The 71,656-nt window shown below is 44.3% G+C and overlaps 5 protein-coding genes across 5 annotated transcripts; 3 read left to right on the top strand and 2 right to left on the bottom strand.

Moving 5' to 3' along the window:
• Positions 1–23,295: 23,295 nt before the first annotated feature.
• On the top strand, positions 23,296–39,717 carry LOC133895049 (putative F-box protein At4g22180). Its single transcript, XM_062335256.1, has 3 exons — positions 23,296–23,429; positions 38,226–39,182; positions 39,342–39,717. Exons 1-3 carry the CDS (start codon positions 23,296–23,298, stop codon positions 39,715–39,717), a joined length of 1,467 nt encoding a protein of 488 aa, XP_062191240.1.
• A 5,151-nt stretch (positions 39,718–44,868) lies between these two features.
• Positions 44,869–46,932, bottom strand: LOC133896406 (uncharacterized). The gene is made up of 2 exons (XM_062337003.1): positions 46,742–46,932; positions 44,869–46,654 (listed from the first exon to the last, which is right to left on the bottom strand). Exon 2 carries the CDS (start codon positions 46,558–46,560, stop codon positions 45,007–45,009), a length of 1,554 nt encoding a protein of 517 aa, XP_062192987.1. The 5' UTR covers positions 46,561–46,654; positions 46,742–46,932; the 3' UTR covers positions 44,869–45,006.
• A 2,422-nt stretch (positions 46,933–49,354) lies between these two features.
• Positions 49,355–51,267, top strand: LOC133894866 (uncharacterized). The gene is made up of 2 exons (XM_062335048.1): positions 49,355–50,083; positions 50,166–51,267. Exons 1-2 carry the CDS (start codon positions 49,380–49,382, stop codon positions 50,857–50,859), a joined length of 1,398 nt encoding a protein of 465 aa, XP_062191032.1. The 5' UTR covers positions 49,355–49,379; the 3' UTR covers positions 50,860–51,267.
• A 9-nt stretch (positions 51,268–51,276) lies between these two features.
• Positions 51,277–52,030, top strand: LOC133894867 (uncharacterized). Its single transcript, XM_062335049.1, has 2 exons — positions 51,277–51,402; positions 51,476–52,030. Exons 1-2 carry the CDS (start codon positions 51,295–51,297, stop codon positions 52,028–52,030), a joined length of 663 nt encoding a protein of 220 aa, XP_062191033.1. The 5' UTR covers positions 51,277–51,294.
• A 798-nt stretch (positions 52,031–52,828) lies between these two features.
• LOC133895048 (serine/threonine-protein phosphatase 7 long form homolog) lies at positions 52,829–55,003 on the bottom strand. The gene is made up of 5 exons (XM_062335255.1): positions 54,811–55,003; positions 54,391–54,731; positions 53,539–54,315; positions 53,359–53,460; positions 52,829–52,862 (listed from the first exon to the last, which is right to left on the bottom strand). Exons 1-5 carry the CDS (start codon positions 54,892–54,894, stop codon positions 52,829–52,831), a joined length of 1,338 nt encoding a protein of 445 aa, XP_062191239.1. The 5' UTR covers positions 54,895–55,003.
• Between the last annotated feature and the right edge of the window lie 16,653 nt (positions 55,004–71,656).

Below are 71,656 nucleotides of genomic sequence, written 5' to 3'. Positions count from 1 at the left end.
CCTTTAACCCCTATTGAAATTATGAAATGTGAACAAGAGATAGATGAAAATAAGATAAAAGAGTTTGAGAAGGAATCTAAAAATCAGTAAGTCACGGAAAAAAAAATTTCACCCAAAAAGGAAAAAGCAACAACAAGTTCTAAGTCCAATGGAATTAAAATAAAAGGGTGTGTTATTCTTGCTACTAAATCTAACCTTGCTTAAATTTAAGCTAATGAGTTGCCATGCAATCCTTTTGCAAAGAGACCTTAGTTTCACTTGAGAATATATCTAGCTCTTTGCCTCTTGCTGTTGCTAACCTTTTGCAAGAGTTTGTGGATGTATTTCCAGCAGAGGTACCTCCAAGGTTACCACCTATTCGAGGGATTGAGCATCAAATTGATTTAATTCCAGGAGCAACTTTGCCAAATTGTGCTGCATATAGGACTAACCTGGAAGAGACTAAGGAAATTCAACGGCAAGTCCAAGATCTATTAGATCGCGGGTATGTACGAGAAAGCCTTAGTCCTTGTGTTGTTCATGTTCTTTTAGTTCCTAAGAAAGACGGTAGTTGGTGTATGTGTGTTGATTGTAGAGCTATCAATAATATTACTATAAGATATTGTCACCCTATCGCTAGGTTAGATGATATGCTTGAAGAGTTGAGTGATTCTATATTTTTCACTAAAATTGACTTGTGAAGTGGATACCAACAGAATAGAATGAAACTTGGAGATGAATGGAAGACTGCATTTAAAACTAAATTTGGTTTGTATGAGTGGTTAGTAATGTCTTTTGGGTTAACTAATGCACCTAGTACTTTCATGTGATTGATGAAACGAAGTTTTACGTGCTTTCATTAGGAGATTTGTGGTGGTTTACTTTCATGACATCTTGATTTACAGCAAGTCATATGAACTATACTTTGATCACTTACGTGCTTTTTTAACGCTTTGAGAGATGTACGTTTGTTTGGTAACCTCAAAAAGTGCACCTTTTGCACGGATCGAGTCTCTTTTCCTTAGCTATGTTGTTACTCTACAGGGAATAGAGGTGGATGAAACAAAAATTGAAGCCATAAAGAGCTGGCCAACTTCTGAGACTGTTACACAAGTAAGAAACTTTCATGGTCTTGCGGGTTCCTATCGAGGATTTGTGTAGGATTTCAGCACCATTGCTGCCCCATTAAACGAGTTGACAAATAACGGAGTAATTTTGAAATGGGGACCTGCACAAGAAAATGGCCCTATTAGGACATGATTGTGATTTTGGTGATTAATGACAACATAGTTAATGAGACTAACATGTTTGTCAAGAATATATGTTAGTAGGTCTCATGGATGCAATACATGAAGAAGCCACCGAAGCCGAGACAAAGTTGGAGTGAATTGGAGAAGTCTCAGGAAGATTTGCCTCACCGAACGGTCCAGTGTTCACTGTGTTGAACTCACCAGAGCATTTCTGATAAAGGGGGACATAGGGATGAAGACCTCACCGGATGGTCTGGTGATAAGCAAATGTGCTCACCAGACTAATTCATGCGGAGAAGAATTCAAGTGTTGGAAAATGAAGATGAACTCACCGGATAGTCCAATGTTTGGCACTGTTCATTGTCCGGTGAGATTTGTAGTAGAGTAGAAGAAGTTATACTCACCTGATGGTCCGGTGACCAAAGGAGAGACACATAGGAGTAATTTCAGCACAGAAGGTTCCAAGTGCTGAAGAAGGAAGATTAACCCACCGGATAGTCTGGTGATGAAGTTATGCACACCGGAGGCTTAACACCGGACTAATTTACACAGAGAGGGTGCCAAGTATTGAAGAACGAAGTTCAAGGCACCGGATAGTTTGGTGATGAAATGATGTGCACCGGATGCTTACACTGGAACAATTTACACAGAGAAGATGTTGGCTCGGATGGCTAAGGTATATTCACTAGAAAGTCCGGTGATGAAGATGGTGTATACACCGGAGTGTCCGATGTTCACAGAGGCTGGAGTAGGGATTCCAACGGCTAGTTTGTAAGAGTGTACTCACCGGATGATCCGGTGTTAGTACTACAGTTCTCACCGGATCATTCGGTGTTAACAACTTTTAAGAGCCGTTGGGTTAACGGCTAGTGCACGAGTTTGAGGCTATAAATACTCTTCCACTCAGTCATTTGAGTGTGCTGGAGTTTAGAGAAGTTTATATACACCTGAGAAGACATCCAAGTCACCAAAGTGCTTAAAGTGATCATGCAAGGCAATTAAGCACAAGATTAGAGAGTGATTAATGCTTATAGGCCTAAAGGGTGTGTTGCTAGGTGATTGTTGCCTAGAGAGTGGATCAAGGAGTGATCCAATAGTGTACCTTTTGGTACACTGGCACCTTACAGTCTTGGTGACTCACCAGTAAGCTTGTTGACCCTCTAACTTGGTGTGGAGCGGCGGCAAGACGATTGTGCTGGGACGCGGAGACCCTTGCCTTTGTGGCTCAAGCTCCGAAGTGATCACGACGGCGAGGAACTGGAAGAGAGGCTAGTGGTGAGACTTTCCCTTGGTGGCTTGGTGGCTCATCCGAGTGGAAGCCTTGTCTTTGTGGCTTGGTAGCTCAAAGGCCGTGACTGAATGCCGACTGAGAGCATATCCTTTGTGGAGCTCCAACGTGGACTAGGGGTGGAATTCATACCATTGATACAACAGAAAAAAATTGTTGTGCCGAGTTTGCTCTCTCTGCCTTATTTACATTTCCGCATTTACTTACTTGCAATTTACCTTCTTAGATAGGTTTCAAGCACGTTGATCTATAGAATAGACACACTCAATAAACCTTGTGTATATTTAGATAGAAATTGATATAGGTTTATCTTGTGTTGTTTTTGGAGCCAAAATAATTCTAAGTGTCCTAATTTACCCCCCTCTTAGGACGTCACTGATCCTTTCAATTGGTATCAAAGCTAGGGCTCACATCTAGCTCTTAAATTTGTGTTAGAGCTTCACACCTTTGAAAAGGCTTCGCCAATTCAAGTGGCATTTGTGCCTTAGTCTCATTATGAGCTATGATGTCTGGGGTTGGGATGGATTCCCATAGTGCTCCACTTTTCAATGGCACAAATTTCCCACGTTGAAAAATTCTAATATCTTGTTATTTGCAAGCGCGAGGGTTGGATGTTTGGAGAGTCACCGAGGAAGGGATGAAACCTCGCATCACCAACAAGGAGAGACAATTAGATGCATTGGCTAAGAGTATCCTTTTATCATCTATATGTGTTGTTGCATTTAATCGTGTTTATTCTCTCACCAATGCACATGATATTTGTAATAGTCTCATTGAAATATATGAAGGCACAAAGAATGTACGCAATGAGAAATATCATGTGCTTGTTACTAAGTTCAATGACATCAAGCAACTACCCCATGAAAGTGCTAATGATATGTATTCTTGTTTGAACATTTTTGTTAAGGTTTGACGCCAATTGAAGATGATCAATTTGTGAGAAGAATACCTCAAGCTCTTCTTCTGAAGTACAAGTTGATAGTCTCCGTCATCTACGATAACAATGACATCAAGAAGATGACTCCAGGTCAAGTGCTCGGCAGGATCACTGCCCATGAGATGACAATGAACATGGGGGTGGAAGCTTCTTCCTCATCCAACACCAAGAACTTTGCTCTCACAAGCAAGCAAGCTCAATACTAATACATGAAGGCAAGGATGAGGAGACAAGAGCAAGAGTCAAGCTCCAGTGAAGATTATGGAGACAAAGATGAAGAAAGCTATGAAGAAGATGAGCAAAGCACCTCAAGCGATGAAGAGATGGATCCCAAAGTCACCAAGCTCATCTCACAAGTGGAGAAGAACATTAAGAAAATTAATACAAAGATTGATCACCCAATCTCCATGAAGGACTTGGTCAAAACAATTGATCATATCAAGAAGGAGAAGAAGAAGACCAATAACAAGAGGGAGACAAGAGGAAGAGCTAAAGCACTCGCAAGCATAGGAAGATGGGTGAGTGATGATTCAAGTTCAAGTGATGAGAGCATCACCATCCTCCCCTCTAAGAGAAGCTCTTCCTCAAGGTCATCATCATACAAGTCGTCTCGTAAGCCATCTCACAAGTGCCTTATGGCCAAATGTATGGATAGTGATATAAGTGATGATGAATCCAATGAGGATTCTGCCACCTATGATGAACTCCTTCATTTGATCAATGAGCAACAAAGGGCCCTTAAAAATAATCAAAAGAGCTTAAGAAATTCACTGCACTTAATAACATTCATGCTTCCTTTGTTTCTAATTATGAACAATTATTGAGCAAATACAATTTGCTAAACAAGGAGCATGATGAGCTTAAGGCTAAATTTGAGTGCATTGAATCTCAAACTAAGGTCCCTTTGAAGCAATCTACCTCTCTATTTAATTTTAATCCTAAGGTAGATGCTTCTACTTATTGCAATGATTTAATTGATATATCATGCTCACCCCCTTGCAATGAGAAATGCATTGAGAATGTTTTTGTAGAACCATCTAATGACCTCATTGTGTAAGAAAATGATGAGCTCAAGCAAGAAGTCGAGAAGCTCAAGAAGGACTTGGCAAGACTAAAGGGCAAGAATCATGTCCAACATCCTCAAGATAACCGTGAAACTATGGTGAACAAGCTTGTAGAGGGGTCAACCGTGACATGCTTCAAATGCCATCAAGAAGGCCACAAGTCCTTCCAATGCAAGAAAGTCAAGAAGGAGATCAAGGAGAAGAAGATGGCAAACCTCTCCTACAAGACCTCCAATCTCTACACCAAGTCCAACTACAAGAAAAAGATCAAGAGGAACCACTACAAGCTCAAGAAGAAGGATAATGGCAAGATGTTTGCACATATGGTTGGGAGAAAAGATCGGAGGTGGGACCAACCCATTTGGATGCCCAACAAAGTCATCACCAACATGAAGGGGCTCCAATCAGTTTGGGTTCCAAAGAAGACTTGAAGGCCGAAGCGGCTCGGGGGATTTGGAGGCTTGGCTCACAAGATGAAGTGAAGATTCAAGCAATAAAGCCAAGCATACAAGATAGGCGCATTGATGAAGATAATGATCATCACATACCCAAATCCCCATCCAAAGGTAAAAAGAGGTAAATGATAGCTAGACTTATCTTCATGCATTTCTTTTTGCATCTATCACATTTTCCTTATCTAGGATTGCATGTGCTTATTTTAACTTATTGCAATGCCTAGTGTAGGTTTTTATATGTTAGGTTGCTTGTGTTTATCTCTAACCCGTGAGCAACCTACATGGTTTATTAGTTGTAGGTTATTTACATGGTACTTGTCTTTCATTTGGTATCTTTTATGTGCCATGATTCAATGTATATGATAAATCCTCATTGTGATCAATAACAAGTGCGTATGTTCTACAAGTATTCAACACTTGGATGCACACATTTAGGGGGAGTATATCCTATAGGTTGTGATTTTGAGACTAACATGTGTTGCTAGTGACATCTTTTGTAGTCTCATGGAGTAATCAACATGTCCCCGGAGGTATGCAATGCTTAAAAGCTTCAATTGGTATCATTGTCAAATCTTTTGTTTATTTAAGCTACCTCCATGGATAATATAGCTTAAACTTCCTATCTTATCATAATTATCTAGTTGTGCATATGTTTTATTCTCATCATATGTATGAACACATATAGGGGGAGTTTAGACTATATTATGTGAGTTTCATAAATTGTGATCCTTGTGCCTTCATAGCTTACATTTGGTTTCATAGCCTTCAATTGGCATCATTCATTTGTAATAATATTGATTCAATTGGTATCTTTTCAATTAGATCATGATTTGTGAAGCTCTCATATGTGCTCTAATGTTCTTACTTTAAGTTCAACATGTGCAAATAATCCTTTTTGGGAATTGTTGACAAAGGGGGAGAAGTTTGACAACCAAAGCAAGTCATTCAAGATAAACAATGTGGTGAAATTGTTGCAAGTGCAAAATACATGAAGGATAACAAAGGGGGGGGGGGGAAGCTCTTGCTTAGGTCAATCAAGAGAGATAGTGGCCATAGAAGAAAGGGGGAGCCACAACATAAGGGGGGCAAAGTGGTAAGAACATGCATCCAAGCAAAGAGGTATGGTTTTGAAAAATTCTTGAATTCATGTAGATCTCAATTGTATCATTTGCCTCTTGCTTTGGTTGTGTTGTCATCAATCACCAAAAAGAGAGATTGTAGCGAAAATGGCCCTATTAGGCCATGATTATAATTTTGGTGATTAATGACAACATAGTCAATGAGACTAACATGTTTATCAAGAATATATGTTAGTAGGTCTCATGGATGCAATACATGAAGAAGCCACCAAAGCTGAGACAAAGTTCGAGTGAATTGGAGAATTCACACGAAGATTTGACTCATCGGATGGTCTGGTGTTCATTGTGTTGAACTCACCAGGGTATTTCTGATAAAGGGGGACAAAGGGCGGAAGACCTCACCAGATGGTCCGGTGATCAGCAAATGTGCTCACCGGACTAATTCATGCAGAGAAGAATTCAAGGGCTGGAAAATGAAGATGAACTCACCGGATAGTACGATGTTTGGCACTGCTCATTGTCCGGTGAGCTTTACAGCAGAGCAAAAGAAGTTATACCCATCGGATGGTCCGGTGACCAGAGGAGATACACACCAGAGTAATTTCAGCAGAGAAGGTTCCAAGTGCTAAAGAAGGAAGATTAACCCACCGGATAGTCCGGTGATGAAGTTATGCACACCGGAGTCTTAACACTAGACTAATTTACACAGAGAGGGTGCCAAGTGTTGAAGAACGAAGTTCAAGGGACTGGATAGTCCGGTGATGAAGTGATGTACACTGGATGTTTACACCAGAGCAATTTACACAGAGAAGATGTTGGCTCAAATGGCTAAGGTATACTCATCGGAAAGTCCAGTGATGAAGATGGTGTATACACCGGAGTGTCCAGTGTTCACAGAGGCTTGAGTGAGGATTCCAACGGCTAGTTTGTGAGAGTATACTCACCAGATGATCTGATATTAGTACTACTGTTCTCACCAGATCATCCTGTGTTAACAACTTTTCAGAGCCGTTGGGTTAACAGCTAGTACGTGAGTTTGAGGCTATAAATACCCCTCCACTTAGTCATTTGATTGTGCTGGAGTCTAGAGAAGTTCATACACACCTGAGAAGACATCCAAGCCACCAAAGTGCTTAAAGTGATCATCCAAGGCAATTAAGAATAAGATTATAGAGTGATTAGTGCTTATAGGCCTAGAGAGTATGTTGCTAGGTGATTGCTGCCTAGAGAGTGGATCAAGGAGTGATCCAACAGTGTAACTCTTGGTACGTTAGCACCTTGGAGTCTTGGTGACTTGTCGGCAAGTTTGGTGTGGAGCGGCAGCAAGGCGATTGTGCAGGGATGCGGAGACCTTTGCCTTTGTGCTTCAAGCTCCAAAGTGATCACGGCGGCAAGGAACCAGAAGAGAGGCTAGTAGTGAGACCTTGCCTTGGTGGCTTGGTGGCACATCCGGGTGGAGGCCTTATCTTCGTGACTTGGTGGCCCAAAGGCTGTGACCGGGTGCCGACCGAGAGCATATCCTTTATGGAGCTCCAACGTGGACTAGGGGTCGCATCCGTTCCAACAATACCACGGGAAAAAAATCTTTGTGCCGAGTTTACTCTGTCTACCTTATTTACATTTCTGCATTTACTTTCTTGTAATTTACCTTCTTAGATAGGTTGCAAGCACTTTGATAGGTAGATTAGACACACTCCATAAATCTAGAGCACATTTAGATAGAAATTGATATAGGTTTATCTTGTGTTGTTTTTGGAGCCGAAATAGTTCTAAGTGTCCTAATTCACCCCCCTCTTAGGACGTCACCGATCCCTTCAATCAATACCGTCAATAATCCTCAAATCATATAAGGTCCAATTACAAGAGCATGTGCACGACAATTAGACTACCAGGTGAACTCATTTCTTGATGTTCATGCTTTCTTGGATGGATTACTACTAGATTCTTGTGATGTTTTATTGCTTAGGAATGTGGGAGAAGCACCACAACCTTACCCGGACATCACCCTTCGAAGGCCAAGTCTACTCGGACTCGAGGCTGAGCTCTAGTCGTGGTCGTGGTCGAGTTGCAGGACAATACATCAATAAAATGGGCATAATTCTCTCATACGAAGTCCGTTTTAGGCAACTTGGACATTCTGGAAAGCTTACGATGAGTCATTTCCAATGGATATGAGCTCGACCAAATAATCTTTATAAATTAATTAGAGTCAAAGAAATAAAGTGCTACGCCACTGTTTTGGACCCTGTCGGGTCTTGTAATCATGTCGGGGTCAGAGTCCAGGTTGTGTATGCCTCATTCCACGGCTGCACAACCCTAGGTAGACCTCCTCACTCCCCCTTTATATATAGTAGTTGTCATAGTTTAGGCTTAGGTTTTGCTTATATTATTCTGTTTTATACAATTTTGCCGCTTGTTCGGCTTGTAGAACCACAATTCGAGAACTTCATTGGTAATTAGCAATATTCAGATTGCATCTACCTGTTCTTGCTTGCCATAAAAGATACCAATCACGTCTTGACATGGTTGATAACCACCGAGTAGTGGTGTAGTGATTGTGAGTGTTCTCAATCTATTCTGTTTCTACCTTTGGATCATCAACGATGAAACTCCACCAATCGACTTATCATATTACCTTTCGGAAGATCGGGCAAACACGCATCAGTAGCACATTAGTAATGGGTGACAACTATGACCCATCACTAATTACATTCGTATTAGTGACGAGTGTCCTCATTTACCCGTCACTAATGCGTGGCCCCGGCTATAAACCGCCCGAGGCTACATTTAGTGACGTGCGACCTTTCTACCCATCACTAATGACTACATCATTAGTGATGGGCTTTTAGGTTACCCGTCACTATTATATTTAGTGACAGGCTTTTAGGTGACCCGACACTACTATATTTAGTGACTTGTTCCCTCACCATCACTAATGACACCTCATTAGTGATGGGTCTTGGCCAAATCCCAGCCCAGATCACACATTAGTGAGAAGTCATCACTGAACCCGTCACTAATAATTTATTAATGATGGGTTTTGATCAGCCGTCACTTATGATTTGTCTCTTATGATGCTTTATTAGGTAGGGCCGTTTGAACGGAGAAAAAGGGAAGGAAGTAATTTAATTAGGCATACTATTCATCTTGGGCCCACACGCCATCGTCTTCATCTATCTCTCTCTTTCTCACTCTGCTATGACACAGGAACACCGCCATGTGTTCACCTGTGCCTCTGCCTGTCTTCATGTCACATCTTGTCGCTGCATAGGTGGACGAGTTCCACACATCTTGCCTCCTCCCCATCCTCTCTCATGCTCTCTCCCCCTCCCTCACTTATCTCTCCCGACTGAAGCACCGAGCTCCTCATTGCAACACACGCCACTTCCAAATACCATGCAACCAAGCCCAAATCGGCCACAAATGAGCCCCAAGAAGAACTAAGGAAGGTCACTTGGACCTTCCCCGACTGATTCCCGCGTGAATCCCACTGTTTCCTGGACGAATCGAGCTTTGCTCCACCTTCTTCCCCGACGCCGGCGAGCTCCTCCATGGTTTCACCAGCAAAACCCCACCCATGTGCCTTTTCATTCCAAATCGAAGTCACGGTGACCTTCCACTTGCGTCCTTCATGCTTTGGCGCATGCTATCTTGGCCTTGGTCTGTCCCCAGCGCGGCCCTCCGTGGGGGCGGGGGTGGGGCCCTCCGTGCCGGTTGTGCTTGGGATGGACCCATCAGTATAAAACCATCCCGACGAACTCCCCATCATGTGTTGATCCTTCTGGTGCCCTCAGCTGATCAATTTGTTGCTAGAGTCGCCAACGACAAGGTTGCGTCGCCAAGCAGTGGCGAGGTTTGACCGCTTTGGACCAGTTTTCGTGGGCCTGGTCCCACTAGTGGACTCTACGGCTAGCTGAATTCCGGTGCAAAAAGTCACTAGGCCATTTAATACCCAGATAATCCAGGAAAAAGCAAAAACAATTATTTGGTAAACTGTTAAATTAGCTGCACATTAGAAAATTTCAAAATACACAGACAACGAAGAGAGCTAAAAAATTATGAAACTAGTTTTGTTAGCTTTGTATTGTCATACTCTACTTGTTAAAAATACTATCAACAATGAAATGCTCATTGGAATTCCTGTAATGAATTAAATGTGATTAAACTTCAAAAATCACAATTAAATCATGCCATGTAAAAAATTGGTGAAACTAATTTTGTTGATCTTTTTTATTATCAGCATTGACCAGGGAGAATGTTTATTCACATGTTATCTCTATCTAACCTCTTGTTTTAGGTTATGTTTGTTTATGGCTTGTCCAATTGTAAAAAATGTACATAAATTATTAAAAATCTAATTGATGCGATTCCACTTCTAAAAATCATCATTAGTTAAGGTCTACCTAGGGAACATATTGGTGAGCATGTCAAGTTCTTCCTTAATATGAGTTTTGATCGATTTTACACTTTTTAAAGCATCAAGGTAATAATGTGTCCTTTTGGATAGAGCTGCACTAAAATGTTTATACCACGAGAAAATGAATTCCAAATTTCATGATTCTTATTGCATTTTGTTCATATAAGTATTCTACCTCTTCATTAAAGTTCATGCCATTTGGAGCATTTTTCATAGCATTTCCGTCATGTTAATTGCGATGCATTGTTCAATTTTTTTAGCGAGCGACAATCTGGGGAGTGATGCAGGGTTAATCGATGGTAAACTTGAGGGGAGCTTGATTTTGAAGCACCTAAGCATCTATGCATGTTGACTCATTTTATTTTGATGAATGTGATAATGGTTAAATTGCTATTATCGTTATGTGTCGTAAATGCATGTTTAGAGAATGTGATGTTAGAAAATGGTCGGGTAGATCCTACTTGTTTGCATGGTACCTACCTTGACAAAGTTGTTACTCTTGATCCTTGTAACCTGTTAATATTATGTCGAGGTCTAACTTAAAAGTGATGCATAATTGCTTAGCCATGCATAGATCATAAGTAGAAGTCGAGCGGTGGATCATCACCATCATTCACGGGCTATAGGCTTTTAAATCTTGAATCACGAGTATGATTAGTTGTGGATGATGGGTATTGTTGTTGATACAAGACTGAGCGAGTGGTAGGGATAGTTCTGGAAAGGAGTCATGAATGCCATAGGCCCGTTTGAATTAGTTAAGCACCGATCTTTGATGCCGTTGACTTAAGGACTTATCCTACTTTCACATATTCTAATATGATATGAATGACCCGATTATCTCATGATATATCAGCGTTTGATCCATAACCTCATGGTGTGTGTGTGGAACTATTGTGGTGATGAGTTTGACCCATGAGCCTAGTAAGTTCCTTGAGGGGGAGCTAGGTAAACCTCGGTATCATGAAGATTGGTCAACCATGCGGGGATGGGTGAGAAAAAGGTTGTCCTGGGTGCCAAGAGATTTGACTCGTGTCTTATGGATAAAGAAGTACTCCCTTGCTGGGTGCAAGAACTATTCTAATAGCCACGCTCTCAGTCATGAGTATGATTAATGTTCCATTTGACATCATTGTAGAGTTTCGTTTGATTTTGTGGTATAGATGATATGTGGGCTGTTATGAGAAGCATATGAGAAGCATATGAGAATGTTTATGTTCGGTTGAGCATGTTCATATGTTACTTTACATTCTTGCACTTGTTGTCCTTGGAGGTTATGATTATTGTTAATCAATGCTAGTTGATCATGTGGCATGTTGATTAAATTCTTTTCTGCTAAATCAATTTAACTTTGTGAACATTCCTTGCTATTCATCCAAATGCATTATCCTTAGAGTCGGGACTAGTATATACCCATATTATATAGGTCTTGTGAGTTTCTTTGTATTCATGGTGCTATCCTTAAATTTTTACAGGTGAGGATGAACTCATATATAGAAACTTTTACCCTGCCGATTCTGGCAATGGGCAAGAGTAGCGGCTATCTACTTTGAGTTAACCCCGATGGTGCCTTATGGGAAATGGTGCCACCGGTCATTTATTATTTTAGCAATACTTCCACTGTGTTTAGATGTTAATATGCTAGATGAAAACTTGTGTTTTAACATAAATCTCTAGCATGTGCTTTGGCGAGATTGAGAGTTGAAACTTGTTATGTGTAGCTCTCCACCATTAAATTTCAGATTGTGGCACTCGTTATTATGGACTTATAATATTATTAAGACATGTAATCTAAGTTAAATATTTGCACTCTATCATGTCTTGGTGTAATATGCTTGTGTAAATGATGTGCTATATGATCTTGGGCTTGTTGAGCGTATATCGAGACTACTAGGATTGCTCTCGTTTTAATCTGAATGTGGCTACGAGGGATATCTTTAGATATGTATTAGCATGCGGCATGTTAAATGATGAGTGTGTGTGCTAGCTCTCATCTTTATGGACATTCAGTACTACCAATTAAGTCGAGTGTGATTTGGATAATTCTCATAGGTTGAGGAACATTTTATAGATGAAGGAAGCTTTATTTCGAGATGAAATAGTGTTCTGGACACTGCACCCTGTTGTTGACACTGGTTACATGCATAATTTATTAATCGCAAGTGCATGGGCCCATGTAGCCTTTCACTTAGAGTATTCTATGGTTTATCGATCTTAAGGAATAAGTGGATTATGAGCTTACTTAGAAACAGTGATTGATTGCGAAGTTAGGGGATTCAAAGATTCATGGAGAATGCCTTAGTGTTGTAGACGGATATGAGGAACGGTCTTCCCTAGGGTTAAGGTTCACTTGCATGTAAGATCAGATCAAGATAACTCAGTTAAGAGTAATCAGTGGTTATGCTATCACTACTACGGAAACCATGAAAATAGACAGAGTGACACAGATAGTTTCCTAGGACCCATCGCTGACAAAATACACATAGGCAGTTGTTGAGACAGATATGTCTGTAATATGACCGATCATTTGGGTGTGCCAGAGCACACATACGGGTTTCCTTAAAAGTTGTATATAACTATTGATGCAGATGATTTTTTATGAAAACCATCTATGTCTAATTGATGAACACAAACGATTTTTATAAATATCCGTCGGTAGTTAAAGACCCGGTACTATTTTAAATTTGACATGCTGACATTTACTACACATGAATAGTGGACTAGTACAAGTTACAACGACAACTCACAACGGAATTGTGGAATGCACAATGCATTCCCCTGGAAACCAAAACAGAACAACATTCTGAGCACTCGTGATCATGCCAACCATTAGTCCAATGCCTAGGAGGTAAAGGTACTGTAAGGAAAGGTGACGCTTTAAGAGGGGAGAAGAAAAACCTAAATTAATTTTTATCTAAATATTCTCTAGTATGTAGTGTGGCTACTTTATCGCAACAAGTTTTGCACCATAGGATACAAAAAATAAATTACACATCATAATTCTAATAAAGATAAATGCAGAAAGTAAATGGTGCAATATAAAGTATGGAACGCAAATGAGATAGAGAGCGCAAACTCAGCAAGATGACTTTTCTTGCGACATCAGTGAGTTACCTCTTACCACTAGTCCACGTTGGAGCCCCTAGCATAGGCAAATCTCCCTAGACGAATAATTCCACGGCTCTTGCCGTTAGAGCTCCTCATACGCCGGTGGGTCTCCTACAAGACGCATTTGGAGGATCGTCACCGTCTTCACTAAGGTAGTGTTTCGCTGCCGTCATGAGCCACTCACAACACTTGCACCCAAACTCGGTTGGAGGGTCTCGTAACACTCACTGTCGCCACTACTACATGAACATGCTTCACTGCCGGCTCCAAAACCTCCTTCACTGCCGGTTTTGGAGCCGGCAGTGGGTAACGGGCAGTAAAGCATAAGCTTCCATGAGATGAGTAATTAAGAAGCACCCCTCCCAAGAAGGAAGCGCATCGATTGTTTGCTCCAGCCCTCCGTCTCATGTGTGACACCTCTCTCTTGTAGTTCATCTAGCTGTTGTTGCAACTGCCATTCTTTCATTACGTACCCACGACTGCCGACTTTGTGGGGGTAGACTTTCTTCTTTGAGTTTGTTTTGTTCAACTCACTCAACCTCTGTGCTTCTTCTAACAACTTTTACTCTGCAAATGTTTGCCAATGATTTTCCGGTTGCGGCCATTTGCTGAAATATGGCGTTGTACCTTTCGGCACATAGGTTCTATTCAATGTGCCCTTCCAATTCTTAAATGAAAGCCACATCATCATTTGCGCCTTATGCTTAACTACATCCATATCTATCTCTGCAGGGAAGTCAAACCTCTCTAACATTTTAGCCTTAAGATGTCATTTTTTTATTGAATTAGGAACTACATGCGGATCACCTCATTCGTCAATCCACAATCTGTAGCTGATGGGCATGTGATCCTTAACAGCTATCCTATAGACTGACTTGTATGGTCTCAGAACTCTCTCTAGTGCAGTTGACTCCCCTGCTGGTGAGACCTCCATGATCACAAATCGTCCTATAGGCATCTTCGAGGGACCTTAGGCATGATGCCGCTCCTGGGATTGCTCATTGTCGTGACCCTCCAGAGCATCAGGCATGTGCGCATAAGTGAAATAATTATTGAGAACCTATACGATAATATGTAGAACATATGCATTCATCTACTTATGAATTACCTCGTCACCTCCATAGTTGTTTGTTTGGTCTAGGTTGAGGTAGTGGCTCGGGTTACCTTCTTCAATGTTTGACGGCGGCACTACATCTCCTTCTAGCACCTGGGTAGGATCGGCAGTTGGTGGCCATCCCTTCTTGGGAGTTCTGCATATGATGGCGACGAATGGTTGAGTATTCTAAATATAGAGAGCTGAGGAAGTGATGAGCCCATGGCTCCTTCGGATACGATCAATACCGCCAATAATCCTTGAATTACAAGAGCACATGCACAATAATTAGACCACTAGGTGAACTCATTTCTCGCTATTCATGTTTCCTTAGATGGATTACTACTAAATTCTTGTGATATTTCATTACTTAGGAACGTGGGAGAAGCACTACAACCTTACCCGGATGTCACCCCTCGAAGGCCAAGTCTACTCTGACTCAAGGACTGAGTTCTAGTCGAAGTCATGGACGTGGTTGAAGTCATGGTCATGGTCGAGTCTCAAGACAGCATGTCACACATCAGTAAAACGGGCATAACTCTCTCATACGAAGTCCGTTTTAGGCGTTCTTAGACTTGCAGTAAAGCTTATGTTGAGACCTTTCAAATGGATCTATGCTCGACGAAATATTCATTATGGTGTAGTCAGAGTCGAAGGAATAAGGTGTTGTGCCACCGTTTTGGACCTAGTTGGGTCTTGTAATGTTAGAGTTTGAGTCCAGGTTGTGTACGCATCTTTCCATGGCTGCACAACCCTAGGTTGACCCCCACATGTCCCCCTATAAATATACGGTAGCCGTCATAGTTTAGGTTTAGGTTTAGCTTAGATTATTCTATTTTAGACAGTTTCGTCATTTTTCGGTTTATTGAACCACAAACTCGAGTACTTCATTGGTAATTAGCAATATTCAGATTGCATCTACCTGTTCTTGCTTGTGTTCTCAATTCGCTTGCAGGAAAAGCCTTATTGGTAAGGTCAACCACGTCTTGGCATGGTTGTTAACCACGGAGTAGTGGTGTAGTGGTTGCGAGGGTTCTCGATCTGTTTTGGTTGGAGCCTTTGGATCATCAACGTCGAAACTCCATCAATCGACTTATCATATTACCTTCGGAAGATTGGGCAAATGAACATTAAGTGGTATCAAAGCCTTGATTGCCCGTTAGGTAATTTCAGTTATCCCCTTTGTTTAGTTTTGTTCCAGTACCTAGAGTCAAGAAAAATTGCCCCACAAAAATATTTAGATCATAGTTTTTCCGCTGTCCAAACCACTTTGAGTTTTTCGCAATTTTGTTTTCAGTTTTCGCACTGTTGAGTTTGAGTCCATCGTCAATGTCTTCGTTGCTGGTTGAGTCATTGTGTTCTAGTTTGTAGTATCGAGTCTTTGCTGTCTTAGTCATCATGTATCTCGATTTGCCCTTGTCTGTTTTAGTTGAGATTGTGTCACAGGCCGTGTCGACCACTAGTCAAGTTCGACCATCAACTCGGGTTCAACTACTAGTCGTATTCAACCACGTACTCCGCTTCGACCACTTGTCAGGTTCAACCACTAGTTGTGTTCGATCATCTACTCAAATTCGACAATCTACTCGGGTTCAACCACTAGTCGAGTCGACCATCTAATCGGGTTCGACCACTAGTCACTTTGACCACCCACTCGGGGTTCTGACTAGTCACCCGACCACCCACTCGGGGTCCGACCAGGTACTTCGACCACCTAGTCATCGCGACCATCTAGTTAGAGTTGCCCACCTTCTCGGATCCGACCACCATAGCCGAAATAGAGGTAGCCAAAGTCAATAGAAGAGTTTTGAGTTTGTGTCACATTCGAAAAAAAAAAAGCAAGAAGCAAAGAGTGCCAAAAATAGAAAAGAAAGTAAAGAGTGAAAAAAGAGAGAGAAAAAGAGAGAATTAAAAAAGGATAATCAGTTTGCATTGCGAATTTTGTTCCATTGTGCTTGCGTCTGATATAGTCTTCGGCTTGCTTGAGCTAGTTCAACGAACATGATCAGGCCAGCAACTGTGATGAGTACTGTGGACTTTTATTCAGCTTTGCTACTTTGATTTCATTAATTGCTATTCCTTGCTACTAAATATTGCTTGTCCAAGCTACACCTTCTCTCTATCAGAACGGTATCTTCCCTTACAACTACCTCACTCGCACCCGATAAGGTATCACGAACCAGCCACCAATTGTGCCAACTGCAAATTAGTATGTTGCATTGCGATATTATAGAGGACGAAGAGGTTACAATGGCACGATTTTATAGAGGGTTAAGGCATGAAATTCAGGACATAGTTGATTACAAAGAATACAATATTGTTCCTAGATTGTTCTAACTTGCGTGTTTGGAAAAAAAGAATTGCAAGGATGATAATAGAGGCCAATGAGCAATTTTGAGAGCACGACTACTTTAAAATAAACACCGGGATAAGTCAAAATAGCCCCACATTCAGCTACACGATCTGCTACCCCCTTCTCGAGTAGGACACGTTCAGCAGTATCTTTGACACCATCACACGCTCCCAAGGTAAGCAAATTCTTAAGTGTGCAGGGTCCAACAAAGAGCTCTTCTTCGGTTGCTTCTACAGGCCGATCAACCGGAATTGTATACCACTGATGTAAGGGAATGGGCCATGTCATGAAGGATTGCCCAAGTCAGCGTGCGTACATTGTAACAAAAGACGATGGATACGCTCTTGCAGCTAACCATGCAGGTGACGAGGATGGACATGAGACGGATATCGACTATGAGGATGTGTTCGATGCCACTGCCACAAAGGATTATCGGACCCTCATTGTGCAACGAGTGTTAAGCACTCAAATGGAGCAAGCAGAACAGCTACAATGCCACAATTTGTTTTAGATGTTCCTCATAGTCAAGGATTATCATGTTCGAGTCAATATTGATGGAGGAAGCTACAACAATTTGGTAAGTTCAGATATGATCAAGAAGCTTGCCTTGCTTACAAGAAACCATCCTCACCCTTAAGTATCATATTCAATGGTTCAACAACAGTAGTAAGGTGAAGGTAATACAAATAGTTAGGGTGTATTTTTCTATTGGTTCATACCATGATTGTGCTGATTTCGATGTTGTGCCCATGCAAACATGTTCACTTTTGTTAGGACGACCATGGGAGTTTGATACTGATGCAACACATCATGGTAGAAGTAATAAGTACACCCTTATGCATAAAGGAAAGAAAACAACTTTTCTACCTTTAACCCCTGCTGAAATTGTGAAATGTGAACAAGAGATAGCTGAAAATAAGAGAAAAGAGTTTGATATTGAATCTAAAAATCAGCAAATAGCAAAAAACGTTTTTCCACCAAAAAGGGAGAAAGCAGTAACAACTTCTAAGTCCAATGGAATTAGATTGAAAGAGTGTGTTATGCTTGCTACTAAATCTGATCTTGCTGAAATTTATACTAATAAGCTATCATGCTATGCTTTGATATGCAAAGAGACCTTAGTTTCACTCGAGAATATATCTAGCTCTTTGCCTCCTATTTTTGCTAACCTTTTGCAGGAGTTTTACGATGTATTTCCAGCTGAAGTTCCCCCGGGATTACCACAATTCGAGGGATAAAACATCAAATTGATTTGATTCCGGGAGCAACTTTGCCAAACCGTGCTGCATATAGAACCAACCCGGCAGAGACTAAGGAAATTCAGCGATAAGTCCAAGATCTTTTGGATCGCGGGTACGTACGAGAATGTCTTAGTCCTTGTGTTGTTCCTGTTCGTTTGGTTCCTAAGAAAGACAGTAGTTGGCGTATGTGTGTTGATTGTAGAGCCATTAATAATATTACTATAAGATATCGTCACCCTATCCCTAGGTTTGATGATATGCTTGATGAGTTGAGTGGTTCTATAATTTTCACTAAAATTGACTTGCATAGTGGATACCACCAAATTAGGATAAAACTTGGAGATGAATGAAAAACTGCGTTTAAAACTAGGTTTGGCTTGTATGAGTGGTTAGTAATGCCTTTTGGGTTAACTAATGCACCTAGTACTTTAATGCGATTGATGAACGAAGTTTTACGTGCTTTCATTGGGAGATTTATGGTGTTTTACTTTGATGACATTTTGATTTACAGCAAGTCATATGAACTACACTTTGATCACTTATGTGCTGTTTTTAAAGCTTTGAGAGATGTATGTTTGTTTGATAACCTCGAAAAGTGCATCTTTTGCACGGATCGAGTCTCTTTTCTTGGCTATGTTGTTACTCCACAGGGAATAGAAGTGGATGAAGCAAAAATTAAAGCCATAAAGAGTTGGCCAACCCCTAATATTGTTACTCAAGTGAGAAGCTTTCTTGGTCTTGCAGGTTTCTATCAGCGCTTTGTGTGGGATTTCAGCACCATTGCTACCCCATTGAATGAATTGACGAAGAAAGGAGTGGTTTTCAAATGGGGACCTACACAAGAGAAAGCATTCAAGTTGTTGAAAGAGAAACTTACCCATGCTCCTTTACTCCAACTCCCTGATTTTGGTAAGACCTTTGAGCTAGAGTGTGATGCTAGCAGGATTGGAATTGGAGATATGTTAATTCAAGAAGGTAAACCTGTTGTTTATTTCCGTGAGAAGTTAAGTGGGCCAAGTCTAAATTATTCCACTTATGATAAAGATTTGTATGCTTTAGTTCGTGTATTGGAACTAAACGGTTGGAACAAAACATACGGATTGGATTTGTATATGGGTTTGATTGTATTGTGATCCATGATGAGTTAGAGTCCTGAAGGGCTTCCAATGTAAGAGCCCATTAGTGAGCTCTATATAAGGAGAGGTGGGGGCAACTCTGGAAAAACCCTAGCTACAACCTTCCACCTGATCTCCCAAAATCCTAGTTGTGCATGTAGTGCTAGCACACCGGTGCATGGCGATCCTGCCCTGTATGTGTGGATACTATAGAGGCACTTCTGCTATTGTGACACTAATCTCTTCAATGTGAAATTCACGATGTCATGCTCGGAGCTAGTCATGCTCGAAGGTGGTCATCCTCGAAGCTAGTTGAAGAGCGTGATTGCTACTCGGAGCTGGTCAAAGAGTGCGACTGCAACTCGGAGCTAGTCAAGGAGCGCGACTGCTACTCTGAGCTAGTCGAGGAGCACGACTACTACTCGGTGGTTGAGGAGCGCAACTGCTACTCTAAACTAGTCGAGGAGCACAACGCACCCGCTTGGAACTGCTCGAAGAGTTGCCTCCTCTACATTGATGAGCACGACGTTGGATCGGTTTACTCCAACTCTTCCTTCATTGCGCTGCGCATCTAGTGGTAACAATATATGATCTCCTAGTAGCATGGCTTGATCATTGAATACGGTAGAAAATTTTGTTTTATGCTAGTGTAGTCTACATGTTCCCCAACAACAATAACACAGGACGTAGGGCTATTATCCTCTGAAGGACCAAACCAGTATAACCTCTAGTTTGTGCTTGGTGTTTGATTCAACAACGTATTGTCCCCTACTAAATTTACATCATCTTAAGATAGACAATTCACCAATCATCAACACCTTTTATATTAGATCACATGATAAAAAGAGCATGGTACAAAATAGCGGTGTCCGCATAGATGCCTTCGAGGACAAATGTGGGGTGTGAGCGTACTATGGATACATAGAGGAGATTAGGGAACTCGACTATGTACATTTCAAGATCTCCCACTTTCGGTGTCATTGGGTCACACTCTCACATGTTAAAGTCGACAAGTACAATATGACTACTTTAGACCTCGAACGTGCCGTATACAAAGACGAACCATTTAAACTTGCTAAACAAGTTGTTCACGTCTTTTATATGCAAGACCCGACAAATCAAAAGTTTAACGTAGTCCTTCTAGGAAAATGAAGGATTGTCGGAGTTGAGAATGTCATGGACGAAGAAGAGTACAATCAATGTGATGAGTTCCCTCTAGGAGACAGCACCGCCATCAACGAAGAACAACTTACAACCAGGGCCACTTGCTATATGCGCGTTGATGTGCATTTGCCCGATCTCTTGAAGGTAATATGATAAGTCGATTAGTGGAGTTTTGACGTTGATGATCCAAAGGCTCAGATCAGAACAGATTAAGAACCCTCGCAACCACTACACCACTACTCCATGGTTATAAACCGTGCCAAGTCACGGTTGACCTTGCCAAAAACACTTTTCCTGCAAGAGAATCGAGAACACAAGCAAGAACAGGTCGATGTAATCTAAATATTGCTAATTACTAATGAAGCACTCGAGTTTGGGGTTCAACAAACCGATAAACAGCGAAACTGTATTAAACACAATGATCTAAGCTAAACCCAAGCTTAAACTATGATGGCTACTGTGTATATATAGGGGGGTATGAGGAGGTCGACATAGGGTTGTGCAACCGTGGAGAGAGGCATACACAACCTGGACTCCGACTCCGACACGATTACAAAACCCGGCAGGGTTCAAAACGGTGACACAGCACCTTATTTCTTTGACTCTGACTAAATTATAAGGAATATTTGTTTGAGCTCATATCCATTCGAAAGGGCTTGTTGTAAGCCTTCCATAATGTCCAAGATTGCTTAAAGCGGACTTCGTATGAGAGAGTTATGCCCGTTTTACTGACGTGTTGTCCTCGAACTCGACTTCGACCACGACCATAACTTCGTTCACGATCACGACTACTAATAGAGCTCAGCCTTGAGTCTGAGTAGACTTGGCCTTCGAGGAGTGACGTCCGAGTAAGGTTGTGGTGCTTCTCCCACGTTCGTATGCAATAAAATATCACAAGAATTTAGTAGTAATCCATCCATGGAAATATGAACAGCAAGGAACAAGTTCACCTGGTGGTATAATTGTCATGCACGTGCTCTTGTAATTGGACCTTATATGATTTGAGGATTATTAGTGGTATTGATTATATCTAAAGGAGCCATGGGCTCATCACGCGTTGATCATCAAGAAGGGCTGGCTGTTAAAGGAGATGGTCATGCAAGCTATATGATGTAACTTGATTGTTATTATGTATCTATATATTCAAATGTAATATGTGCATGGTTGTATGATTCTATCTATGTATGATGTATGATTCTAGTGTATATGTTGTTGTTGGAGCAAGAGGTCATCTTGCCCCAGCAAGTACGGCGAGAGTTTCTTCTAAGCAAGAGACTCAAGCTTGTAGATGAAGTTTAAGAGGAAGGAACACCACGAATATATTAATGGTAGAAAACTGTATCACATTCGCTATCTTGCTTGTTCTTTCTCGCTGTGTTCTCCATTGTTTCTCACCGCGTCCTCCTTTTTCCCAGGTGACCATGGCCCCCTATTTATAGGGTCATGCGTAGCTTGGCATACAAGTTATCGTAATGTACAAATATTTGGGACCTGACCGAATTATTAGGCCTTATCCCAGATAACTACTTTCTACCCTATCGGGGAGATAAATATCCACCGTAGTAACAATCGTGGTGCTTGCCCCCTAAAGGCGGCGAGCCAGTCGCCAATTGCGGCCTAGCGCCGCACTGTCAGGGGTGTCAGGATAGCCTCCATTACGCCGGAGTGTCAGAGCGTCGTCCACCAGCTTAGGCTTTTAATGCCGGTCACTTCCTTGCAGGCAAAGCATAACCGGTGCTCCCCTTCTAGAAAATCTCCCTAAGCCTACTAACTCACCCCGTTGCCTTCGGGAGGCATGGAACCGGGAGGTGAAGGCTTTTGGAAGCAGGACCCCAGAGGGTCGGGGCTTCGGGAGGTCGAAGCTTCGGAGGACCGAGGCTTTGGGAGGTCATGTTTTGGGAGGCTTCAGGAGGTGGAGCCGGCGGAACCAAGGGAAGGCTTCGTAGGTATGAAGGGGTACCATTAAAGGATCTGATGACATCGGAGATCGAGCTTTTAACAGAGGGTTCGAAGATCAAAGCTCCGGAGGGACCTGGATGGTGATCTTCAACCACTATCCTCAGGCTAGTTTATTTTCCCCCCAATAGTACCCCCTCATTCTCAGGCCCCGATGTTTCAGAAGGGGGAAAGGATGCCGAGGAAAAATCAACCCTGACCTGGCATAGTATCAAGGATGCCTAATGGCAATTCTCAGTCCTTTGAAGTCGCTAGAGTAGAGGTTACGTGTGGGTTTGGAGAATCCCACGCGTTCTCCTGGTGGGACAAGACGTGCGACTACCACGTTCTGACTGGATAATGCGGGGGTTCGTTTAAGGTCTTGTGCCCATGACCCTATCATGCGCCAAAAGGGGTTTAGGTTATTAATGTGATGAGACGTCCGTGCGAGAAAGCAAGGCATTCGTCGTGGAGCGCTGCCATGTGTTGGAGGGAACCCAGATATGGCCACGAACCCCCCCCCCCCAGGTGTTCAATGGGAGGACACGGCGAAGTTCATCCCGCTTTATCTTCTAGACCTACGTGGCTGCATGGCCCGGGTATAAAGCTGGGGTTACCAAGTTTGAGTCTCCACAGCCCAACGAGCAAGCAGTAACCTTGACTTGAGTATGGCATCGTCTTCCTCCTAATCCTCTTCGGAGATGTCGATGATCTTGATGGCTTCTTCGGGAGTCGGACCATTTCGGTCATCGGCAAAGGCGCCGGTGGCGACGCCGCTTCCATCTCTGCAGGGGAGAGTGAGCCAGCGTATGTATTCCCGATGGCGAAGCATGAGGAGGCCAAGAAGGCAAGGGAGAAGGACTCGTCGGTGACCTTCTCTGACTCCTCAGCGTCCTCCGACAACTCAGGAGTTGGCTACTATATCCACTTCCGCAGCGGCAGGCTGCAGATGAGGCACATACGTCATCCCATGCGTGGCCTCTACCGGGACCCGTAGGAGGGGAAGGCTGTCACCGGGATAGTGTACTTGGTGACACCGTGATATATCCATGTCATGGCCGAACTTAGTCACCTTGTACTCTTTCTCGCCTTGTTTTGCTCCGTAGGGATCTATCTTCTTCGTGGCAATTTCTGTACTGTTGTTTTAGTTTGTATCCCCTGGATGTACTGGTTGTTTAATAATATAACATGGACCTTCGGGAACGGTCGTGTCTCCTTCCGTATTGGAATGCGAGGGGATCTTTTGAACAGGTGACCGCATGCGTGCGTGCTTTCATGCCTCCAAACCGTGCTTCTTCATCCCTTTCGAAGGTGATGGCTAGTTTTCTTGACGACCAGGGCACCAAGCCTTCGCATAGATCATTGCGGATTTTGTTTCTTCTAGGGGAGAGGTGGCCTTGAGAATCAGGTGGTGATGGATACGTAGGGTAACTGAGGAGAACCGGGTGGAGCAATGGCAACCTCGTTGTCCCCAGTTACTGCTTATTCCTCGGGCCTGGGACTAGTACGGCCTCCTTCCTAATTTGTTCCAGATTTTCGACTCAGTGAAGTCCCTTTGGAACCTTTGGAGACGAACTCCGGAGGTAGTCCTTGACCCTTCGGGTTTTTTAGCGACTGTCCGGGTTGAAGGCAATAATGTGTCAGAGGCGCAGCCGAAGGCTTGGTAAGAGAGGTGGTCCGCGACCCTCCCCGGTCCTTAGCCACTGCCCGGCTCCTGAGGGATTCTGTCCGGAGCCTGGCGACGGCGCGTCGAAGGCGAAGCCAAAGGCTAGGCTGGAGAGGTGGTCCGTGACCCCCTCGGTCCTTAGCTGCTGCCTGGCTCCGGAGGTACTTTGTCTGCAACCTGGTGATGGCGCGTCGAAGGCGAAGCCGAAGGCTAGGCGGGAGAGGTGATCCGTGACCCCCTCAGCCCTTAGCCGCTGCCCGGCTCTGGGGGTATTCTGTCCGGAGCCTGGCGATGGCGCGTCAGAACCAAAGCCAAAGGCTAGGCGAGAGAGGTGGTCCGCGACCCCCACGGCCCTTAGCCACTACTTGGCTCTGGGGGTATTCCGTCTAGAGCCTGGCGATGGCGCGTCAGAACCGAAGCTGAAGGCTAGGCGAGAGAGGTGGTCCACGACCCCCTCGGCCCTTAGCCACTGCCCAGCTCCGAAGGTACTCCGTCCGGAGCCTGGCGACGGCGCATTGGAGGCAAAGCCGAAGGCTACGCGGGATAGACTGTCCGCGACCCCCTCGGCCCTTAGTCGTTGCTCGGCTCCAGAGGTACTCCGTCCGGAGCCTGGCAACGGTGCGTCAGAGGCGAAGCCGAAGGCTAGGCAGGAGAGGTGGTCCGTGACCCCCCAATAGATCTTGGACTTGTCACTGAATTTCCTTGGTCTCTTCCTAGTTGGTCCTATATGCAGCACAGTTTGGCAAAGTTGCTCCTGAAATCAAATCAATTTGATTCTCAATCCCTCGAAAAGGAGGTAATCCTGGGGTACCTCTACTAGAAATACATCCACGGACTCCTGCAAAAGGTTAGCAATAGCAGCAGGCAAAGAGCTAGATATATTCTTGAGTGAAACTAAGGCCCCTTTGCCTATCAAAGCATAGCATGACAGCTCATTAGCATAAATTTCAGCTAAGTTAGATTTAGTAGCAAGCATAACACACCCTTTTAGTCTAATTCCATCGAACTTAGAAGTTGTAGTTTCTTTCTCCTTTTTGGATGGAAAAAAAGTTTCCGCTACTTGCTGATTTTCAGATTCATTCTCAAACTCTTGTCTCTTATTTTCAGCTATCTCTTGTTCACATTTCACAATTTCAGCAGGGGTAAAAGGTAGAAAAGTTATTTTCTTTCCTTTATACAAAAGGGTGTACTTATTACTTCTATCATGATGTGTTGCATCAGTATTAAACTCATATGGTCGTTCTAGCAAAAGAGGGCATGCTTGCATGGGAACTACATCAAAATCAGCACAATCATGGTATGAATCAATAGAAAAATACACCCTAGCTGTTTGCATTACCTTCACCTTACCACTGTTGTTGAACCATTGAATATGATAAGGGTGAGGATGGTTTCTTATAGGCAAGGCAAGGTTCTTATTTATATTTGAACTTACCAAGTTGTTGCAACTTCCTCCATTAATAATGACTCGAACACGATAATCCTTGACTATGAGAAACATCTGAAACAAATTGTGGTATTGTAGCTATTCTGCTTGCCTCCATTTGAGTGCTTAACACTCACTGCACAATGAAGATCCGATAATCCCCTGTGGCATTTTCATCGAACACTTCTTCATGGTCGATATCCGTCTCACGTCCATCCTCATCACCTGCATGGTTAGCTGCAAGAGCATATCTATCCTCAACATCACTAGCACTTACATATCCACTGTCTTCTGTTACAATGTATCCTCACTGACTTGAGCAATTCATCATGACGTGGCCTATTCCCTTGCATCGGTGCCATACAATCCTGGTCGATCGGCCTGTAGAAGCAATCGAAGAAGAGCTCTTGGTTGGACCCTGCACACTTAGGGATTTGTTTACCTCGGGAGTGTGTGACGGTGTCGAAGATACTACTGAACGCGCCCTACTCGAGAAGGGGGCAGTAGACCATGTAGCTAAATGTGGGTCTATTTTGACTTGTCCCGGTGTTGATTTTTAAGTGGTCGTGCTTCCAAAACTGCTCCTTGGACTCTTTTGTCGTCCCTGCAATTCTTTTTCTGCCACACATGCAAGTTGGAACAATCTAGGAACACTATTGTATTCTTTGTAATCAACGATGTCCTGAATTTCTTGTCTTAACCCTCCATAAAAGTGTGTCATTGTAGCCTCTTCATCCTCAATAATATCACAACGCAACATACTAATTTGTAGCTCCTGATAATATTCTTCTACGGATCTATCACCTTGGTTTAAGCGCTACAATTTCTTATACAAATCACATTTAAAAGAGGGTGGAACAAATCTGTTATGCATAGCAACCTTTAAAGCATTCCATGTGGTAGACGCTAATCCATCGATGCATACTCTATTCCACCAGATAATTACAAATTCTTTAAATTCACTAGTGGCTTCCCTAACTCTATGCACTTCAGGAACTAAATGAGCATTAAACTTTTGTTAAACCATCATCTCCCAATCTAAATACTTTTTAGCATCATAAGCACCCGCAAAAGATGGTATTGTAAACTTAACCTTAGCAACTGGATCATCATTAACATGTAGGTTATGTTGCTGAAAATTATTACCTCTCATACCTTGACGGTTGAAGTTTAATTGGTCTTGTTGCCGTGCATCAATGGCGTCTTGTTCTTGCCTCAATATTTCATCATCTACGACAGACTCCTCTTGCTCATGGGCTGCGCCATGAGGATCAAAGTGTGTATTAAGCATGACAATACTATCATTAAGTCATTGCAATGTAGTGTTTGTCACCGCAAGCTTCTTATCGATGTCGTCATTGATAGCTTGTTGATAATCATTCAACACCATTGTGAGTTCTTCCCTCAAAACACACTCATGTGCATCCGATGCTTCTCCTGCCATGGTTAGTCAAAGATAGAAAACAATGAAAGATAAATTATCCTGATCAACTACTAGGTGGTGGAGGTGGAGTCACACACTCTCAAGTATCTTACCATGCTCTTGCAAGTGTTCTTACCAAACACCGCAGTTGCCACAACCGGTGGCTGGTTCGTGATACCTTATCGGGTGCGAGTGAGGTAGTTGTAAGGGGAGAAACTGTTTTGATCGAGAGAAAGTGTAGCTTGGATAGGCAATATTTAGTAGCAAGGAATAGCAATAATTGAAATCAGATTAACAAAGCTGAATAAAAGTCCACAGTACTCGTCACAGTTGCTGGCCCAAACACGTTGCTAGAACTACCTTAAGAAAGCCAAAAATTATATCAGACACAAGCACAATGGAACAAAATTCGCAATGCAAACTGATTCTCTTTTTTTTAATTCTCTCTCTTTTTTGCACTCTTTGCTTCTTCTCTTTTTTTGCACTCTTTGCTTCTTGCTTGCTTTTCTTTTCTTTCTTTTATTGCGAATGTGACAAATTCAAACTCTTCTACTGCTTTTTCTAAGACCAATGAGGTACGTGGGTCACAAACTTTTTTCCGGAGAGCAGGGGTATAAAGGTAAAACAAAAGATACTCTGTGTGTGTGTGTGTGAACTCTGGCTTCCTCTGTTTGGGCTATCGATTGATACTCGAACTTTGTTGGACAATTCTCGATTTGATGAGTATGTAAGGTGTCCAAGAGCAACCAGAAACAGATAGACTTCGACTAGGTTGTGGAGGCAAAAACGAGTGGATAGTTTAGTTTGACTAGGTGGTCGCACCCAAAAGGATGGTCGAATCCAACTAGGTGGTCGAATCCAAGGAGATGGTCGAAACGACTAGTGGTCGAACCCGAGTAGATGGTCGAAATGACTAGTGATCAACCCAAGTAGATGGTTAAAAGAACTAGTGGTCAAACCTGAGTAGATAGTCAACTTGACTAGTGATCGTGCTCGAGTAGATGGTTGAAGTGACTAATGGTCAAACCCAAGTAGTTGGTCGACTTGACTAGAGATACAATCTCAGCTATTGCAGACAAGGGCAGGCAGAGACACACGATGACTAAACAGCAAGACTCCACACTAGAAACTAGATCACGATAACTGACTAGCAACAAAGGCACCGACAATGGACTTAAACTCAACAACATGAATACTAAGAACAAAATTGCGAAAGGCTCAAAGTGGTTTGGACAGCGGAAGAACTAAAACATAAATCTCTTTGTGGGGCAATTTTCTAGACTCTAGGTAATGGAACTTGTCGAAACAAAAGGGCATAACTGAGATTACCTAACGGGCAACTGAGACTCTAATACCACTTGATGCGCGTTTTCCCGATCTTCCGAAGGTAATATGATAAGTCAATTGGTGCAGTTTCGACGTTGATGATCCAAAGGCTCCGAACAGAACAGATCGAGAACCCTCGCAACCACTACACCACTACTCCGTGGTTATCAACCGTATCAAGATGCGGTTCATCTTGCCAAGAAGGCTTTTCCTGCAAGAGAATCGAGAACACAAGCAAGAACAGGTAGATACAATCTGAATATTGCTAATTACCAATGAAGTACTCGAGTTGGGGTTCTACCAAACAGAACTAGCGGTGAAACTGTATAAACAGAATAATCTAAGCAAAAGCTGAGCCTAAACTATGATGGCTACTAGGTACATATAGGGGGGATGTGAGTAGGTCGACCCAGGTTGTGCAACCATGGAAAGAGGCGTACATAACCTGGACTCCGACCCCGACACGATTACAAGACCTAACTAGGTCCAAAACGGTGGCTCAGCACTTTATTTATTTGACTCTTATGAAACTATAAGGAATATTTGGTCGAGCTCATATCTATTGGAAAAGGCTCATCGTAAGCTTTCCAAAATATCCAAGATTGCCTAAACGGACTTCGTATGAGAGAGTTATACCTGTTTTACTGGTGTGCTGTCTTGCGACTCAACCCTGACTATGACTTCGACCATGATTACGACTATAGCTCAGCCTCGAGTCCGAGTAGACTTGCCCTTCGAGGTGTGACATCCGGGTAAGGTTATGGTGCTTCTCCCACGTTCCTAAGCAATACATCGTCACAAGAATTTAGTAGTAATCCATCCAATAAGGCATGAACAGCGACAAACGAGTTCACCTGGTGGTCTAATTGTCATGCACATGCTCTTGTAATTAGACCTTGTATGATTTGAGGATTATTGGCAGTATTGATCATATCTGAAGGAGCCATGGGCTCATCACCCTGTCTATAGCATTAATATGAAGAAGCTTCGGCTTAATGATTTGAATCCCACTTTTATTTGGCATTGTCGCTTAGGTTATATACATGAGAAACGCATGTAGAGGCTCTATAAAGATGGTCTTCTTAATTCTTTTGATATTGAATCATTTGATACATGCAAATTTTGTTTACTTGGCAAGATGACTAAGGTGCCTTTCACCCGTCAAGGAGAGAGGTCGAGTGAGTTGTTGGCCCTTGTACATACTGGTGTATGTGAACCAATAAGCTCTATCGCTAGAAGTGGTTTTTAGTACTTCATTACTTTTACCGATGACTTCAGTAGATATGGTTACTTCTACCTAATGAGGCACAAGTCTGAGTCCTTTGAAAAGTTTAAGGAGTTTTAGAATGAAGCACAAAATCAACTTGGCAAGACAATTAAATTTCTGTGATCTAGTCATGGAGGTGAATATTTGAGCCATGAGTTTGGTGATCATCAAAAGCAATGTGGAATTGTTCCACAGTTGACTCTTCTGGGTATGCCTCAATGGAATGGGGTATCCGAACGAAGGAATCGGACTTTGTTGGACATGTTCTGGTCCATGATGAGCCAATTTGATCTTCCATTATCCTTCTAGGGATATGCTCTAGAAACTGTTGTGTTCACTTTAAATAGGGTTCCATCTAAAGCTATAAAGAAGACAACATATGAGATATGGACCGGGAAGCGTCCTGGGTTGTCTTTCCTTAAGATATGGGGTTGTGAGGCCTATGTAAAATGTTTGACATCAGATAAGCTCACTCCCAAATTAGATAAATACTTCTTTGTGGGGTATCCTAGGGAAACCAAAGGATATTACTTTTATAACCGGGAAAAGGTAAAGTATTTGTCGCCTGGAACGGTGTTTTCTGGAGAAAAAGTTTCTCTCAAGGAATATCAGTGGGAGCATGGTGCTACTCGAAGAGATTCAGGAACCACCAAAAAGTGTTTCAGCTCCTACTGAACCACAATTGGATGTTACAGAACATGTTGTGCAGATGCCAGCCCCACGACGGTCAGAAAGGATTAGTTGTGCACCTGAGAGGTTTATGTTCCTAACCACTGAGCAACACGATATATTATTATTGTACAATAATGAACCTAAGAACTACTCAGAACCGGTGGTGGGACTGGAATCTGAGAGATGGCTTGGAGCCATGAGATCCGAGATAGAATCCATGCATAATAATCAAGTATGGAACTTGGTTGATTCACCCGATGGCATTAAAGCAGTTGAGTGCAAATGGGTTTTTAAGAAATAGATAGACGTTGATGGAAATGTTCAAACCTATAAGGCACGATTGGTGGTGAATTATTTCAGGCAAATTCAAGGTGTTGATTATGATAGAACATTTTCGCCTGTCGCAATGCTAAAGTCTATCCAGATCATCCTAACAATTGCCGCATATAATGACTATGAGATATGGCAGATGGATGTCAAATCAGCTTTCCTTAATGGAAACCTAAGTGAGGATGTGTACATGACACAACCTGAAGGTTTTGCGATCCGAAAAATGCTAGGAAGATATGCAAGCTGCAAAAGTCCATCTATGGGCTGAAGCAAGCTTCTCAGAGTTGGAATCTTTGTTTGATGAAGTGGTCAAAGGGTTTGGTTTCATCAAGAATGAAGAAGAGTCTTGTGTTTACAAAAGGGCTAGTGAGAGTGCACTTGTGTTTCTGGTCTTATATGTAGATGACATATTATTGATCGGGAATGATATTTTGATGCTTGATGCTATCAAATCTTCGTTGCAAAAGAGTTTTTCAATGAAAGATATAGGAGAGGCAGCATACATATTGGGCATAAAGATCTATAGACATAGGTCGAGAAGGCTAATCGGATTAAGCTAGAGTACATACATCGACAAGGTATTGAAAAGGTTGAATATGCAGGATTCTAAGAAAGGTTTATTGCCAATGTCACATGACATCACTCTTAGCAAGAGTCAGTGTCCTTCGACCATTGATGAGCTCGAGAGGATGAGTGTGATCCCATATGCTTCCACTATCGGGTCCATCATGGATGCCATGCTTTGTAGACGCCCAGATGTCTCCTATGCTCTAAGTGTTACGAGTAGATACCAATCAAACCTGTGTGAAGCTCGCTGGGTAATAGTAAAGAATATCCTCAAGTACTTGAGAAGAACTATGGATATGTTCCTAGTCTATGGAAGTGAGGAGGAGCTCGTTGTAGATGGCTACACTGATGCTAGCTTCCAAACCAACAAGGATGATTCAAGATCGCAATTTGGTTTTGTGTTTTTCCTCAATGGATGAGCAGTGAGTTGGAAGAGTTCCAAGCAAGAAACGGTGGGTGATTCCACGATGGAGGCCGAGTATATCGTAGCTTCTGAAGCTGCAAAGGAAGTTGTTTGGAACAGAAAGTTTGTTTCTGAGTTAGATGTGGTGCCTAGTGTTTCTAGTCCAATGGATCTCTATTGTGACAATAGTGGAGCCATTGCGCAAGACAAAGAACCTAGGTCACATCAGAAGTCCAAGCACATATTGTGGTGCTATCACCTTATTCGAGATATTTTAGATCGGGGTGATGTAAAGATATGCAAGGTGCACATGGATTTGAATATTTCTGATCCATTGACAAAGCCACTCTCGCGGCCCAAGCATGAGACGCACATGAGAGCTATGGGTATCAGATACTTACATGATTGACTCTAGTGCAAGTGGGAGATTGAAGGTGATATTCCCTAGAGGCAATCATAAAGATGATTGTATCACATGTCTATGTTAATATACTTCTAAATAATGTGTTATTCAAAGAATGACTATCGTTTATTTTGATTGGCAAGTATGTGACTTATTCATGAAACTCTTTATTTATATCATGATGTAATTCTTAGTCAATCCCTGGTCGCGTATCATTGTGATGATACATAAGACCAGCACATGTATTGATTGATGATCACGTTTCATAGATCATAGGTATGGAGATACCGGGTCAATAATATGGACATTTATGTTAAAGAACATAATGTTGGATAAACCCACCTTGAGATACTACTGAGATTGTTATTATGATGTGACATCAATTGTTATCTCAAATGGTGTACCAGTAGGATCCTTAGACCTGAGATCGTCGTTGATTCCCAGAATGTGTAGTGGCATACTTTGGGGCTGCCAAACACTATTCCACAACTAGGTAGTCATAAAGGTAGTTTCGGGTTTGTCATGAAACATGTTGTGGGGTGTGAGCGATCAAGATGTAATTTGCCCCTCCTTAGTAACGGGAGAGATATCTCTGGGCCCCTCGAGGTAGTTAGCTTGAGAAAGTGCATGGCCATGCTAATATGATCAAGGAGTTAATCATGATGAATCCACTACTTGATCGAGTGAAAGGTCGAGCTATCACAAGGGTGGCACATATCTTACCTTGAGCTTGACTGGTATCGTGAGGCAAAGGGATCGGTGCATGTGCATATCAAGTTTAGTCGATATGATCTTCTGTGTATACACATGAATCAACATGTCCTGCTAGGGACCGCTATTGATTTCGGTTTTGAAATAGTTTCTGAGTCATAGCCGTTTGTACATGAACCTAATGGGTCACACACTTAATGGGTTAGAACAAAACATGCGAATTGGATTCGTATATGGGTTTTGATTGGATTATGATCCATGAGGAGTTAGAATCCTAAAGGGCCTCCAACGTAGGAGCCTATTGGCAAGCTCTATATAAGGAGAGGCGTGGGTAGGGTATGTAGAAGCAGAGCCACTTCAAAACCCTAGCCACAGCCTTTTACACGACCTTCCAAAAACCCTAACCGTGTGTGCGGTGCTAGCACATCGGCACTCGGTGTTTTTGCCCAATACGTGTGGATATCGTAGAGGCGCTGCTGCTATTGCGATGTTGATCTTCTCGGTGAGTTGATCGTGACGCGTTTGGGACTGGTCGCTAGTCATGACGAACCGGTCGACATACCTGCTCGTCTGGTCACAGAGCACAACGCGACTACTCGGATCTGGTTAGACAGTACAACACGACCACTCAGAACTGGTCGAGGACGTGACAGACCTAATTGGGAGCTAGTCGAGGAGCACGACCACTTGCTCGGAGTTGGTCGAGGAGCGTGACCACTTGCACGAGGCTAATCACGGATCTAATCGAGAAGATGCTCAGGGAGTTTGACACGCAAGACGTTGGATCAGTCTACTCCAACTCTTCTTCTTCTGCACTGCCCGTCGAGCAGTAACGATCTATGATCTCTTATTAGCATGGTTTCCTGGGTGAATGCAGTAGAAAATTTTTGTTTTAGGCTAGCGTAGCCTGCTCGTTCCCCAACACTCTCTCTATTGACAACATTTGTGGCTTGTGAAATGGTGATTGAGTGAAATATCCAGTTGTATAGAAGCTATTCTTGTGTTGGCTCAATATGCTTTGCCAAAAATAAGAAATTCTGCAAACCAAAATATGCTTCACTCTGGTCTCTTTCAGTTCAAGTTGATAATATCTGATACTCTATTCAAGTGGTTGATACTAATAATATATGAAGTGCTAATAATATATGAAGTAGACTACATTCTTTCTTCAATGGTTTATGTTTATGTCAAGTCAAGGTTGAGTTGTTATAGGTCCCTGGTGCTCAAAGGGAGATTTCAAACATGCTTGTAGTGCTTTAAGTTATGAACACCTACCTACTTGCTTTGGTCTATCAATCTTGAAGGATAGTGCTTAAGATCAAAGCCTCTTGGTTTGTTCTATGTCTCCGTATTATGCTCAACCATAGAACAAGATTCAAATCCTTCAATCATATAATTATCATTATAGAAGACAAACTTCTTGTTTCCTGACATGTTCTCCTTTTTAGCTTATCCTGACAAGTTGTATTAATTATATGGGTGTCATTTCAGTCAATAGAACTATGGGCATTGCCATTTTAATTCTTATTTGCCAGAAAATAATTGCTTTCCATTTGTCTGGTCAAATTTGGGTTTGTCTAGCTCTAAAGTTATGGAATGCTAAAGTAACAAAACACTATGTACATATTGAAGCACATGTTGTGTTTACTTTAATTGTTTATACTCTAAATGAATCTCGTAGTTTCATTTGGCACTTAGTACATACTGAAGCACATGCTTGCCTCGCCTAGTAATCATAGAAAACATGAATAAATTGTCTTCAGTTTTCTTTCATTGCTTTTAAATCACAACATGAATTAATTGGGTATTGTTAGTTCTTGTAGTTGGAGCGGGAGGAAGCCTCTGATTCAGCCTCAATGTTCAGGAGCTTCTTGTTATGTCTATGCATGGGTGTAAGGAGTGCTTGTTGTTCATTGCCGCTATTATTGTAACTTTATGAGTGCGGTTGAGAGATCATGCACTTGTATAATTGATTGTGTATACTTATATGGTTGCAAGTGTATGCATGAATACTTTTTGGAAATGCTAATATATTACATACTGTATAATTGAGAAGTTATGACAATAATTCGTCACAATATCTAGCCACATTAGATACAGCTCAGCATCCATGTCATTTTGCCATGTCAAACTGCCTAGCCATGTCAGCTTGGCATCCACATCATATGTCATGTCAGCTCGGCATCCATGCCATTTTCCACATCAAACACCCTAGCCACGTTAGATCTAGCTTGGCATCCACATCATTTGCCATGTCATATTTCCTGGCAAAGGACTGACGTGGCGGGCACCACACACTACCTCATAAATCCACATTAGTGACGGGTACTAAGCCTCATTAGTGACGGGTAAAATCTCCATCACTCCGAATGTGTCATTAATGACTTCACATCAGTGATAGGTCTGGACCCGTCACTGATGACTTCACATCAGTCTCGTCACTGATGTGTGTTTAAAAAACAAATAAATAAATAAATGGGAATTGAAAATGAGTTTTGTTCTTCCTCTATTATGTTCTATCGGATCATATTCGGCAAGCACTGTTGTTTACATGACGGATGACACAATTAATCTAACTAAAGATGCAAAGCAAAAAACCTTGCAAGCATTATAGCAAAGGCTAGTGCAGTTTGTTCATTTAGCAAATACTATAACAGGAATTATTGGCGAAACATTTAGCTCTTCTCTCAAGACTACTCAATTGTGTTCATCATTTGAAGCTTAGAAAGAATAGCTCTTCTCTCCTTCTCAACACAGGATAAAGAAAACTTTGGATGAGATGCTACCTAAAAAAAGAAGAGAAAGAATAGCTCTTCTCTCATTCAATGCATCCAGGATAGAAGGGAGTAAGTCTTCACCATATTTCTACAAATAGAAGACAAGCTAATTTGTAAACCTTAAATACACAAGAAAATACATCTAAAATGGGTCATTTAAAAAAAGTAACATTAAGATACTAGTTGTTGCTAGATCCATTACATAGTCCTTTACATCCCCAGCAAGCAAGAGCACAGCGGGGAAAGCAAGGTACCTGGATGGACTGGAGCATCGTGATCATGAAAGTGACTGGCAGTTTGAGGTCCTTGTCTGTTTTCTTGTTGAGGCGGTTGCCGTCGGGGCAGTACTCGAGGATGACGAGGAGGCGCGAGTCGGAGCTAAGTACGAGGTAGTCCTTGGTCACGTCGGTGAGTAAAAACTGCGCGAGCTAGCGGATGGCGCCGAAGACATCGATGGAGAGGAGCATGCGGAGGTAGCCGCTAAAGCTATCGGTGAAGAGGGAGGCGGATCTGGCTAGGATGTCCATGCCAAACACCTCGAACACAAGGCTATGGAGGAGGAGCGCCACTGCCTTGTGGCCCTCAGACTAGAGCCCATGAGTCGCGCAGTGGCTTGTCCTCGCCTTGGACCCGAGGCACCGCCGATGTAAGAGCACGGGCCCCAGATCTACAAATTCGTAGTTCTCGCACTCACCAAAGCACGAATCCTCGCCTGAGCACTCACCAAAGTCCTTCCACCACCTGTCACCTCTTTGGACCCAAGGCGCCACCTGATCTGAGCGCCCTGTACCACGCGGGAGCATCATTCCCAGCACGGATCTGGTGAGTAGGGGAGGATTGTGCTCGATTTGTGGCTACTGCCGCCGGATCGGGTGTGCTGTCGACGTGCATGGGGCCTCCCTACTCGATTAGGGTAAACTGCCACAGTGACCTAGCCTTTTATATCGGGCACCTGCTCCCCCCACCTAGACCAGAAAGGCCGCTTGGGCCACAGCCCAAGTTGCACATTAATGACAGGTGTTGTTATCACCTGGCACTAATTAGTGATCCCTTTGTAACCCATCACAAATGACACAGTCATTAGTGACAGGTTGTTAAGTGACCCTTCACTACTATCATTATTGACGTGCTATTTTCTCATCCATCACTAATGACTTCATATTAGTGACGGGTCTGAGACTGGTCCCAGCTTGGGGTCACATTAGTGATGGGTCCTCATAAGGCCCGTCATTAATAGTACATTAGTGACGTGGACTAAGCAGCAGTCACTAATGTGGTTTGTGTGTTTCTTATGTAGTGATAGACACTACTTTGTGATGATAATTGGCTAAACCATGACGATTATTTTTTTCATAAATTTATGACGAAGTAGGATCGTCATAGAAAACTATGACAAAAATAGTGATTTCCATCACCGATTGCAATCAGAGATGTGCAATTGGTGACGGTCACATTTTCCTCACCTAATCATCATAGACTATACTTTGTGCCAAAAAAAATCATGTAACCATGGCATTTATAGAACGTCACAAATTAGCAAATTTGTTGTAGTGCCATCGTCGCCTTATATGGGAGTGTCATCATAATGTAGCTGACGGAATTTTCCCTTGTCTTTCCTGTGAACTCGCTTTTGAGTAGGATTGGGTTGTTGGATGTTCACAGCCTTAGTCTCGGTATCCGTGAGAGGAGGATGTTGTGGAGAAACATTGTTGACATTCTTGGTGGTCGGGGTTATCTCAACCATATTGACAGCGTAGAAGTTGTCATCATCCCACAAGATGCGTCAAACTCCGATAAGCGAGTTTCATTCTTAGGGATATACTCATCGAGTCCCTGACGTAGGGGATCAATGGCAATTAGGGTCGTAGGTGTGGTAGGAACTATTGGCTCGTAGACCATACAATCGTGTGGACGATCGTCTTGACCTGCCAAGGGCAGATCGAAGTTAATCTGGACTGATCGAGGATCCTAGACCCTCCTGCATGGTTCCGCGTAGATCTTAGGTCTGATGTCAATGTAGAACCCGAAGTCTGAGTAACTAGACACCGGAGATTTAGCACGTGATGTTGATGAAGACATATCTGAAATGAATCCCTATGAATGGTGCCAGCTGTTGATGAAATAAAAAGTCGATACAACAAGTATTTATTTATATGTATAGTGGTACCTTGCACCCGCGTACACGCATAGGAAGACACAGAGATTTATAGAGGTTTGAACCTACTTCCTAATAATAACACTATGTCCTGTCTTGCATTGATTATACCAGGGAAATAGGAGTTTACTAATATAAGGGGGTGTATGGATCTACTCCTAGCTAGTCGAAGCGGAACTATGGATCTACTAGAGGGACGATCTTGTCGTGGTGCCTCCATGGGTGTGTGATGGAGGTTCTCTCGAGTAGATCGACGGCGTCTTGCGGAGCCTAATCACACGATGGGATTAGGGCTATGCTTTGGAGAGAAGAGTTTTTATACAAGTGATTAATGATGTGTCAACATTATCTCTCTTTAAGCACTCATGCCAAAGCACCTTGCATGGTACATGACATTAGGATGCTTACCGCACAAAGTTGCCTTTAAACTAATGAAGAAACAGTATGTTCATTTCTTTCAAACAATTAGTGAAAGCATCGCATCAATTTCATTGGAGAACCAAACACCTATAAAAGTTGTACAACATCAGTTCCAATGCAGTAGCAAAGATGACAACCGGAAACACCACAAACTCAGAAGGACGAATAAAAATAGGGGGCAATTGCATTCTTACCCCAATGCAGTAACAAAGATCTGTGGTATCTTTTCTTCAAAGTTTTGCCCAAACTGCTGGTGTTTCCTCACAGTTTACAGAAGAAATTTCAAAAAGATGAACATGTTCATGCATCACTAAAGGAACTGGATACTGTGGTGGGCGTGATGCCGGAGCTGCCGCAGGATATGTTGATGGTTATCTTTGCCAACCTTCAGATCCCTGACCTCATACGTGCGGATTCTGTCTCTTCCTCTTGGCATGCCGCCTACACCAGTCTGCGCGATCTTAGGCAGTACAAAAAGTCCCAGATGCCATGCCTGCTCTACGCCTCTGAATCTACTGGTGAGAATGTTGCGTGTCTCTACAGCCTCGTGGAACAGAGGGAATACAAGTTAACTTTCCCAGAGCCACCCATCCGTAGTCAGTTTCTGATCGGGTCCTCCAATGGCTGGCTGATTACTGCAGATGAAACGTCTGAGCTGCACCTTGCCAATCCAATCACTGGTGAACAGATTGCTCTCCCGTCAGTGATTACCATCAAGCAAGTGAAGCCCATCTTTGATGACTCAGGCACTATCAACATGTACGAGCTATCATACCACAGTGGCAGGGCGCCTGAGATATATGCTCTCAATGATCAGCGTGAGCACCTCTACTTCAAGGCATTTGTGTTCCCTGATCTGTCCACTGGAAGCTACATTGTGGTGCTCATCCACAATCCGTACCATCAGCTTTCGTTTGCAAGAGCAGGGGATGATAAGTGGAACTTGCTGCTACCCAACACACGTTATAGAGATTGCGTGTGCATGGATGGTCTGTTGTATGCATTGACATCACTTGGAGAAATCCACGCTTATGATCTCACTGCCTCCACTGTCACAATGAATGTCATTATGGACCGGGTGAAGTTTATTCACGAGAGCATGTACATCATTCCGGCTCCTTGGGGTGATCTGCTGCAAGTTTGGAGGATAGTAGATCATCCAATGCACGAAGAACAAGATGCACCAGGGATAGTATATCATCCAGGGCAGGAAGTTTCGAGGATAGTAAATCATCCAGAGCACGAAGAAGAGGATGGTGATCCACCAGGGTTATTAAATCACCCAGATCAGGAGGACGAGGATGGTGATGCACCGGGGATAGTAAATGCTCCAGAGCAAGAGGATGAGCGCGTACGATATATTACAAAGAAAATCATAGTATACAAAGTGGACATGGCTGCAAAAGAGCTTGTGAAAATTAACAGCTTGCCACACCATATGTTATTTCTTGGGCATAACCAAACACTCTGTCTTGGTGCTGCAGAACACCCGCAATTGAAGGTCAATCATGCCTACTTCACTGATGATCATGAGGAACTGATTATGCTATTAAAGAATCATACTCGTGATATAGGAGTTCTCAACTTGGAAAATAGCACAAGGAAGGAAATTGTGTCTCAGATTTGCTCCAACTGGCCTTGTCCCACATGGACAATACCCAATCTTGCAAAGATGAATTTGGCATTCAGCAAATAAGCTTATTTTTTTATTTATCTCGGGTATTAAATTCTGGAACCCTCTTTTGTATTGTTAATTTTTATTTAAATAAAAGGCTGTAATTCAGATATCAGAAAAATAATGGGAAGAAAGGGAGGAGGAAGAGTTCTGGCTGCTCTATGGCTCTATGAATCAGTACCATAAAAAAAATTGTTTTCATGTGCAAACATCATGAAGGTATTACTCCTGGTGTAAATTTATCATTTAGGGCTTTTATTTGACTTTTAGTTGGTGGGACATATAGTTGCATACTTGTTTCATCCAAAATTTGTTCCTTAGTACTTACATATGCTCGAAGCTGTCTTGGGTCTCGTACTTGACTTACAAAAGGTAAATATCTTTTTTTTTGGGTTAATTTGAGTGCTGATATTGTGCGATGCTCTGGTCTAGCTGTGAATTGTGATGCTGCATTGAAACTTGCTGAAATGCTGCTAACATTGTTGGAACCTAGTAAGTTCATCAAATTGTAGTTGTGCTGTACTGGTGGGAGAGGTCCTAGACCCCGGGCGTCCAGGAGCCGTGATGGCTTACTAGCTACCTTGAGAGAGAGGAGAGGGGTGATAGAAGAGGTAGGGCAAACTTAGGGTCTGTTTATTTTTTATTGTGATTTTAACAATCTAGATTTTGATTCTCATAATCTAGAATATGGACTGTACAATCTAGAACAAACAACATCAGATTATTACAATCTCTCCCCTTCCCCTACAGACTCGCTCTCTCCCCTACAGACTGCTGTCGTTCCCCTTTACCACCAACTATTGCGTTGCCTCTCCCCATGAGTACCAAATCGACAGCACCACTCGCGTCGAGTCCTCCAAGCACCGGATGCACTCCGTCCCACTGCAGTCGCCCATGCATTGTGCCTGCCCGAACACCATTTCTCCACCATATGTTGGGCTTATGCCTCTGGTCGCCCGAGCCACGTCTGCTGCTGCGTCCGACACCAAGTATGCGATGTTTGTGACACGCGTCACCATGAGCCTGGCTGCCATGACGAACGTCCGGTGGAAGCGGTCCGCATTCGATCCCCGACGCCGCCATCGTAGAACCACCGGTAGAAGCCATCCTCGTGCTCGTGGGCCGACGATGAGGCGTTGGATGCATCCATCGCGTCAGAGCTGGACGGTGTGGTGGCGAAGCCTGTGGGCAAGGTTGCAGCCTAAGGGAGGAGGCAGACGGCGCTAGCATTCTTGAACCCGGTTTCTTCTCTCTGTAACGAAACGTTATGTTTGTAACGGCAATGGTGGGTAAATATATGCTATAATCTAATAGAAGCAACATTTACCTGAATTATGGATTGTTGTACAATCTAGCCCCACATTATAGATTTTGGATTGTAGAATCATTTTGTTTGTTTTAGATTATGATTTTAGAAGCTAGAATTCACAGTTAGAATAAAAAACAAACAGACCCTTAGAGGCTTCTTATTTCTTTCATAGATTGATAATGGCATGCATATATATAGCCAGCCTTAACATGATCTGTAAGGAAACTAACAATCTGAACGCTAATGGAAAAGGAAAATCCTGAAGATATGATATCGAAACCTAGGAAATATAGAATATGTCTTAACTAAATTGATGCCTTGGTGCCTTAGCCCTCAAGTTGCTGAGTTGGCTAGGGCTGCACGACTATGCAGGGTTTCGTTGCGTGCCCCATCGGTGAGATCGCCACCGATAAGGCCGCCATCACATCCTAGGCACGTGCCGGCAAATTGGCATGGTAGTGTTGACCGAGGTCAAGCCAGATACGATCAATTGGACCTCGAGTCCCACCCTGCTGTGTTTATAGCTGGGTCAGCCTCTAGTGCTTTTGCCACTAGAGGAGGAGGCGCCCATTGTGGCCTCTGCGAGGCCAGAGAGAGAGATGACATGGCAGCTAGGTGTCTAAAACCAGGTGATGTGGTAGCAACGGTGGCAAAACAACTTGTAAAACCGGTCTCAAGGGGTTATATGATCCGGTATTCAAAGTTTGAGGGAGTAAAACAAACGATTTAATAGTTCAAGGGGTTATCCAGACCAACAGCATAGTTCGGGGGAGTAAAATGGATTTTTTTCATTTAAAATATATGCAAATTCTATCAAGTTTTGCTGTCAAAATACTTCCAAAATTTGTCAAAATGCTTGATGTCAAAACAGGGGTAAAATCACAAAGTCCTAAGAAAAGTGGGGTCAAATCTGCAAAGGCATACATGTCTTTTTACAGCTGAATTAACACCGTTAAGTGTTCTTAATGGAATGGGGGCAAACGCAATCTTCAGATATAGCGCGTGATGTTGATGAAGACATATCTGAAATGAATCCCTACCACATCACCCGGTTTTAGCCACCTAGCTACCATGTCATCTCTCTCTAGCCTCACAGAGGCCACAATGGGCGCCTCCTCCTCTAGTGGCAAAAACACCGGAGGCTGACACAACAGGGTGGGACTCGAGGTCCAATTGACCGGGTCTAGCTTGATCTCGGTCAACACTGCCATGGCAATTTGCCGGCACGCGCCCAGGATGTGACGGTGGCCTTACCGGCGGCAATCTCATCGATGGGGTGCCCAACGAAACCCTGCAGTAGCACCAGTGCACAACTGCGAGCTTATTTGAGGGGTTAGGGTTCGATGAGCCTTGCCGGACGGCGCATGTAGTTGGCCGAGCCGGTGTCATGTTGTGAGGGAAAAAGCATGTGTAAAATATTCACCGGGGTCGGACGGTGCTCACCGCACAGCTGGTTGAGAGGGAACGGCTTGGGTGATGTTGGTCCGTTGGTGATGGGTGGAGCAGGCCACTGAAGATGAAGAAGACGGCCATGTGCCTGCCGATTCGCTCGGGGAAGGGGTGGATTCACACGAAAGAAGGCTGGTGAAGCTTCAAGCGACCTCTAGCTGCTCTCCCCTAAGCTCGGTGTGCTCAAATCTGGTTGGATTTCATTGAATTTGGCTGGTGCGGTGGGGAAAGATGGGCGGCGGTTTGTTGCTCGGCTCAGCTATGCGCGTGCGGCTCTGGAGAGGCAGAATGGGGAGGGGAAAGTAGAGGGGAGTGGTGAGGAGAGTTAAGGCATGCTCGGCCTAGCCACTTGCTCTGGTAACGCAGTGATGGGATGGCCAACAGGCATCGCCGGCCACGTGGGCAACCTCCTCTGTGTAGTGCCGAACGGGAAGAAAAAAACGAGAGAGAGAGAGAGGAGCACAAGAGAGGGACGAGGGAGAGAGGGGGCACGGGATGGGTCATGGGACAAAGAAGGGAGGAAGAGAGGGCAATGCGGTCATTTAGTCATTTTCCAACCATTTTTTCTTTTTTAATTCCTTTAATCGGGCTGCCCCTAACGAGAGTTGAAACTAGGGGCAAATGGCTCCTTCGTTCCGAAAAAAGAGGGGCAAAATCACAAAGTCTATAAGTAAGGGTAAAATCACAGTTGCATTGTAAAATAGGAGTAAGAACGCAATTGCCCCAGGACTTTCGACATCAAACTAGTCTTTCTATGAAATATGCTTTTCATGCTATCGAACAAAGCTTGCATCCTTTTCCTCTGCTGAACACAATTCACAGTTCATAGACAATTCAGAACCAAAAATAGTGTATCCAGTTTAAGTTGCTATGTACAGCAAGACCAACCAGTGCCGTGGGTGCCAGGCAGGTCGTGCAACCCTAGCCAACTCAGCAGCCTGAGGGCTAAGGCACCAAGGCATCAATTTAGTTAAGACATATTCTATATTTCCTAGGTTTCGATATCATATCTTCAGGATTTGTCTTTTCCATTAGCGTTTAGATTGTTAGTTTCCTTACAGATTATGTTAAGGCTGGCTATATATATGCATGCCATTATCAATCTATGCAAGCAATAAGAAGCCTCTAAGGGTATGTTTGTTTTTTATTCTGATTGTGGATTCTAGCTTCTAAAATCAGAATCTAAAACAAACAAAATAATTGTACAATCTAGAATCTATAATCTGGAGCCAGATTGTACAACAATCCACAATTCAGGAAAATGTTGCTTCTATCAGATTATAGCATGTATTTACCCACCATTTTCGTTACAAACATAACGTTAAATTATAGAGAGAAGAAACCGGGTTCAAGAACGCCAGCGTCGTCCGCCTCCTCCCTTAGGCCGCAACCTCGCCCACAGGCTTCGGTACCATGCAGTCCGGCTCCGACGCGACGAATGCATCCAACGCCTCGTCATCAGCCCGCGAGCGCGAGGATGGCTTCTACCGGTGGTTCTACGACGGCGGCACCGGGGACCGAACGCGGATGCTTCCATCGGATGTTCATCGCGGCGGCTAGGCTCATGGTGACACGTGTCACGAACAACGCAGACTTGGTCTCGGACGTGACAGTGGACGTGGCTTGGGCGACTAGAGGCATGGGCCCAACATATGGTGGAGAAACGGTGTTCGGGCAGGCACAGTGCATGGCGACCGCACAGGGACGGAGTGCATCCGGTGCTTGGAGGACTCGGCGCGAGTGCTGCTGTCGGTTTGGTACTCATGCGGAGAGGCAATGCAACAATTGATGGTGAAGGGGAATGGCAGCAGTCTGTAGGGGAGAGAGCGAGTCTGTAGGGGAAGGGGAGAGATTGTAATAATCTGATGTTGTTTGTTCTAGATTGTACAGTCCAAATTCTAGATTATGAGAATCAAAATCTATATTGTTAAAATCACAATAAAAAACAAACAGACCCTAAGTTTGCCCTACCTCTTCTAGCACCCCTCTCCTCTCTCTAACGGCAGCCAGGAAGCTATCACGGCTCCTGGATGCCCGAGGTCTAGGACCTCCCCCACCAGTACAGCACAACTACAACTTGATGAACTTACTAGGTTCCAACAATGTTAGCAGCATTTCAGCTAGTTTCAATGCAGCATCACAATTCATAGCTAGACCAGAGCACAGCACAATATCAGCACTCAAATTAACCCAAAAAAACAAGATATTTACCTTTTGTCAGTCAAGTACGAGACCCAAGACAACTTCGAGCATATGTAAGTACTAAGGAACAAAACAAGTATGCAACTATATGTCCCACCAACTAAAAGTCAAATCAAAGCCCTAAATGATAAATTTACACCAGGAGTAATACCTTCATGATGTTTGCACATGAAAACAATTTTTTTTATGGTACTGATTCATAGAGCCATAGAGCAGCCAGAACTTTTCCACCTCCCTATCTTCGCATTATTTTTCTGATATCTGAATTACAGCCTTTTATTTAAATAAAAATTAACAATACAAAAGAGGGTTCCAGAATTTTAATACCCTAGATAAATAAAAAAATAAGCTTATTTGCTGAATGCCAAATTCATCTTTGCAAGATTGGGTATTATCCATGTGGGACAAGGCCAGTTGGAGCAAATCTGAGACACAATTTCCTTCCTTCTGCTATTTTCCAAGTTGAGAACTCCTATATCACGAGTATGATTCTTTAATAGCATAATCAGTTCGTCATGATCATCAGTGAAGTAGGCATGATTGGCCTTCAATTGCGGATGTTCTGCAGCACCAAGACAGAGTGTTTGGTTATGCCCAAGAAATAACATATGGTGTGGCAAGCTGTTAATTTTCACAAGCTCTTTTGCAGCCATGTCCACTTTGTATACTATGATTTTCTTTGTAATATATCGTACGCGCTCATCCTCCTGCTCTGGAGCATTTACTATCCCCGGTGCATCACCATCCTCATCCTCCTGATCTGGATGATTTAATATCCCTAGTACATCACCATCCTCTTCCTCGTGCTCTGGATGATTTACTATCCTCCAAACTTCCTGCCCTGGATGATATACTATCCCCGGTGCATCCTGTTCCACGTGCATTGGATGATCTACTATCCTCCAAACTTGCAGCAGATCACCCCAAGGAGCCGGAATGATGTACATGCTCTCGTGAATAAACTTCACCCGGTCCATAATGACCTTCATTGTGACAGTGGAGGCAGTGAGATCATACGCGTGGATTTCTCCAAGTGATGTCAATGCATACAACAGACCATCCATGCACATGCAATCTCTATAACGTGTGTTGGGTAGCAGCAAGTTCCACTTATCATCCCCTGCTCTTGCAAACGAAAGCTGTTGGTACGGATTGTGGATGAGCACCACAATGTAACTTCCAGTGGACAGATCAGGAAACACAAATGCCTTGAAGTAGAGGTGCTCACGCAGATCATTGAGAGCATATATCTCAGGCGCCCTGCCACTGTGGTATGATAGCTCGTACATGTTGATAGTGCCTGAGTCATCAAAGATGGGCTTCACTTGCTTGATGGTAATCACTGACGGGAGAGCAATCTGTTCACCAGTGATTGGATTGACAAGGTGCAGCTCAGACCTCTCATCTGCAGTAATCAGCCAGCCATTGGAGGACCCGATCGGAAACCGACTACGGATGGGTGGCTCTGGGAGAGTTAACTTGTATTCCCTCTGTTCCACGAGGCTGTAGAGACACGCAACATTCTCACCAGCAGATTCAGAGGTGTAGAGCAGGCATGGCGTCTGGGACTTTTTGTACTGCCCGAGATCACGCAGACTGGTGTAGGCGGCATGCCAAGAGGAAGAGACAGAACCCGCACGTATGAGGTCAGGGATCTGAAGGTTGGCAAAGATAACCATCAACATATCCTGCGGCAGTTCCGGCATCACGCCCACCACAGTATCCAGTTTCATCAGTGATGCATGAACATGTTCATCTTTTCGAAACTTCTTCAGTAAACTGTGAGGAAACACCAGCAGTTTGGGCAAAACTCTGAAGAAAAGATACCACAGATCTCTTGGGTGTATAGCTAGACCCCATGGCCATAGGCTGCTCAGAGTCCCAGCTCTGCTACAGGTTTCCATTGGAGCAGAGCCTCTCTACGAAGACGAACTGTTTCTGCAGGAATACTTGGAAAGCCGCAATCTTGGATGAAGTACGCAGCGGGCGGGCTCCTGGCTGCACTAATATAGATCACCAACCGACGCCACCCTCCTAAACTCCTAATCCGAGTAGGTGAAAGGAGATCCGAGTTCAGAACGATACCTGGCTCCGTGAAAGATTCGAACTTGGACTCAAAATTGTCGCTGCGAGAACCCACAGACTTGCTTCAGTCCGACGAGGATTCCGGATTCCGAGAAAGGAGATCCTCCGACCCTCGAACGGATTCCGGCCCCAATTCCGCATAGACTGAAGAGGGAGTACTAACCGGCAAGCGGAAGTTCAGTCCGACGAGGATTAGGGGCAAATTTGGAAATTTAGACAACATACGCGACCGTATTTGCGAAAATAGATAACATGTCGACGTATTTGCAAATCTAGCACTCGTATTCGGTATCTCAAATACTGAAATTTGAATTTCGGAAACTGAAAATCCGAAAACACCGTATTCGGCAACTGAGGTGCCGAATACGGCACTGTGGGCTGTATTCGGCACCTCAGTTGCCGAATACACCCTGTACTCTGCTGTATTCGGCAACTGAGGTGCCGAATACAGCCCACAGTGCCGTATTCGGCACCTCAGTTGCCGAATTCAGTACATCATGTCACTTTCACGTCCTGTCGATGCTTTCGGTGTGTGCGTGCCAGCGGGATGCTGCTTTTGCGCTTAATAAAAGCCCTGGCTCGCAGAAGAGAGAAGGGAGAAGAGAAGAGAGCAGCAAAGGAGAGAAGGGAGAAGAGAAGAGAGCAGCAAAGGAGAGAAGGGAGAAGAAAAGAGAGCAGCAGTGGAGAGAAGAGAGAAGAAAAGAGAGCAGCAGTGGAGAGAAGAGAGTAGCAACGGAGCAACGCTAGGAGAAGCAGCTCGAGCAGAGGGGGCAGCCGGAGAGGATCAACGCGAGCAGCAGCCGCGCTCAATTTCCTTAAGGTAAGTTTTTAGATTACGTAGTTAATTAGTAATTATAATTAGATTTTTCTTAGTTCGTTCAGAAGTATATTAATCATTTCGTCAGTATATTGTTAAATTCGTTCAAGTACATTTGATTAATTATATTATTTTGGTAAATTAGAGTATTTAAATTAATGATTTAGTTGGGTTATATAAGTTTTATTAGTAAGTGTGATTAGATTCTTTACTTAATATAGTAACATGAATTTACGGGATTTAATCTAGGTAATTAGTTTTATTAAAGTAATATAATTACGTAGTTAATTAGTAGTTATAATTAGATTTTTTTTAGTTCGTTCAGAAGTATATTAGTCATTTCGTCAGTATATTGTTAAATTCATTCAAGTACATTTGATTAATTATATTATTTTGGTAAATTAGAGTATTTAAATTAATGATTTAGTTGGGTTATATAAGTTTTATTAGTAAGTGTGATTAGATTCTTTACTTAATATAGTAACATGAATTTACGTGATTTAATCTAGGTAATTAGTTTTATTAAAGTAATATAATTAATCAATTAACTTGATTAATTAGTTTAATCACTTAGGTTTGGTAGAACCGTAGAAGATAGTGTCCAGTAGCAACAAAGATGCATATTAGTTGTATATTGCACTATTTAATTAGTATTATTTTTGTACTTATTATTTATTACATGTATATTTATTTAGGAGATACGGTATGATTTTCCATATTTATTATGGAGAACGTCCCACAGTTTTGCACGGGAGACTTGTAACAATTCAGAACTGCCAGCACATAGAGAGTTCGGTTGAGGTACCTATTGATCTAGATGGCCTGAAATCACATATTATGCGCCTTTTGCGTGTGAACCAGCAGTCCCATACTGTTGTCTTAGAGGGTGTACGGCCGCGGCTTGTTCCAAATAGCTCGGTCATTGTCCATACGTTGTTCGAGATGAGTAGGAACAACGCATGGGCTTTGTACTCACGCAAGGCATTGGAGGAGAACTTTGATATGGCGGTGTACGTAAACATAGTGTCACGACTGGTGCAAGGTGATGCAGTGACCACTGTGGAAGGCTCAAGCCAGTTGGTGATGCATGAAGAGGATGGAGGGCATGTCGGGGAGGGCAGTTCCAGTAGAGAGGGAGGTAGAGTGGACCCTGGTGAGGTCGATGCAGGATGCATGGATAATGAAGACGGTGGTAGCGGGGATGAAGAAGCTGCTAACAATGATGACCCGGTCCCGGCGATCCAGTACTTTTGTGGTACTGGGCTCCTGGAGTGTGTCGTCGTTGAGTATAACACCTTATCTAACTGGGGATACCAGAATAGCGGCATTCAGGTCGGGCAACAGTTTCGTAACAGAGGGGAGGTCATCCACTTTATTAGCAACTATGCTGTAATAACAAGAAGGGACCACAAGTGCGCCCGGTCTAACCCTACGGAGTATGAGGTCAGGTGTACGAAGCACCCGAATTGCCCTTACTTCGTACGAGCACATCAGCCGAAATATGAGAACTATTTTGTGATTAGTAGACACACCCCACATACATGCAGCGAAGAGGCTATTAGGAATGTGAGCCACGCCGTTGATGCGAGGTTCGTAGCCCAACTCCTCATCACGCTTATTGGCACAGAAATTTGTTTGTCGCCAAAATCGATTATGGGGGAGGTGCACACTAAGACTGGCATGCTTATCAATTACCACACCGCGTGGCGAGCGAAGCAGAAGGCGTTGAAGATGCTATTTGGAAGCTTCGAAGAGTCATACAACAATGCTCCGAGACTACTGCAGAAGATTGCCATGACGAATCCAGGGACTCAGTGGGCCATGGCGGATGAGCCGATCAGGCTAGATGATGGGTCATATAGCACCACTGACCGATACCTCATTAGGTTATTCTGGTCCTTTGGACAATGCATCGAAGCATTCAGGCATTGTAGGCCGGTTGTATGCGTGGATGCCACATTTCTAAGCGGCAAGTTCCATGGTACCCTTATGACAGCAATGGCGACGGATGCAAATAATCAGATCATTCCTCTCGCCTTTGCAATGGTTGAGAGTGAAAACAATGATAGTTGGCTGTGGTTCCTCACCTTGGTAAGGACACGTGTCGTGGGAAATAGGGAACGAGTTTGCGTCATCTCAGACCGCAACAAGGGTCTTCTGCATGCGTTGGACGTGCTGCATGATAGCACAAACTGCTCCATTGCATGGCCTGATGTGGAGAGAAGATGGTGCATGCGACACTTGGGTGCGAACCTGTACACAAGGTACCGCAGCAAGTCGCTTGTAAAGAGATTCAAAGGGCTATGTCTTCAGAACCAGCAGGCGAAGTTCAATGAGATATGGAGAGAGTTAAATGAGACCACTCGCAAGATGATGGCAGACCAGCAAGCAGGGGAGGATCAACTGCGGGCGCAAATGGTTGGGGGCCAAACTATCGTTAGTCGTTCACGTGGTACATTTAGCCAGTGGATAGCGGGGAAGCCGGCGGAGCGTTGGGCCCTTATCCATGACACTCATGGTGCCAGGTTAGCGCATAGAATTGTAATGATCATATTGTACCGATTCTTATGCAAATAGCCATTCTAAAATTATTGTATCCCATGTTAGGTACTCCATCATGACAACGAACATAGCGGAGGCGTTCAACAATGTCCTGAAGGGAGTACGGGGCCTCCCGTTGTGTGCCATTATTGAGCTCACATTCTACAGAACGGCGGACTACTTTCGAGACCGTGGTAATGCTGCTATGAAGTGCAGCACACGGTTTTCACCTAAGGTGGAGCAAATCATATCAAGAAGGAGGAGCAAGGCACACTTTCATCGGTCGAGGATCTACGACTTGGCCAACAATGACTTTGAGGTCATGTGCCGCCGTAGGTATGCTTCAGGGTATAGCGCCGGGGACACCGTGCAGCAATGTCAACTTGGACCTAACGAGGTGAAGTGCACATGCAATAAGCCAAAACTGCACCATATCCCGTGCTCGCATGTCTTAGCCGCTTGCAGGGACATAGGTGGCAATGACGGATCACAGTACGTATCACCGTACTTCACGATCGATGCATTGAGGAGCACATGGCTTCCAAAGATGCGGTCCTTTAACATCGGAACCAACTACAAATCGATCGAGGGCCCTAAGTGGGTACCTTATCCACGAGCACGACGCACAGATCCTGGAAGGCCTAGATCTACGAGGCTGCAAGGTGACATGGATGAAGCAGATGCTGTTGATGGCCTTCGCAGGTGCAAACTTTGCAAACAACCTGGACATGACAGGAGGACTTGCCCGACCCGTCAGTAAACTATCAGCCCACTGTCAAACTGAACTGTCTTAGAGACTTTGTATTGTAAAATGTTATTCACCTGTTAGTTGTACTACTTATTGTGCATTATGTGGTTTGCATTGTACCCCTTTAGACAAGAAGTGACCATTGTATTGTAAATGTAATTTTATTTATTTATTTCGTGTTTCTTAAATATTCATGGATCCGTGTTTTGATGCAGAGATAGAGCGTAGGTAGTCAGTGAGCAAGAAATCTATGGCGGGATCCTCTAGTACAGGCTTTCCATGGACACCTGCAACGATCGCTATAGCACTTAATGCCTCCTTACAGGTTGTGCGCGAAGGAAACGATGATCCGTTAAAGGAGAACAACATAATCCAAGCCGTGGCGAAATTGCATGCAAGACCCATATGTTCTAGGTTAACCGCGCCCTCTTGTATCACCGGCGTCAAATGTATCTGAGGGTCCGCGAACTGGCCGACCATCCTTCTGTGATAGGTTTCTCTAGGAGGCAAAGAACGATAGTAATGTCGCCAGACCAGTATGCATCCCATATTCAGGTATGTCATATAAACATTTGGTCACCCTACTTATCTTATTTCCATTGATTCGAACGGTTCTCTTCTGCGTCAGGCTTTCCCGGAAGACGAACAGTTGATCAACAAAGAAATCTCACACTTCTTGACGATGTGTATGCTCTTCGGCGGGGGTGTGATGCCTGGTTCGTGTAGAAGACGACGACAGTCAGCGAATCAAAGGGGTACAGAGGCGACCTCTACGAATCATCCAGATAATGACGAGGACGAAGACGATGACGATTTCATGCCCCCCATGCCTAGACGTTCGAACAGAAATACAGGAGAAAGTTCTAGGAACACTGCAAGAAGACGTTCACGCACAACATCGAGATGCCATACAACTGATAGGGAAATAGGACGTGGTACCACCTCGGAGAAACCTCAAGATGATGACGACGACGACGATTTCATGCCACAACGACCCCGCCTTCCGAGGCTTCCATCTCCGGAGGACACCGATGACCCTGAAAATGATGATGGATTTGCTCGTACTCATTTTTACAACTTCCCAGAACCACCTCGGAGACGACAACCATCTTACCCGGATAGCTTTGACCATCGCACCTGGAATTCTTACGCTAATTTGCGTCGCCACTTTCCTTCGCCCTAAGCATCTATTGTAACCCTATATATTTTATTCCCTTAAGGCATGATATTATGTTCTTTAGGCGTATCGTACATGATAATGTTTGTTGTTGTTCGCTCTTTATGTGTAACCTCTGTACCGGGTTCCATGCTACTTATGCTTTACAACTACTATTGTTTCCTCTGTACTGAGAATTTCTTAAATTAACAATACAGTGAATAAGACATAATAGGGATGACCTCGACATTAAAATCAATAATACATGTGTCATGACAAATTGTCCTGGCTACTCAACGGCGACGATGCCTCACACAATCTCCAGGCGTGTAAGCGTCTGGCGGGTGTGTGGCTCTCATCCCAGCAGCCTGCGCAGGCCCCTGCCTTGCGTGCCCTTGGTCGTCTTCATCATCATCTGCCTGCCCTGTGGGAACCCCACCGAACGTGTATCCCGCCCCGCTTACTCGGCTCTGCATGTACCATGCCGAAGGATCCTCGTGCGGAAGTGTGGACGGCCCTAGAACGTGCTCCGATGGAGTCCAGTGTGCCGAAGGCTCGCCATGCTGGTACCAATGTGAACTTCCAGGTTCATTGAGATCATAGGAGGACTGTCCGCCGAGTAGATCAGTGAAGGTGGCGGTCGCATGCATTGCAGCACCCCAGTTAAAAGCATTAGGGTCGCTCCAGCAAGGGGTCTGCTGCGTGTAGTCAACGACGTCCTCCTGATGAGTAGATGCTGCAGCCGGAGGTGTCATCGTAGCCGGAGGTGCTAGTGAACCCAGCGTAACCTGCTCGGGCGCAGGAGGCTGCGTGCACTCCTCGGCCTCAGCACCGGAACATGAGACATGATGCGCCGAAGCTGAAGATGTATGTCGTGATTCTGACCGGACGGGTTCCTCACGAGCACTGGATGACCGCCTGCTGTGGGAGGACCGCCTGCTGTGGGAGGCACGAGACGGGTCCATGGCATGTTGGTCGTACCCCCTCCATTGCGGGGCACACCCACCTAGACCACGTATAGCGTTTAGGAAGCGGGATCCTCTTGTCCTCATGTACTCCCGGAGAGGGTTACGATCCCTCTGCGATGATGACCTGCTTGGTTCTCCAAAAGGTTGATCCGCTTGCGTATGCATCTCATACGCCTCTTCAGTCTGTATAAGATGAGGGACATGTCAGTAATACACAGATTTTCCAAAGAAAACCAATATAAGTAACGCATCACTTACCACAACATGAAGTAGGCGGGCACGATCCTCGGGGAAGGGTCTGGGGCCCAGCTGTACAGGTCCGCTGAGTAAGGTGGCACGTGTGCGCGGACGGTACCAAGCAAGGTAGTCCCAGTACGCGGACGGTACCAAGCAAGGTAGTCCACCGCAGCTGATTCTGTCCACCTCCGTATGTACTCGGCATTCTTGGATGCCCAGTCCTGCGTGCCTCCGCCCCCCTTTGAGCTCCACCTGTACGTGACATAAACAGTTATAATTTGTTAACATGGATAACCAATGTACTAAGGCAACATACAATAACACACTTACTCGTGCGCCCGTCCGGCGTCTCGTGGTGCTGGAACAGGCACCACCTGTCGGTACCTGAACTGCCTCTGTACACGTTCTGGAGAATATACTTCCACGCAGTTCATGTACAACAAGAAGCATGTGGTCAACCATAAGTCTGCGTCACGGCTACAAGAGGATGCCAGGAGTCCACCATCTGCAATTTCTTTTACTCGTGCCATACGCCATGGATCCCAATCCACTAGATCAGCGCTAAGGATGTCCAGGTCACTTATCACCCTGGAGTAGTTACCATGGTCTTGCTGCTGACTCCATCTTAGCCTGGCATGAATCCACCGATACCCCATCGTTGGCCTTATGTCATCTGCAATGCCATCAGAGATGTGAACTGGGTAGTAGCACTTGAGCACCCAAGGTCTGGAAATCGAGAGGTACTCCCAACTCCATAACTGTAAGAGATGTAAGCACCCTGTAATGGTTGCCTTCCTCTTTGTTCGCTGGGTTGCATCACACAATCCTCTGTAGGTTGCAGCCAACACTGCAGATCCCCAACTGTAAGATGTAGGCTCATAAGGATGTGACGCGAGGTGGGCTGCTAACCATACAATATGTGGGACGACATAATCGCCTGCCGTGTTGCAGAACATGATGCCTCCGAGCAGGACGTATAAGTACACCTCATAGTGTTGCATAAGTGTATTCTCGTCCGCATCCAGTGGGCATGGACCGAACTGTGTCAGCCCATGAACCCAGGACATGGAGAGGCCAGCATCCTTCCCGTCGTATTGCACACCAAACCTATAAGATGCAGATGGTCAATGACGCTTTAATAGCACTGTAATATTTTAAATGCATTACATAACAAATAATTACCTATCTGCAACATAACCCTTCCACTGCTCCCTTGCGGGTCGCGAAACTATTAACGGGGCACCCCTTATTGGCAGCCCGGTCAGCATGGCCACGTCCCGCAGTGTTACTGCCATCTCACCAAAAGGAAAGTGGAAAGTGTGTGTCTCAGGACGCCAGCGGTCGACGAGACCTGTGACCAGTGCCTCATCAATTGCCGGGAGAGGTGTCCTACCACCGACCTCCATGGGAGCTCCGGCCATCATGAGAGCGAAAGGTAGTAGTCCCGCCCGTGCGAGTGGCTCGTGGAATCGAGGGTCCAACTCCTTAATCTTGTGCACACTCCGGGCTCGTAACGGACCCAACTGCATGAGTTATCCAATACATGTACAGCGTTAGTTCAAAATTCTCGTACCAATGAAATAGCACATATAAACGTGGTACCTGTTGTCCTGTGAATATCATCCTTCCCCTATGGTTCTCGTCGTACCGCTGCTGAAGAAGCTCGGGAAGACCACCATGAGCCATGATAATGATTTAAGGCTTCATGGTTCAACAAATAGGTGAACAACAAATTAGAATATATTACAAGCTTCATAATATTGTATCTGCTAAACAAAGGTACACGTAATTTTTTCTAATTTTACCGGATAAGGACATTCATAGAATTATACTAAGGACACAATCTAATTACAATGTTGAAAGAAATTCATGATATCAAACTAATTAAATAATATAATTATATAGACTAATCAAATTCATATAATCAAACTAAGCATCGTAATTAATTAATCTAAGTACTCTAATTTATCAAATAATTTAATTCATTTAATCTAATTAAATAAACTAAGTACTCTAATTAATTAATCTAAGTAATCTAATAACGTAATTAAATAATCTAAGTACTCTAATTAAATAAACTAAGTACTCTAATTAAACTCTAAGTACTCTAATAACGTAATTAAATAATCTAATTTATATAATCAAAGTACTCTAATTTATCAAATTAATATAATTAAAAAAATGTAATTGAACGGATTAAACAATCTACTCTTGAAAAACTAATCTACTTCGAAACGGACTAACCAAATAAGCTAATTACTCTAAATAATATTACTAACCTAAGTATTAAATAGGTAATATAAGGACTAACCGGTACGAAAGCTAATTAAGTGCTTGCGTTGCTCCTCTTCTGCTGATGCTTCCCGCGTTCCTCTGCTCCCTTCTCTTCTCCCTTCTCTGCTCTGCTGCTGCTGCGACCTCAATTTATTCAGCAGACCAGCGATCTCTCCGCGTGTGGCGCCAAAACAACACATGCATGTACCGGCCGAAAGCATCACGGGAGGGAAGGGAAAATTGATTGATGTGACGTAAAAGAGATTGATGCGACGCAGCAAAAAGCGGTGGCAAATCGGTCGGCCGGCGTATTCGGCAACTGAGGTGCCGAATACGGCCCACAGTGCCGTATTCGGCACCTCAGTTGCCGAATACGGTGTTTTCGGATTTTCAGTTTCCGAAATTCAAATTTCGGTATTTGAGATACCGAATACGAGTGCTAGATTTGCAAATACGTTGACATGTTGTCTATTTTCGCAAATACGGTCACGTATGTTGTCTAAATTCCCAAATTTGCCAGGATTAGGCGACCGGCTGTTGGATCGAGAAAGACAGAAGTGGTGGAAGGGGATACGGCAGCGCATTAATTGTCATTGTCATCGCGCAAAATTTTCTAGTTCCTATTTTATTTTATATTAATTGTCTTTTATTTTTAGATGTTCAATATTTTTAAAAATATATTTAATCTAATATTAATTATCTTTAATATCTAAACGTCCAACATTTACCTTCCATACATTCTAAAATTACATTCATTATCTCATTATTTATCTTCCATACATATACGTCCAATATTTACCTTCTATGTATTACTATATCCCTATACTACTACAGAACAGGTTATAAGTAGCGTCTCATCAGTGTCGGTTGTGCAAAAATTATCACTAAAAACATATCACTACCGATTCTTAACCAAACCGCACTCGAACAATGATCGAACGTTAAGAACCGGCACTGATGTATCAGTGCCGATTTGTAACACGAACTAGCATTGATACTCAATTTCAGTGCCAGTTCGAATTGTCAATCGATACTGATATTAGCAGACTCGAAATTCTAATACACTCCAATGTTAGCTCGTGGCTTAGGTCCGTATGCACCGGCTCTATCCCTTATGTCTTCACGCCCATATGCACTGGCTCGATCTCTCTCCTTTATCTCTCTTCAGCTAGGTCTCTCGCTACCATGTGCTCCCTCTCTCTCTCATCTCTTATCACCTCCAACTCTCCAAGTGCAGCATGAGGGGAAGGGGAAGGGCGAGTGCGCTGGGGCGCTGGGGAAGGACGAGTCGCGCATGGGGGCTGGGACCAAGCGAGCACTGTGGCGGCGATAGGAGCCGAGCGGGCCCAGCCACGGGGAGCGCGACGTGGCGGACGGAGACCGAGCAAGTGAGGTCAGCGAGGGCGTGGGCGACTATTCCATGCGGCGACGACCTCCTCCACCCCATGGCAGCTGCAAGTGCTCCGGGGCGACGGGATCCGTGGTGGGGTCACCAGATCCACATCAGGGTGGGATTTTGTTTTGATTTTGGGGTTTTCTTTTGATTTTTAGGCTGCAATGTCTCTTGCTTGTGTATGTGGAGCTCGGTGTGGTGGGTTTGAGCTCGGCCGACAGGGAACAAGGGGCATGGGGAGGCACAGAGGAGGGTGATGAGGAAGAAGGGGAGCTCAGCGGTTGCAGTAGTGGCGGTGAGGGAGCGACGGCGGGAGCCTCGGATGTCGCTCCCTCCGCCGCCAATTTTCTCTTTTTTTATTATCTAGAAATAGCAATTGTGCCAAGTGATCAACCGGCACTGATACTAGCAGAGTATCAATACCGAGTAAAGAGTGCCAGTTGAAAAACCGGTAGTGAAACCATTTTTCAACCGGTACTGATATGTCTTTTAACACTAGTGATCATTGATTCCACATATGTAAAACACATATGCACTTACTAGTGCCACAAGGTACATTGCAATTGACAATTTGTCATCAAACCGACATATATTCTTAGGTGGATAATGTCGAAGATTACTTCTCGACAATATATCCATAAATTGATCGGGTACCTTCGAGTGTAGGGATTAATCACGAGACGAGACAAACGATGTATACAGGTTCGGGCCTCCAATTGGAGTAATACCCTACGTCCTGTGGGGGTGTTGCTGCCGTACATTGATGATCTCGAGTACAAGCAATGTGGCTAACACTATTACAGAGAGCAGATCGGATCTAATCTAACCTAAGGCTAAAGCCGCCGAGTATCTTCCCTGCTAGGGTCTTGATGCTTGCCTCGAGTTCTCTCTCCCTTTCCCCCAGCCTTTTTGCCTTATATAAGGGTGACGTACCGATTCCTATCTAGCCGTAGTCTATAGGTAGTTGTCTTCCTTGACGTCCAAGTATATAAATCCATTTTGAATACTGATCGTATCAGGTTGGGTAACCAATCTAAACCTTCCTAGTATGTACTTCCTTGATTCCGGATGTATCAGGTACCGCTGATTCGGTTCCGTTATATCTGGAGCTACCTAATATGAGTTGTACATACCCTGTCTATATGTGATATAATTCTTATGCGCATATACCCCATAGTTAGATATTCGACAATAGTCCCCTAACTCTACCTAGGAGGAGAGGTTTCTATAAGCGCCTATTAGAGTACCACCAAGTTTAAACTTGGTCGAGTAAAGTGGATCAATCTCATAGTCGAAAGAATTGAGTATAGACGGATCCTTTCTCGAGTATCGAGTGGAAGCTCAATCAGGTCAAGCACCCTACGGCTAACTGCACTCGAGACTTGAAGAAAAAGATTTAAAGAACTAAACTGATCGACACCTGACTCTGAGTAGAGTTAAAAAACCTTTCAAAATTTGAAATGACAGGTATAGGCGCATTTAATGTGGGCAAAAGGGCATGCAAAGATTCGCACGTCATTATCATTCCTCTTGTCGCACCGGTCGAAGCGTTGTAAAGATGGGAATGGTTGAAGAGACGGTAAATTTTTTATTATCTACCCGTATGACCTGGGCTTGTAGCGGCCATTCCTCGTCATTGCCACCATTCTTCCTGCACAAGCCTGCACAAGCGGTGGAGCATGTGGTTTAATTCGATACAACGCGCAACTGTTCTGAGAAGGGGACGGACCTTGCAAAGCTTGACAAGTTTTTTTTAGATTTATCCCTTTCAGCTTTCTTCATCCCAGCACTCACCATCACCAGAAAAAATTTTAGATCCATGGATCCCAGCACCTCCTCGAAGATCCTGACTTCCTTCTCGTCGGAGAAGCAGTCGAACGCAGCAGCCATCGGCGCCTCGCCCGATCAGTACAATGAGGCGAGGTTCATGATCGAGACCTGGACACCCTCGGCGATGCAAGAATCTTGGCTGGCGGATCTCAAAGTAAAAGGAGTGGTGCCACCGCGCAGCCTAGTTTAATGGAGGATGGCATCCGGTGAGAAATTCCCTTCCCGCAAGATCGAGCATGAGTTTGTAGTTTTTGAATCGTTCTTCCGTTGTGGATTCAACATCCCTCCTTCCAAATTTCTTTTCAATGTGCTTGATCAGTATCAAATTGAGCTTCACCACCTGAACCCTAACTCCGTCACCATGCTTAGTGTTTTTGTCCATCTATGTGAGGCTTTCCTTGGCATCAAGCCAAGTTTGAATCTTTTTCAGTACTTTTATAAACTAAAAAGGACTACCGAGAATAAATGTGTTGGAGGGTGTGGTTTCCAATTGAGGAGTGGAATGAAAAACTCCTATATCTTGGTTCCCCTAACCTCTTCTTGGTCAAAGGATTGGAAAAAACTTTGGTTTTACGTCTCCAATCCTGACCCGATTGGTTTTCCTTTAGTGTATAGAGATCTTTTTCCCATCCAAAATTCTTCTTGGACACTATCGATGAATCGGGAACCGGGGGTCCCCGAATCCCGAGGCCAGGCCAGCAATCCGCCATGTGGCGCCATCCCGCGGAGTTTCCTCCGCGAAGTAAAAAAGATTAAGTCCCAGGAGAGGGCGCTCGGGGCCACAGTCAGTGGTCCCTGAGTACCCAAGTTCCCCGATGATCTGCGAAGTCTAAGTACCGGGAAGAAAGTGCTCGGGGAGGTATACGGTAGCCTCCGAGCACCCGAGTCCCCCGACGATCAGGAAAGCTAAGTACAGGGAGAAATGTGCCCGGGGCCCCGAGCGGTGGCCCCCTGGGCACCCAAGTATCCCAAGGACCCACTGAAGGAAGTTCCGGGAGAGAGTGCTCGGGGCTGCGTGCAGCAGCCCCCGAGCACTCGGTCCCTCGAGGATCCTTACAAGTGTAACCGGGAGGGAGTGCTCGGGGAGGTGAACAGTACCCCCGACACTCGGTTCCTCGAGGATCAAGAAAGGGCATTCTCGGGAGAGAGTGCCCGTGGAGGTGAACAGTGACCCCCGAGCACTCGGTTCCCCGACGACTCAGAGAGCCCCCTGATAGTGGCCCCCGAGGGGCCCACTAATGAGGTGTCAGCCAGTCAAAGGCCCAAGGCCGCATTTAAAGAGCGCGCGTTGCCTGTCACCTCCAACTACTCCCGTCACGCTCGGTGTCAGTTCCTGCCACATTCTGGCAGAAGGGTGTGGGGTCATTAAATGCAAAGGTCCCATCCCGTGCCATCCGGCCCGTCTCGGATAACGTCGTAAGGGCCGAGGCGTTCCATCTGCCGCGCTGCTGTGGCAGGAGAACAAGACAGGGCCAGCACGCCGGGCTGCTCTGCGGCTGCCCGGTGGGCCCTCTCCACGGCGCCCGTTGCCAGTGCATTTATGGTGACGGATGACCGGGCGTGGAACACATTTTCCACCCCTGGTCACTTCGCACAGTGGCTATAATGACGCCCTTTCCATTTATGGTGTCTCGGAACTCGTGCCCCCCCTCTCCCGTTCGGGGCACGCTACTGCCAGCGGGTATTTAAAGCAGCCGGCAGCACGGACAAAAAGAGAAGTTTTGGAGGTAGCGAAGAGAAGAGAAGAGAAGATTGAGAGCACCCAAAGCCAGCAGATACACGCAGACCGAAGAACAGGGAGCCCTAGGCTCTAAGATAGATAAACATTTTTGTAACCAGCAACATCCTTGGAGGACATTCTCAAGGCATTTATAGTATCCATACAGGAGTAGGGTGTTACACCCCCGTGCGGCCCAAACCTGTCTAAACACCAGCGCATTTACTCCGTTCCGCACTAGATCATTCCACCCCACCGGCCATCGCATTCATACCCATTTATTTCTCCGGCGAACATATTCAGGATCATCCCCCTGGCCGAATCCCTGCGACAGGAGTTAACCCTCCGATAGACACAAGAGCACCGGGAGTCCGACCACACCACCTACTTCGCCAACCGGATTGGCATGTTGAGGTAATTTGGCATAACTAGGTGGCATGTGGCCAGAGATTTTATTAATAAGAAATTAAGTCCCTTGAAGGCGCAAACACGCTTGGCTTGGGAATACATTGGGGATGAGGATACTTCCAGGGATGCAGCCGGATGTAAGGCTTAGTTAGCACTTTACCCTTTTTGTTTTTCTATGATCTTCGAGCTTTATCAAGTAAACCTTTCTTCTCTTTTTCAGCCTTAGCTGCACAGGATGTCACCGCCTGGTTGAACAAGCTTTTTTCTTCTGGCACACCAGAGTGTGGCATTCTGCCTTACTCCCTTGAGAATCCTCGACCAGATGTAAGGATTTTCTTAATGGAAAAGTAGGACCGGTTATTGTCCATTTGATCTGACTTGTTTGTATGACTGTAGGCTCCAGTCTTCCGCCAAGAACACATCCTTTCGAGCGAGGTCTTTGATCTCAACGGCACTTCTTCCGTTGATGCTGTCAACAAGGGGAAGGGATGCGCCAATGAGGAGGCCGAGGGGTCTCTTCGATCAAAGAGATCGTCCCGGTCTTCTCAACTACTGCCTAATCCAAGCCCTCTCAAGCGCAAGCGAAGGAGAGTCCTCAAGTATTAAAATAGAAATCCTTATTATCTTCTTATTTCCTAAGTGGATATTTGAATGCATTCGATTGTGATGAGTGTCCTTTTCTTAGGGAATGGCGAGCGTATCCACCCAATTGCCTCCTTGAGCAACCGCCACTCTCGATGACCCGACTGAAAAGGTAACTCTTCTCGAGTTATTGATTTTCTTTCAGTCATTCTACTAATGACGAATTTGTGTGGGTGACTTTTTTAGGGAACGTCTGGTGCGTCCTTGCAATTGCCAACTCGAGAGATCGTCATGCCTAATGACTCGACTAGAGAGGTAATTTTAGTCAAATTATTGCTCTTTAGTTGGTCATACTTTCACTCGATAATAAATTCTTATCATTTGGTTCTTTGCAGGTTACTGATGTATTGGCTTTGCTTGGTCCATGTGTAACTCTTCCACCGGCTCCGCTTGCCAGACCAAGAACAAAGAAGATAACCACAAAAAGGCCAAAGTCAACATCATCTCACACTTTCCAATTTCGAAGAGGTTTGTTCTGGATTCTGATCTCGACTGGTCAACTGGTAGTCTTTTTTATCCTTATTCTGTTGATTACAGACTATCGACAGAGGCGCAAACCAAGGCCACCAGTGTCTCGACCAGTCATTCGGAGCTGACTCCTACGGTTGACTCGGCCTCAGATCCAACTCCTCAGATTAAAGATCCTACCACGAGGGAAAAGAAACCTCAATATTTATCCCAACCAATGACCCATTGGCAGCGATAAAGGTTCTTCTCCAAGTCACAGGTGCCCAGGTAGCTGCCGCTGAGGCCAACCACCACAAGAAGCTTGAAGCCAAGAGGAAGAAAATTGAACGTAAGTTTGTCCCTGATCACAAGCGTGTGATTTGATTATTGGGTGACTAACAAAAATTACTTTCCGGTTTACCTTTTTTAGGCCTTGAGTCCTCCTGCAGCAACAAGGAAAAACTTCTTGCTGATGCAATGAAGAAGATTGACGACGACGTCAAGTATCGGGAGAGACTCAGGAATTAGGTGAACACCACGCGAGCTGAAAAGAAGGTCATGATGATTCAAAGGGATGCAGCCACTGCTTAGCGGAATGCTGCTGTCCTGGCTCTTCAAGAGTTGAAGGAGCAGACACTCGACCGCATGACCCAATCAGCTTCTGCAAGCACCGCTACATTACTCGGTATCCTCAATAGTTACAATCCCACACTCGATACCTCGTTAGTGACAGTCGAGTTTAATTGTACTAGCGAGGAGGCTGCAAAACTTGTCGAAAGCGTCCAGCCGGTGGTTCCAACCTTTGTCGAGTCTCTAAGGCTTAGTTTGCCTAGTGATGATAGTGAGGAGAGTCCCTCAGACTGATGGTCCATTCTGCTCTGGCACTTGTAAAATATATTTTATGATCTGGGAATGCTTGCAACAATACTAAATTTTTTAGTCTATTATGCTTTTGTCTGCTATTTTCTTATCGATGAAATAGGATTAGCATAAGTAGATGCAATAACTGATAGATACATATTGTCATCTTTCTCAAGACCATACGATTACGCATCTGTCAACCTGAAATCTTAACTAGATAAGCTGCTACCCTCGAGTACTCGAGAAGACTGTAATAATGAGGAAAAGACTAATACAGAGCTTGAAAAAGAAAGAGCATATCGAATTTTCTGCGAACTTTTATCAACTTGCACATTCAATCAACATACAAACATGAACTTGATAGAGAGCACATGCAAGGCAAACTAGGACTTCAGAACCCTTCCAACCGTTAGGCGTGAGATGTCTGACAATCTCTGTACCATTATGCCTCCTGAGGTATAGTTGTCCGTCATTGACCCAACACATGCCTCTGTTGGTTCTATTCAACATGATCAACGTAGAGCCAGATAAAATTTTGCAAAAAACATATAAGAGAAATATGGTACTATGATGTAGCCCCTGACTATATAGTCGAGAAAGAAATTACTTGATCAGAGAGTAGAAAAGGACATACATGTACTATTGATCAGAAAGTAGTGTTATAGCTCTCGACTATGTACTCGATAATGGAGTCGAACGAAGAGTAAAGCATCGAAAGTATGCAATGTAGCCCCCGACTCTCTGTTTGATGTCATAATCAAGATAGAGAGTAGAGCATATGCATCAATATATACTTGGTTTGGCCCCTGTCTTTTTGCTCAATGACTGAATTCGAGTGTAAAGTGGAACATAAACACTAACATCGTACGATGTAGCTCCCGATTCTTCAACTAATGTTATAACCACACGAAGAGCAAAGCAAAAGTATCGAAAAACATGATGTAGCCCCTGACTCTACACTCGATGTAATAATCAAGTGGACAGTTGAGCTTAAGCATAAAAAAAATGCATGATGTAGCTCTGACTCAATGTTCGATGTGGTAATCGGAACAGAGCTTAAGCATTATTGTTTTAACTGCAATGTTGATATTGAGTGAGCTTGAACTGCCGAGTAGGTGGGCATTAAAAACCCACTCCCATTTGTGCTCATTTTCACCGCAACCTTGATTTGATGCGTCATAATGACCACCCATCCCTCTTCGCAGGGATGAGACAAGCCATAACGCTATCATGATATCTCGACTTCTACCGAACACGCTACGCGCCCAAGTCGACGCCATTGTTTCGGATCATGATAACTATGTTTACACAGTACGACCCGTTCCCCCCGCTATAAATAGAGGGTACTCGAAGCTGTCTGTCCTTCACATCGCCTCCTTTTTTTCCTTTGCCCATTGCCTTCTAGGACTTGTAGAGCTTGAAGCCATGGCCTCCATTCTATCTCCACCTTGTGAGCTAATCCCAGAAGTCTTCTCCCCTAGGACTCCTGCCATGGTCCCTCCTGAGATCATCATCATTTCCTCCTCTAACGAGGACTCAAGTGGCAGGCCTAAGAAGGAGAGGGAAGAAGCATCAACCGTAGATCGTCACCGTCTCCTCACTCAGTGCGTTCACCGTTACATCAAGACCTATGCTTCAGGCCAGATGGCGCAGCGCTCTGAACTGGAGAGGAATGAGGATGGTGGTGATCTCGACCAGATAATTGACCAAGCTGCCATCAAGGTCTTCGGCGGTGGAGCCTCTAAATCATCGCCGGCAAAGAAGGCGCAGTTGCCTTCTTTGTCGATAACCACCATATCACCTTTGTGCCAGGCAGAAGACTACTCGGCATCACCGGTGCCGGTCAACAGCTCTAGCAGGGTCTTCACCTCGGCCACTTTTCCTGGCCCTTATGCTGGTCGACGGCCGGTTCCTGGACTGATCAGCTGCCGCTCGAGGGAGGAGTATAAAAGATTCCTCGAATCGTTCAAGGTCGAATAAGGGTCTGTACGCCTTCAAACTCTTGCAAGATCTAAGCAGATCCTTTCTGTCAATTTTGCACTAGCCACACGATTTAGAGGGAAAAAAGAAAAAATTATGTAATCGAGTAGCCAACCGAATCGAATGTAATCAACTGATGTGTAACCTACCTTTTCTATGAATAAAACTTTTGGAGTTGATCGATGTTCCATGAGTGCTCGAGTATCTCACCATTTGGAGTAGATAGCCATACTGATCCTGGTCAAGTGACTTCAACTACTATGTAAGGTCCTTCCCACTTAGGCGATAACATGTGGTGTTGGGCCTGTTTCTATACCTTTTGCAGGACGAGGTCCTCAGCAGCGAGTTTCCTGGGCTGAATTCTCTGGCTTTGATATCTACGCAACACCTGCTGATACTTAGCTGCTCGAATAGATGCTCGATCTCGGTACTCCTCAAGTAAATTTATGTCATCCGCTCGTAAATGCTCCTGCCCTTCTTCCGGGTAACTTTCCACTCGAGGTGATCCGGACTGCAACTCAATCGGGAGCACCGCTTCTGCTCCATAAACCAAGAAGAACGGAGTTTCACTGGCGGCCCTATTAGTCAATGTATGAATGGCCCATAGTACTGAGGGAAGCTCTTTTACCTAGCATTTCAAGTAAGCTTTTATCCTATCGAAGACCCGAGTTTTGATACCCTACGAGACTATACCATTAGCACGCTCAATTTGACCATTACTCTACGGGTGAGCTACTGAGGTGAAACAAGTTTTGATGCCGAATTCTTAACAGAATGCAATAAATGTTCTGCTTCTGAACTGGCTACCGTTATTCAAAATTATCCGATGCAGAATACCAAATCGAGTAATTATGCTCCTCATGAACTTCTTGGCCACTTATGCGGTTATTTTTCTGAGGTTCATCCTCTATCCACTTGGTGAACGTGTCGATAGCCACAAATAGGAACTTGTAACTACCTTGGACCCTTGGGAATGGTCCCAGGATATCCAAGACCCAGACAGAGAAAGGCCAAGAAAGAGGAATTGTTTGCAGAGCTTGGGCTAGTCGAGTGGTCTGCCTTTCGAAAAATTGGCAACTCTCGCACTTTTTGATCAGCTCGGAAGCATCCTAGAGGGCAGTCAGCCAATAGAATCCCTGGCGAAAATTTTTTCTGACCAAGGTGCGAGAAGACGCATGATTACCACACGTGCCTTCATGGATATCAAGTAATATTTTATTGCCCTCTTCCTGAGTGATGCACTTCATCAAGATTCCGTTACTCCCATTTCGATAGAGCTTGCCGTTTACCAAAACGTAGAGCTTGGATTTACGAGAAATTTTCTCTGTGGACGCATCATCATCAGGGATGTCTCGACCCTTGAGATAGGCTTGGTACGGAGTCATCCAAGTCGGGTTGCGTTCGAGTAGTGTAGCATCCGTGTCTGCAGGTTCTGCCTCGCTGACCTAGCCAGACTGCTGGTTGGGTTGGGCAGCATCCGTTTGCTAAACTGTCGGGATAAATGGTTTAAGGAGTTTCTCAACGAAGACCCCTATGGGTGCCGGTGCTTGAGAAGAAGCGAGTCTAGCAAGTTCATCCGCACCAGAGTTATCACTCCTTCTGATGTGCATCACTTCTAGCCCTTCGAAGTTTTTCTTGAGCTTTCGTACCTCGAGTAAGTAAGCTGCCATGTTGTCGTCCGAGCACTGATACTCCTTTTGAACTTGGTTTACGACTAGCTGTGAGTCCCCTTTCAAAAGAAGTCGTTTAATTCCAAGCGATGCTACTATGCGGATCCATTTACCAGTCCTTCATATTCTGCAACATTATTGGAAGCTTTAAAGTCTAATTGAATAACGTACCTGAGTCCATTGTCTATTGGAGATTTGAGTACAATGCCAGCCCCCGAGCCCTGGAGCATGAGCAATCCATCAAAGAAGAGCGTCTAGTGATCTTCGACCATGTTTGGCCTTATTTCTTCTACGCTTGTCCATTCGGCGATGAAATCTGTAACACTCCGGATTTCATGCTTGTGCGTGGTGCGTAGCTTACATCGAACTCATTTAGTTCTACCGCCTATTGCATGATTCGTCCAGTAGCTTCCAGATTGTGTACTGTAGCTTCCTTCAGCGGATACGTCATTATGATGGTAATCCTGTGCATTTGAAAGTAGTGCTGTAATTTCCGAGAAGACATCAAGATGGCATATATCAGCTTCTATACTTGCGGGTATCCTAGCTTAGCATCGTGTAGAACCTCGTTCACGTAGTAAATAGGTTTCTAGACTTTGGCCTTTTTCTCGGGACATCCCCGTTCGATCGCCAGCACCGTGCTTACAACTTGTGGGGTAGCTACAATATACAAAAGGCGCTCCTCTTTCTTGTTAGACGGTGTAAGAATTAATGGAGAAGATAAGTACCTTTTTAAGTCCTGGAAAGCTCACTCTGCTTCTTTTGTCCACTCGAATTGGTCTTGTTTCTTCAACAGCTTGAAGAAAGGCATTCCTTACTCGCCCATCCTGGAAATGAATCGACTATGAGTAGTAATGCAACCTGTCGGTTTCTGAACCTCCTTCAGCGTTCGAGGTGGCCGCATCTAATCGAGAGCCTCAATTTTGCGCGGGTTGGCCTCAATACCACGACTTGACACCAGGAAGCCGAGAAGCTTGCTGGACGGCACACCAAATGTGCACTTTTCGGGGTTGAGCATCATGCGATACTTCCTGAGGTTATCGAACATTTCCTTGAGATCGTCAACCAATGCGTTTCTGGTTTCTGGTTTGACTACAACATCATCAACGTATGCTTCTACATTGTGCCCGATTTGGGGTTGTAGACAGTTCTAAATACACCTATGATACGTAGCACTAGTATTTTTTAAACTGAAAGATATTTTTACATAGCAAAATACACCGAAGTAAGTAGTAAAATATGTTTTTTCCTCATCCTCTAATCCCATGCTAATTTGGTGATACCTTGAATAGGCATCTAGAAAACATAGCAATTCGCAGCCTGCCGTGGAGTTGACGATCCAGTCGATGATCCTTGGGGCAAGCCTTGTTGAGGACAGTGGAGTCGATGTACATTCTCCATCTGCCATTGGCCTTCTTGACGAGGACAGAATTCGTGAGCCATATCGGATGACGCATTTCTCGAATGAAGCCCACCTTTAGGAGCTTATCAACCTCCTCTTGGATGGCCCGCTTCCTATCTTCCGCAAATCTTTGCTGCTTCTGCACAACAGGTCTGGTGTCGGGTTTAACAGCTAGTCGATGCTCGATCACCTCCCTAGGGACCCCAGGCATATCGAACGGTTGCCATGCGAATACGTCTTGGTTTGCCTGGTAGAAGGTGATAAGCTCGAGCTCCTATTTGGGGTTAAGATTGGCCCCAATCCTAACCATCTTGGATGATTTAGACAGGTTGAAGGGCACTACCTTGACGCAACCATCGGTCTTTTTGTTGTTGACGTCATCGATGGTCTTTAGAAGTGCTAGCAAGACTTACGATCCTGGAATCTTTGGCCTCGATGGGACCTTTGTGCCTTTGACGCTTAGAATTTGCGTCCTTAGGAGTGATGGCCACACGACTGAAGTGTTCGACCATATCCAGGCTTTGCTTGTCGCATTTCACCGCTGCGCGCTGATCTCCTTTAACTATAATGGCCCCATTAGGACCTGGGATCTTGAGTGTTTGGTAGGCGTAATGAACCACCGCCATGAACTTGCCCAGCATTGGGTGACCTAGGATCACATTGTACGCCATCTCGAAGTTCGAGACATCAAAGGTCAGCTTTTCTATATGGAAGTTGTTAGGCTTGCCAAACGTGACCGGCAGCTCGATCTGGCCGAGAGGCATGGTCGATGAGTTGGGAGTTATGCCATGGAAAGGATCAACTCCTGTCTTAAGCTCTGATCTCTGAATTCCCATCTTGTCCAAGGTTTTGGAGAAAATGAGGTTGAGTGAACTACCACCATCGACCATAGTTCTAAAAACTTTGATGTTGAGTATAGTCGGCTGAACCACGATTGAGTATCGACCAGGATGTGGTATTGCGACCGGATGGTCGGTTTGATCAAAGGTGATCGATTGTTCTGACCACTTGAGATACCGAGTGGGCCCAGTTAGGGCCAGGTTGACTTCTCGCTCGACTGCCTTGTACTACCTTTTGGACTCGTACGTGGCGGATCCTCCAAAGATGTGCGCCAAGCTGTGGTCAATCTCATGGAACTGGGGCTCGTCACTGTCAACGTTTGACTTAACCTACTTATTGCCTAGCTCAACATTTGCCTTGATCTTCTCATCAAGTTTTTTCTTGAACACAAAGCACTCGTTGAAGTCGTGCTGGTTGCTTCGATGGATGGGACACCACTTTTCGCCACCTCGGCTGAGGCCTTTGTTGTCTCCAGCGTTGTGCGGTTTACTCCTGTCGACCGCAACTATAGTCATATCGGGACCCTTGCGCTTGTCACTGGGTTTGGTCTTCTTTCCTCCACTCTTCGAGGACTCGGGTTTGTCCTTGCCAGATTGAAGGTTTTTAGCGTGCACCTACGCTTCCGCTTGTTTTGCGCACTTGTCAGCCAACTCAAAAAGCTCTTTGACCATACGGATATTTTATGTAGAAATCTTTCCACGTAAATATGTGTCCTTAACACCTCGTTTGAAAGCAATGATTACCGACTCATCGGAGATGTTCGGGACCGTGTTACGCTTGTCGCTGAACCGGCGAATAAAATCTCGAAGAGATTCATTGTCACCTTGGTGTAGCTGGTGGAGGTTGTTCTCTGTTCCTGGGCACTCAAATGTGCCTTGGAAATTGGCTATGAACTGAGCCTTAAGTTCTGCCCACGAACTAATCGAGTTGGGCAGCAAGTTTAGGAACCAGGACCTTGCGGGTCCATTAGGGGCGGTGTAAGGATCGATGATGTCCTAAGAGCGGGGGTGAATTAGGACATTTAGAACTATTTTGGCTCCAAAAGTAACACAAGATAAACCTATATCAATTTCTATCTAAATATGCTCTAGGTTTATCTAGTATGTATACTCTACCGAACAAAACGCTTGCAACCTATCTAAAAAGGTAAATTGCAAGTAAGTAAATGCGGAAATGTAAATAAGGTAGAGAGAGCAAACTCGGCACAAGGATTTTTTCCCCGTGGTATCGATGGCATTAATGCCACCCTAGTCTACATTGGAGCTCCACAAAGGATATGCTCCCGGTTGACACCCGATCACGGCTCTAGCCACCAAGTTACAAAGATAAGGCCTCCACCCGGATGAGCCACCAAGCCACCAATGCAAGGTCTCACCACTAGCCTCTCTTCCGGTTCCTCACCACCGTGATCACTTTGGAGCTTGAGCCACAAAGGCAAGGGTCTCCACGTCCCCGCACAATCGCCTTGCTTGTGCTCCACACCAAGTCGGAGGGTTAACAAACCTACCGGCGAGTCACCAAGACTCCAAGGTGCTGGTGTACCAAGATGTACACTGTTGGATCACTCTTGATCCTTTCTCTAGGCAGCAATCACCTAGCAACTCACTCTCTAGACCTATAAGCACTAATCACTCACTAATCTTGTGCTTAATCGCGTTGGATGAATACTTCAAGCACTTTGGTGGCTTGGATGTCTTCTCAGATGTATATGAACTTCTCTGGACTCCAGCATCCTCAAATGACTGATTGGAGAGGTATTTATAGTTTCAAACTCACACACTAGCCATTAACCCAATGGCTCTAAAAGTTGTTAACACCGGATGATCCGGTGAGAACAGTGGTACTAACACAAGATCATCCGGTGAGTACACTCCCACAAACTAGCCGTTGGAAGCCCACTCAAGCCTCTGTGAACATCGGATTCTACGGTGTATACTCCACCTTCATCACCGAATTTTTTGATGAGTATACCTTAGTCATCCGAGCCAACATCTTCTCTGCGTAAATTGCTCTGGTGCACATCAATTCATCACCGGACCATCCGGTGTGTTATTCTCTGCCAGCTGAGATAATGCAACCCTCTCTGGAAAATATGCTCTGGTGTATAGATCTTCAGAGCACCAGACCTTTTGGTGAGGTCACTACATTCTCCCCTTTGTCAACAATGCTCTGGTGCATTCCTCCGGTGTGTTCAAATCAATCACTAGACTATCCGATGGGATCTTCTTCTTCATCATCATTGCACTGTTCATTGTCCGGTGTATTGTCTTGTGCACTTCTCTTCATCACCAGACCTTCCGGCGTGTTGACCTTCGATCTTCAATAGCTGCAACCTTCTCTGGTGGAAATGCTCTGGTGTGTATCCTCCTCTGAGCACAGGATCATCCAGTGAGGTCAAATGCCTCTGGACACAATGCTCCGGTGTGTTCAACCATGTGAACACCGGAGCATCCGGTGAAGTCATTTCTCCTAGAATTTTTCTAATTCAACCAAGCTTTGTCACGGCTTCGTTGGCTTCTTCATGTATAGTATCCATGAGACCTACTAACATATATTCTTAACAAAAATGTTAGTCCCCTTGACTATATTGTCATTAATCACCAAAATCACAATCATGGCCTAATAGGGCCATTTTCGCTACATACGGTTAACAGGTAATTGGCCATTACTCGATTGTCACCACCGGCTGCTCGAATAACAGTGGTGTAGATCTGTAACCACTCATTGGGATTGATTTCCCTGTCATATTTTTGGATCGGCCCGCTTTGAACTTCTCAGGCCACCGAATTGACCGAAGTTCATGCACGGAAGCCTCACAGCCCCCGTTGAACTCTTCAGGAGGAGGTGGTGGGGGACTATCATGCCTGCATCTTCAAGTAGGGGAGTCATGTCGACCATCTCGTCCTGTATATCTACGGTCATAGTAGTAGCGATCGTCTTCACGGCATTCTTCACGGTGGTTTTCGATCACCATTAGTAGATCA

This window comes from Phragmites australis, chromosome 16 (assembly GCF_958298935.1).
Source record: "Phragmites australis chromosome 16, lpPhrAust1.1, whole genome shotgun sequence".
Lineage (NCBI taxonomy): Eukaryota > Viridiplantae > Streptophyta > Magnoliopsida > Poales > Poaceae > Phragmites > Phragmites australis.
Note: the sequence above shows the minus strand (reverse complement) of the source record. Positions and strands in the feature narration are given on the sequence as shown.

What these genes read in the sequence shown, in the direction of transcription:
- LOC133894867 (XM_062335049.1), top strand. Translation starts at nt 51,295, where the DNA reads ATGTATCTGAGGGTCCGCGAACTGGCCGACCATCCTTCTGTGATAGGT. An exon ending in AGTATGCATCCCATATTCAG is followed by an intron (nt 51,403 to 51,475) that starts GTATGTCATATA and finishes CTTCTGCGTCAG; the next exon opens with GCTTTCCCGGAAGACGAACA.
- LOC133894866 (XM_062335048.1), top strand. Translation starts at nt 49,380, where the DNA reads ATGGCGGATGAGCCGATCAGGCTAGATGATGGGTCATATAGCACCACT. An exon ending in CATGACACTCATGGTGCCAG is followed by an intron (nt 50,084 to 50,165) that starts GTTAGCGCATAG and finishes ATCCCATGTTAG; the next exon opens with GTACTCCATCATGACAACGA.
- LOC133896406 (XM_062337003.1), bottom strand. Translation starts at nt 46,560, where the DNA reads ATGGAAACCTGTAGCAGAGCTGGGACTCTGAGCAGCCTATGGCCATGG.
- LOC133895049 (XM_062335256.1), top strand. Translation starts at nt 23,296, where the DNA reads ATGGCGAAGCATGAGGAGGCCAAGAAGGCAAGGGAGAAGGACTCGTCG. An exon ending in AGCGGCAGGCTGCAGATGAG is followed by an intron (nt 23,430 to 38,225) that starts GCACATACGTCA and finishes ACCCCAATGCAG; the next exon opens with TAACAAAGATCTGTGGTATC. An exon ending in TGGAGGATAGTAGATCATCC is followed by an intron (nt 39,183 to 39,341) that starts AATGCACGAAGA and finishes TGCACCGGGGAT; the next exon opens with AGTAAATGCTCCAGAGCAAG.
- LOC133895048 (XM_062335255.1), bottom strand. Translation starts at nt 54,894, where the DNA reads ATGGCTCATGGTGGTCTTCCCGAGCTTCTTCAGCAGCGGTACGACGAG. An exon ending in TGATATTCACAGGACAACAG is followed by an intron (nt 54,732 to 54,810) that starts GTACCACGTTTA and finishes TAACTCATGCAG; the next exon opens with TTGGGTCCGTTACGAGCCCG. An exon ending in GACGCCGGACGGGCGCACGA is followed by an intron (nt 53,461 to 53,538) that starts GTAAGTGTGTTA and finishes TGTCACGTACAG; the next exon opens with GTGGAGCTCAAAGGGGGGCG.